General features: G+C 38.2%; 1 long non-coding RNA gene across 1 annotated transcript; it reads left to right on the forward strand.

Moving 5' to 3' along the window:
* Positions 1-20,372: 20,372 nt before the first annotated feature.
* LOC143888423 (uncharacterized) lies at positions 20,373-24,990 on the forward strand. The gene is made up of 2 exons (XR_013254590.1): positions 20,373-20,815; positions 23,817-24,990. It is a non-coding gene; the product is annotated as an uncharacterized LOC143888423 (long non-coding RNA).
* Positions 24,991-61,994: the final 37,004 nt, after the last annotated feature.

The raw sequence follows: 61,994 nt of genomic DNA on the forward strand, positions 1-61,994 counted from the left end.
AAAAAAATCTCAAGGGAAGGTGTGTTTTTATTTAGAACATCTACATCATTTTTTCAATTCCAAACGTCTTTTTCATTAAAAATAACGTCAAGACTTATAATCATTTTTTTGGTAATAAGATCATAAAGCATGTACCCTTTTGTGTCCACAGTATAGCCTTTACACTTTCTACTTTTATCATTTGACTTTTGTCTTTTTTCATATGGAACAAAAGCATAGGCTATAGAACCAAAATTTTTAAAGTGACTCACATTCGGTTTTCTTCCACTCCAAGCCTCAGATGGAGTTTTTCCTTGAAATGCTTTTATAGGAGCTCGATTACATAGGTATACCACAGTGGCTACTGCTTCGGCCCAATAATCATTAGGCAACCCCTTGTCTTTTAACATGCTCCGTGCCGCCTCAAAAGTTCTATTTTTTCGCTCTGCGGCTCCATTATGCTGTGGGGTATAGATCGCTGTCAAATGTCTTTTGATTCCACTTTCTTTGTAGAAATCTTGAAATTCTTTGAAAATAAATTCACCACCATGGTCAGTACGAAAAGTAATACTTAAATGACCACTTTGGTTTTCAACAAGTGCCTTGAACTGTTTGAAGATAGAGAAAGCCTCATCTTTTTGTTCTAGAAAATAAACCCATGTCATTCTTGTGTAATCATCAACAAATAAGATGAAATACTTATTACCACTTAAGGATAAAGTTTGCATAGGGCCACAAATATTGGCATGTACAAGCATCAAAGGCTTATATGCCCTCCATGATTTACCACTTGAAAATTGCTCACGGTGATGTTTTCCCAAAATACAAGCTTCACACACTTTTCCATCATAAGAAGGAAAACCAACGGTCATATTCAAGTTTTGCAATAAAGACAATCCCCCAAAATTCAAATGTCCATATCTTCTATACCACAACATAGAGTCATCATCACATGCACTAAAAGCATTAAATACTAGTTTTGATAACATTAGTGGAAACATCTTATTTCCTGTATGTTAATAGAAAACACTAGTTCCATACTTTTTCTTACCATAAAATTTACATTCTCCTTCATCAAAGATAGCACGGTACCCTTTTTTTTTATCAATTGACCCAAACTTAGCAAGTTTTGGCCCAACATAGGAACATACATAACATCTTGAATTTGTTTCTTGCCAACCATTGTAGAAACTACGATAGGACCAATTCCATGGGCTTTAACTTGATTGTCATCACCCATCCACACTTGTGGTTTTACCGTTTCATCAATTTCCAAAAAATAATCCTTGTTCCCGGTCATGTGGTTACTTCAACCACTATCTAAATACCATGTTATCTTCTTTCTCACTTTTTCTTCATAATAATTTGCTTGTTCCCTAGCCTTTTAATGATAATTTTTTTCAATGTGACCATACTTTTTGCAATAAAAACATTGTGGTAGATTTCTATTTTTATTTTCAGTATCCTTGTACCAACAATCCTTATTAGTATGATTTGATCTTTTGCAAAAAGAACATGATAAAGAAGTAGAATCATGGTTACCTTCACTTTGAATTCTTTGATAACCACTCTATGCCTGGGTCCATTTCAGCACAATTTTGGGCCTTAGGATATGGATATTAATAGGATCCAAGGGATCCATCAGACCGTAAACAGTCTACTGACACCCTTACTTGGGACTATTTTAGACTGCAATCAATTGCATCCATGTATCTTCCTAAAGAATTTAATGCTAAGAGAGGGGGAAAGCCTAAAAGTTATTTCTAATAAAGACAAAGAAAAATTATGGAAATTTGTCATAGGACTGAAATATTGCCCATCCCAAAAGTGTTAGATCTCTTTCCTTTTTCATAACAACCCATCCATCAAAATAAAGAAAATGTAATTAGATAATGCCAACAATTTTGACACCAAAATTCAAGCAGAGCTAAGCCAACTTCTGCAAAAAGAGGGTACATGAATAAAAGTCTCATTCAAAATGCCAAAAAGTATCATACAATGTCTTGGATTATTAATTATGTGATACACTGTACGGGCCATGTATTTTACAAACCCTCGTACCATGCTCAGTCAATCAGTTTCATCTGAGAAAAAATGCATCTTAAAAACTTGAACAAGAATATATGCTATGATATGCCACATGCACTTGACAATCGATGGCTTTGGAGTTTCTCTATGACCGTTTTTATCCCATTCTACTGGCATTTCAAAGCTAAGGAACACCAATTACGTTATTTTTTACAATTTCTGTTTCAAAATCTGACAAAAAGCTTCATTTGATCCCTCAGATTACGAATCAAAGTAGCGAAGTCTTGGATTTAGCCAATTATTTATCCAAGTTCCTAAGTTTTCATTTTTCTTCCAGTTTATTTGTTTTTCTTTCTCTCTTTTTTTTTGAAAGGTGATGCAAACCTAGGGTTCACATATTTTTTCTATGAAATTTAGAGCTTAGAAAAGGTTTCTAATTCAGTTTAATAGCAACATACATTCCCAAATAAAAATAATCAGCACATAATTATAAAAAAAAAAATCTAGAATTTACATGAAGATCCAAAGCTTTTAAAATAACTCATCCAAGTAAAGCTCCAATATTAGTATCTAATCAAAGGGAAATCAAATACTAATAAAAGAAATCAGATATGTAAATCAGTATATTAAAACAATTAGATCTACTAACTAATGTCAAACTATAGCCCAAAAGGTGTCTAACTGGGTATAAGACTAATGGGCGTGGGTAGGTCCAGGATATGATGCAGGGGGTAATAATAGGGTATGAAACAGAGGTGATACTACAACATTAAGGCCCTATTCATTTGAGATTATGACAACCGATTGTGAGCCCCAAACCTATGATTGGGCTCAAATTTACATTTGATTTGAGTCCAATAATAGGTTTAGGGCTGACAATCAGTTGTCATAATCTGAAACAAACAGGGCCTAAGGAGGAGAAAATCAAAATCTCCAATCCTTCCAATGCATATTCCCAATCTAGCCAACCAAGTATGCCTCTCAGCTTGCAAAACTCCATGTGTGTTGGAAGATTACAGAATAGCCTCCCTCTAAGTGGTCAAGAATCACCGCAATCTCATTGGCAAGCCGCTGCTTCTCATAATCACTTAGATTGATACCCATCAGGTAGATTTGCTAAAGTTCAATCTCTATCCCATCATCTTAATGAAGAGGTTTACATTCCTTAATATATTTTCCTTTTTCATGGTTTTTGAATTACTTTTTAGTGATTCGGAAGTGGCTGAAATATTATCGAATTTTGGGGTGCCTGAGACAACTCCCATTGTCAAAATGGTGAACAATATCAGTGGAGAATATTCTAGTCGAATACAAAACCCCAATAATGATACTTTTGCTTCATAATGACCATTGTGGTCACATTAAGACCTCTTTGATCTGTTTTCTTGTGTTCTTAAATGATGTTTAAGTGAGATGGTTTTTCTGTAAAAACATAATCAATCTTAGAATTGGCAAAAGACTTGCTATAAATGATATGCAAAAAGCAAGCAACAATTCAGACCATTTACTGCAACAATAGAACAAAGCTAGAACTAGAAACTTGACTATGTATGCTTATTTGGATATTTTCCCCTCTAGAGCCCACACGACGGCAATAAAAATTGTTCTGCCAAAGAACATCCAGAAAAGATAGACAATGTTATGCACAAAGAGTCCACCAAATGTCCAGTCAAAAAGAAAAAAAAAAAAAAAAAACCGACTCCCACAATTATGTATTAAAATTTCACCCTATTTCTACCTAAGTTAAGGCTACAAGAATATTTGATGAGTCCCTTCCAACACAAGGGGGCCACACCCCGTTTTGACGTACCATCTCAGCCCCCAAAATAATGCTCTAGCTTCTACCTCATTAACGTAGCAAATTCAAGCAGGACCCTAAAAGACCTAAGTCGCGAATAATACTCCCAATACATTCTCGTCTTGGGTTACCTTGAAATTGAATTTCAACTAACCAATTGGAGGCGGAGGACATTATGGAGCAATGATGAGCTTCATTTTCTCCTATTGCTTGCCACTTTCTAAGAACCTTTCCGATATTATAACTGAGCATTTATTTATCATTTCTGCCTCATAAGAGATGGTCTATTTTTATATATGAGAGGATTCTCTCCCAACTACTTGTTTTTTCTTTAAGGGATTTGGTAGTGTCCATCTTAGAAGGCATTTCGCGGATGGCCTGTTGCATGTGAGAGTAGCCACCTCGTGAATGAAGACAAAATCTTTTGAAAAGTGAGCCTGTGTGGCTGCTCTCACAATCAACAGGCCATCCGCAAAATGCCTTTTGTGATGGATGCTAACAAATCATTTTCTTTTAAATACTCAGTTGTCTCTCTTTCCAAATGTGTTGTCCCATGCATGTAAGTCAACAGCCTTTGACACATGTTGTTACGATCCGGGTTAAGAACCCGATCCGGATTGTAACATTGGGAGCCAATTTTTTCCCGTGTTTGCGTAGGACGACAAGGGATCACCACATTCGGGTTTTCCAGGGGTGTTAATTGATCTGCGTATCTTACGAACTCGGGAGCAAGGTCCTAACTTCGTGAAATAGAGAGAATTCAGAGTCGCCACCTAGGTTAGGGCCTAGGACCCATGTCTGTTCTTCTAAGGGAATGAGCAACAAGGCTCGAATTCCATTAGAAGAACAGTAACCAAAGGTTCTTTTGCTATGGGCCTGTGAACCTTATATATTGCTCTGTTTTTTAGGCGTGATCCTTATAGATATCTGGGTAAGGATTGTGGTTACAATTGGGGAAGGTGTTAGGCACCCCTCTTGCCCGGATTAATCTGGTCTCTTAACTTAGATTGGCATTTTGGAAGGATTTGAAACGAAATAATTTTATTTTATTTCTCTTGTTTGGTTATGCTTAATTCCAAATGTAAATGAAGTGAATTTACAAAAGAAATAACGAAAAAGAAGCGCGATTCAGTTCGATCCTGTTTGAGACCATATGTCACAGACTCAATGCTGCAACTGATCCCAAGTAGGCCCCCTCTCCTTAAATCAAACGGAAAATGACAGTACAGAAAGTAAAACAAAAGAAAGATAGCAGGGTTTATATAAGTTCGAAGTGGGCCGGAGAACTTATTCACCACCACATACCTTACTTTTGTAAAGCAGTAAAGTGCAGAAAGTAAAAAGCAAGTCGGAGGAATTTTTGTCTCGAGCGCTCGGCTGTAGCGGAACAAGTCTCTTTGACATCTCAACCTCGTACCTTAATTGTGCAGAAAGCTGTAAATTGCAGAAAGTGAAAGTAAGTAGGAGGGATTTTTGTCTCGAGTGGTCGGCCGTAGTGAAATAAGTCTCTTTGACATCTCAACCTCGTACCTTACTGTGCAGAAAGCTGTAAATCGCAGAAAGTAGTAAAGTGGCAGGTAGAGGGGCTTGACATCAAGGAATATGATGAAACCCACCCATACCCATTTTGTAAATACACAATTGGGAAAGTAAAGGAATTACATCTTTCTTGTTTTTATTAAAAAAATTTTTTTTAGGGTTTTATCTTACCACTGGAGAGTTGGGCAGCATGACTGCGCTTGGAGGGAGAAGGGGCTTCAAGTATTGCAGAAATTTTGGCAGAACGACGACGCTATATTGAAAATTGGGCGTTGGGTTCTTCGAAATTCGGCAGCGCTACCGCACTGTGTTGAAAGGGAGCCTCCAAGGCTGTGGATAAATTGGCAATGTAACGGCACTGTATAGCCGAAAAAGCCTTCGAGTTTATCGAGATTTCGACAGAAAAACGACGCACCTATGAAAAAAGTAGCTCGGAGTTCTACGAAATTTGGCAGAACAACGACGCAAAAAAAGAAAAGACGCTCTGAACCTTCAGAAATTCAGCAGAGTGCCGACGTCTGAAAAGAACTACCTAGTGTTTCACTACTTTCTCTCTTCTAAAGCAAGCTAACTAGGGTTTCTTTCTGATTTTCTGCAGGGGTTCGGGGTTTGAATTTCACCAAAAAAGGGGAAGAAATACACCGAAAGAAGGTGTGTGTACTAAGGGAGAGAGAGAGGGAGAGAAGTGGTGTAAAAAACTTTACCCTCTCCCCTATTTATAGGGGAGGGGGTAAAAAATATCTAATTTCAATTCTGGGATGAAATCATCCCCATAAAGGTGGATGATGTCATCCCCGGTTCTCGCGATAGGTCGTCTCTTATCCGTTTTGTTTTGTAGTGTTTTCGTCTCTTATTGATAACTTCGATCGTCCATATCTCTTCCGATTGGACTCCGATTCGCACGCGGTCAGGCCCATTGGATTCCTTGTGTCTAAGGCTTTCCAATGAACTAGATTTCAGGTGCTTTCGGGAGACAGGGTGTCTTTTGGGTGCCAAAAGAGAGTTTCAGACCCAAGTTAACCTACCGATTGGGAATGCCGTGTGCAGACGGATTTAACGGTTTATGCCGTAAAGGCGGGTACTGTGTAGACAGGCTTTTGGTTCGCCAAAAAAGGCGTTTGTTGTGCGAAAATAGGCTTTTTGGTGGTTTATAATGACTTTCGGAAATTGTTTGGTACCCTAAAGAGAGACCGAGAGAAACACAATTGGTGCTCTGGAACTCGTCATAAGGCTCTTCCTCGCGACACCTATCATTAATACTGCCTTGACAAAATTGGGTGTCTATAGTAACGTGATTGATCAAGAGGATTGATCCTCTTGATCCACTTCAAGGGAATGATCAATCCTCCTTTGTGCACAAGACACGTTTAGAAACAATTTTCTTCATTTATTCCCTTTCAATGCCTTCTACAAGATTTAAATGATATTGTTTACAATTGTGACATTCCCATGAAACTAGGCGCAATCCCCCCAAAATAAGCAAATCATCTATTAAATAGGTAATTCCCTTATCAAATTCCTATTAAATAGCGATTACTCCTATCAACTATCTTAACTTCTAATTAATATCCTAGTATAATAAGAAAAGATACATTAAACACAAGGCGATCCACGCACACCCAGCCTTTCCTAATTATTAATGATGATGTGGCCATATATGTGGGGCCCATATTCAAGCACGTAACACGTGTTTGAGGACCTGGAATGAAAACAGGCTCTCAGTTTAGTTGTGGCTTTGGACTTATGAAGGCTGCTAAATTGGAATTAGGCTGTGGTCTGCCCATGCACCAACAGTTTCCATCCTCCTGCGATCTTACATGGTGTTTTGTCCTTGTTTCTTGTATTGCTTTGAAGTTTGATCATCTCGATCGGCGGGGGTTCCCTTGTTCTTTTGATTTCATTAATATAATTCTTTTTTTATGGGTAAGCTGGGGTTAGGCAGGGACCCCTACCGGATTATTTGATATATAGAAAGATGATACAATAAAAGGCACAAAACAATCCATGACTTGGAACATGTGAGAGATGGAAAACAAAGGCTTAGCGCATATGGGCGACAATCGCTAGGTATAAGAGACCTAAAGCTCAACCCTTGTGAATTACATATTCAGCTAATTTGCCCTTGTGAATTAATATAATTCTTTGCCATTCATTAATATAATTCTCCTTGAATTTCAAACATCGATACATACTCAAATTAAGCTGAGCTTTGACTAAATTATAACTAGTGCTGGTATAATTGTCTCACCTATACAAATGTGATACATACTGAATTGTTAACAGGTCACATCACAAGTCCCCCTCACAGGTTTCTCTACCCCTCTTCAGATAGGGATCTTAGTTGAAATAGCTACCGGTTGTGTCAATCCGCCTTGGATTTAATCCAGACTGTTCTTTGTAGGCCATAAGCTGGCAATCCAATGGCCAGTTCAGATACGAGTTTACATGTTATATTGGGAGGACAATTATTGCCTTTATATGATGTTTAGTGGTTCATTAGTTTGACTAAGGAGGTTTTTTTTCGGAATGTTAGTATACCGAGCGAGTTGTGAGAGAGTGGTAGGAAGGGTGGGAGAGGGAGAGGCTCGCGGAGAGGTTTGAGAGGGAGTGAGGAGGTTTGAGAGGGAGTGAGGGAAGAGAGGGTAAGAAGTGGCTGAGAACAAGGCTTAAAAAAAAAATCTGCCACCCAAACAAGTTTTTTTCCCCTTGTTTTTCACCCACTAATCACCCTCTCCTTAGGCTCTCTCAAGCCTCCACTTGATGTATTCATGAAAAACATTTTTTTTTCGCATGACAGAATTTTTTTACCAAGCCTCCCGCTAAATTGAAACATATGTCGCATCTATCAAGCCTCAAATTAACAATGGTAGTGCCCATGGTTTGAAATTTTGACCGAAATCCGAAATTAATTTCAGATTTCGGCCAACACCGACACCGAAATGACCGAAATCCGAAATGTACAAATTTTGTCCTAAATTTTGGAAATTTCGGTAAAATTTTGGAGAAAATATTAATTTTTAATTCCTTTACAAAATTTCGGCAAGATTTCGGCCCAGAAAAAGACATTTCGAGGGTCTGTACCGAATTTCGACCTAAATTTCGGGATTTCGGCTGGGTCCGAAATTTATGCCGAAACAGTCGTTACTCTATTTTGCATTCCATCTCTTCTTTCATGCACCTTCTTCATTCACTAGAATCAACCATCAACCTAGAATTTGGCTCAGACACTTCTAATAGGCACTTCTAATGAGCAATTTTGAGCAAAAATGGAATGCAAAACAGAGTAACGACTAATTTGATAATCAGATCTCCAGTACTTGGGTGAAAATATCTCTTGAAATCTTTCTTGTTACTTAAATAAGAAAGCAATAACTGACAAGAGAAGATTTACATGAGAGGATTTCTCCTCAGACAAGCAACAAACTCAACAAAGGATAAGAACTTCCAAATAAACTAGTATCATCTAGGAGGTGAAATTGGGAGAGAATAAAGGAAACTGCAACTGCTTACTGACTAAGTCTTCAATACTAATCGTGGAGAGTGAGAATCGTGTGGGCACAAGTAGATCTAGCACATATCATTTTTTTTTCCTTCGAAAATATAATCATAATTCATATAATTTTTCCACTACTTGTGTTAGGTACATTTTATTCCTCCTCCTTCATTTGAGACTCCGTTTTAAATTTACTTCCCAAGTTCCCAACATACGTATTGTACAAGGAAAAAAACATCTCTACCCTTCTACACCGATTAGAAATGACACTTACTATCTATGCAAACTATAATTTATAATATTAGTTTCTCCCTTTTATGCAGGCACCGGCTGATGCAATTAATTTTTTAAAACTCAATGATGGATTGAGAAACTCAACAACACATTGAAAAATTAACTTATAAATTTATATTCTTGCCATATTCACTTGAGGGTCTCGAGATTGCAGTTGACACAAAGTGGAAGTCCCTCCTAATCGAGTATTCATAGCCATTTGATCAGTCAGCTCAAATGTTAACCCTTTATTTGCAATCCATTGATTTGATAGTTCTGATCTTCAATAAAGATGAGTATTTTTTATTTTCGTATCCATGATAGTGAAGAATTTTGGAGATTTTCACTAATCTTGGATGTAATTACAAGAGAATCAAGTAGTGCTTATATTGAGCACTTAGATGATAAACATAGAAAGAAGATCATGGTAAACATGGAAAGAGATATTGGAAGAATATTCTAATCTAACCTAATTACTAATTTAATCTAGTTTCCTAATCTAGCAAGATTACCCCTTTAACCAACTTGCCTAATCTACCACCGTGATGATCCAACGGTAGTATTTCAACCCAATCTCATTGTGAGATCTCACATATTCTAACAGATAGGGTCTACCATCTAAATGGCTTGGATGCACTGATGCCATATGGGTGGGCCTTGATAGGGCTTTTTATTTTAAAGCCTCCTACTATCATTCCTCCCAGTGGTTTTCATGAATGGAAAATATACCAAGATGGAATTTTAAATTTATATGTCACACAGTTTATCTAATTTGATTTGATATAGAATTGTCTTTTGATTCATATTTTTAAAATTTTCATTAGTTTGATGATCCTAACAAGGGCGAAACTTTTTTTTCTACTTGGATTCCAAGAAAAACATAGGAATTTTTTTATTTCCTAGTTTTAGAGGGAAATGATACGATTATGGTTAATTTTTTTATTGGAAATTTAAGTTATTAACATAAATTCGAAGGTCTCAACAGGTAAAAAGAAGAGGAATAGTTATCTTTTTCTTTCTTGGTGTAAAAAAAGTTGAGAACTTTAAGAAATATTTTCCTTACCAAAGATTTCCAAAAAGAAATCCCGACAATCCAAAGAGGGCCAAAGTTTCAAACAATGTAACAACTAACAACAAATTAGGGCCTGTTTGGCGCCCTTTAGAGTGGAAATCCTAACCCTAATCTCCAAATGCAGGGATTAGGATGAACTGTGTAACTAATTAGGATCATCTAACTAATTTGACAAGGGATTTGCTAGCGGAAAATGCATTTCGTTGATGGCCTATTGCATGTGAGAGCTGCCACTCAGGCTCACTTTTCAGCAGATTTTGTCTTCATTCCCAAGGTGGCTGCTCTCTCATGCAAAAGCCCATCCGCGAAATGCCTTCTGCCAAGGACGGAGATAGAGATAAGGATAAATATTTATAACCCGTAGTAGTTACCAAGGTTTTAAATTTCGACCGAAATCGGCCGACATCGAAATCAATCAAAACCGAAACGGTCATTTATTTCGGCCGAAATTTCAGAATTTCGGTTGAAATTTTGGTTTTTCCGAAATTTGACCCAAAAAAATCTGTTTTTTTAATATTAATTTAATATTTCACCGAAATTTCGACTGAAATTTAATATTGAATAAGATATTGTTTTCAGGTTTTGTACCAGATTTCGACCGAAATTTTGAAAATTCAGGGTCTGAAACCGGTACCGAAACCGAAATTTTAAACCTGTAGGATGAAATGTGTAACTAATGAGGAGCGCAAAATGCCTTTCTAATAAGCGCGAAGAAGAAATTCCTACAATCGTGATTAGTGAAGTATAAGTTAGCAAGCCATTCCACTTTTAGAGCGGAAACCCTAACTCTAACCCTGAGAAAAACCAAATCCCCAATTCGGAAGAAACATGGAGATGGAGAAGAAATCAAGACGAGAATTCCCCCCTGAAGACATAATCGACATTCAAATCCTTCCTCGCCTCCCTTTGAAATCTCTATTGAGATTCAAATCCTTATGCAAAAGGTGAAAATTACGAATCTCTCATAACTTGCCAACACCCCTAAACCTCATCTTTTGCGACTATAAAAATTGGTCATTCCTCCATGCTAATGCAAATCCTATCAACAAACCTGACTATATGGGATTCTGTTATGATATCATTGCATCATGCAATGTATTGCTCGTCTTTTGTCATGCAATAAGTAGGAAATATCTGCATTTATAACCCTCAAACTAGAGAAATGGATTTCATCCCTGACCTTCCTTCTGAGGGCAAAGCATTAATCTATGCTGCAGGATTGGCTTTCGACCCGTCAAAACCCTCTCCTTGTTATAAACTAGTTTTCCCTCTTGTTAAAGAGTATAGAGGCAAACCTGAAATGCACTTCCAAGTATTCTCTTCAGAGATGGGTAATTGGGAGGTATCTAGAGCAAAGATCATTGGCTCATTTTATCTTCCATTTAGATCATTTCCCATAGGCGGCCTTTTGTATAGGAAAACTTAGCGTTCCTATCAAATTATGGAGTTTGACCTGGATGGAAATCGTGCAAGTCTCATCCCATTTATGTATTGTGGATTTTCCCATTCTAATGAGTTTGACCCATATGGAAATCGTCCGAGACTCATCTCATTTGAAGATGGTGTTGGGACAGAAGATAGAATTGCAATCGGAGAATGGGAAGGTAGGCTTGCTTTCACTATAATCAGAGACATGGAGATAGAGATATGGATCATGAATGAACATCGACAATTTTCGAAGAGATATTCGATTGGATTGGATACAATACTCGGGGAGAGGGGTGTATATATTCGGAATCCATGGCCATTGCCCTGCGAGAGTGGAAATGTAGTGTTGTTTTGGATGAAAAGGACAGTCTTCTCTTATGATCCAGAGATAGGTGAGTTGAGAGAGTTCAAAATGCATGATATGATTAAGCATTGTTTTACACCTTATAAAAATGTCTCGTATGAAGATCGCTGCCCTGACTTCATAGTATGCAAGAAAAGTCAAGTTCCAATACCCAAGAAGGATAAGCCTAACAGCCACAGTTAGTTTTCTCTCTTTCTTTAATCTTCTTGTTCTTCATCTTTGTATTGTGACCATTCAAAACATATTTCCTTGTCTAACATCAATGATATATGCGTTTCTATTTATATAATTATTTTGTTGCAATTTCAATTTTGTTAGCGTATGAATAATTGTTTCAGAATTTTTCTATCCAAGTTGTTTTTAAGAATCTTGTATTTCCTCAAACTACATGACAACCCAACTAGACATAGAAGATTTCTTCAAACTGCATGCATAGACACCACCCAGATCTATAGCCTCAATCTAGGAAGCACGGGTAGTCTCCCGGGGCTCCTGTAAAGTAAATGTCTTTACTATTTTACTGTCCATTTACTTAAGATTTACATGTAAATAACGGAATACCCCCCATTTGGATTTATTGAAAATAGTTTCAAGACCCAAATCTGAAAGGAAAAAAAGTCAACTCTCCTGTTCTAATACAAAATCCGAAGAAAAAGGGTGGGGTCAAAATTGTAACTTTCTTAACTTCCAAACGGTGGGGTATTTTTCAAATTTTAAAAATTCATAAAATCTATCATATCCAAATATTATTAAATCCCAAAAGTCCGGTATAAAAAATCTCCTAATTTAGTCTCTAAAAATTATTCATCTTGTCAGGCACTGGTCAACACACTGGCGACAAACTTTTTTTCTATTGAATGATGTATTAATGCCTCATGTTATGGAACTTAATCACTTATGAAATGAAGAGTAATATTAGAATTTTCTATTTTGGTGATGTTATTGTTATTTGATTGCTCTCCAATTATTTTTAAAATTTTTTTTATAAATATATAATAAAAGGATGCAGAGGATACCATAGGGCAGCAAGTTCACTTGAAGCCAAATGATGAGGATGATGTCCATGTTACTTCCATGGTCGACAATGATGATGGGCATACCACTCTTGAAGAGTTTGATGGTGGGATTCATGTTGAAACAGACGCATACATTTTTTAATATGAATATGAGGATGAGGATGCCAAGATCGACAAGGAAATGTTTCTCTTTTATAGTGATAATGGGGTTGCATTTGAAGGTTCTTATGAACAAGAGAACAAGGGGAAAGAAATCAGCCAAGACACTTTTGTCAAAGAGCATATTTTCAGCCAAGACTTGAATGCAATGGGTAATGAAGACCTTATGGTACTTCGCAAAGAAGGTCATACACCACTTGATGAATTCTACGAAGTTTATCCATTGGCAACTTCATTGGGGCTGTTACATGTTCATTTTCTTCATCGGCGAGCTACCAACCACCACCATGGTGGCATGAGAAGTTCGATATTACATGGAGACTTAAAGATGGGCAATTTCTATGGAGTCACAATACTTAATCGAGCACGGATCATATATATTTTTGATCCGGGTGGAGTTCGACGATGACGCGGCCGATGGGGAACTCGAGGACGAGTTCTTTCAAGAAGGGGAGTTTGATGTGGGAGCATCCCCTTAAGGTAATTCTACATCGGCTTATCAGCTCATTAGTTTAGGGATTTTTTTTTCATTGCATTAAGCCATGTGAGGGGATAGTTTAGACAATTATTATTTTTCATAGGCTTAATTGTCATTTTCATTAAACTAGGGTAATTAGGACATTTTTCCTTCTAATGGGCTACTTTATAAAGCCCTGCATTTTCTCTTTAGGCTCTGTTTGGTTGCATCTAAATGGGGAATGGGAATGGGATTTCAGTAGAATATCAAGTTCCACACACTATTTGGATGAGATTTTTGGGCTAAAATTCCCTTTGACCACTGGGGTTGTCGGGTCTCTGTCGGCCCACGTGGCTGTCTCTTTAGCACCGAATGGCAAACCCAGAAAACGGTGTTTTTTATGTGGAATGGAATGGGAGTGAGCTTTTGAAACGACCCAAATATTCCCAAATCTGCCCGAGGCATTTTGAGAAGACGTATGAGGGCAGAAAAACAGTGTAAATGTGAAAAAAAAAAATACATGGCCACAACCACCATCTCTTCCTCAAGCTCATCCTCCTTCCCCTCACCGGCGAAGCTACGCAGCAGAAAGAGGAAGGCGACCCCGGTAAGTTTGTATTTTGGGTTTTTTTTTCCTTCTTTTTGAATCAAATCTTTCTACTATTGGGTTTCCAGATTTATAGTGTTGGGTTTTTTTTCCTTCCTTTTTGAATCGAATAGTGTTTGGGGTTTCCATAACCACCATCTCTTCCTCAAGCTCAACACTCTATTGCATGCCTTATTTTCTTGGTTTTAATCATGTATTGTGAAGTGATTGCATCTCTTTTTTGGGGGTTTTCTTAGGTAAGGTAAACAAACTAAGAAACCCTTGAACTCAGTTTGTTGGGTTTCTCGCCATGTAGATTTCGAGCAGGTTTTTTTGGGGTTTCAGTCTTCTTTGATTTTTTTGAAACCCAAATGACGACATCAGTTGGTTTGGTGGGTTTTTTCCTCCTAAATGTCGAACTACTGATGAAATGGAGATTTTGATTTGGGCGTTACTGGTATTTTTTACTAAATTTTTTTTCGCATTTCAGTTTGCTTTGTGGTTATAGGGTTGGTTTCTCGGATTTTTTCCGCTTATTAAACCTAATGATGAAATGCAATTTGTTGATTTGGGCTTTACTGGTATTTTTAGTACATTTTGTTGCATTTGTTGAACCCTAATAACCAAATCAGTTTGCTTTGTGGTTTTCTGATTATTGCAACTAATTTTGACGGAATTATTTGGACTCATGAAAAAGGGTTACTGACACGGTTATGTTGGGTTCGAATTTGGACTCAATGAAAGGGTTACTGACACGAAACTAATTTTGACGGAATTATTTATGTTAGACTTGATCCAACTGTTATCGGGATGGAGGACCATGACTGGGAAATAGTTAGTGATGACTACGTCGAGGGAAGTGGAGACAGTGATGATGAAGATGATTTGGTTGACGAAGTAGCCTCAGTTGTTTGTGTCGGTGCGTGTTTATTTCTAATGACGCTAATGGACGAAGAAGGCCTTTTCATAGAAAGGGGTCCTTACCAGAACCACTATCTCACTTATCACAGTTTCGTGAAATATGTAGTAGAGAGCAATGAGCACTGTCATAATCTCCTTAGGATGAACGTTGAATGCTTTAGACGATTCGTGAATATTTTTAAGGAGAGCGACACCCTAAAGGACACTGTCCACTACAGTGTCGACAAACAGGTTGCGATTTTCCTACACATAGTTGCACACAACCTGAGGAACCGTTGCGTGAAAGTGTATTGTCGAAGGTCTGGAGAAACCATAAGTCGTTACTTCAATAAGGTTCTCCGTGCCATTCTGTCTATGGTGGACCAATTTATAATTCCACCTTCTTCGGAAACACCTAGGCAGATTGCTGAAAATCCACGATGGTACCCTTATTTTAAGGTAACCTCATTTCGTTAAAATTTTCTGTCATTTTTAGTGTAACACATAATACTAACACCGTTAGTTGTAATTATTTAGGACTGCATCGGCGCGATAGATGGGACACACATCCCTGCAAAAGTACCGGCCGAAATGAAGAAGCGATATATTCGTCGTAAGGGCCACCCAACGCAGAATGTACTCGCCGCTTGCGAATTTGACATGAAATTCACATTTGTTGTCGCGGGATGAGAATGGTCTGCATCGGACTCTAGGATATTAGGGGACGCCATCGCTGACGATTTCGGAATTACCCGTCACCCTGGGAAGTTTTACCTTGCAGACGCAGGCTTTCCGTTACTAAGCAATTTTATCACTCTTTACCGCGTTACAAGGTACCATCTTAGTGAACAGAGAGGTCGCGCACCCCGGACAAAGAAAGAGCTTTTCAATTACAGGCATTCCTCAGCCGAAATGTTATTGAGCGTACTTTTGGTGTTTTGAAGAAGCGTTTCCCCATCCTAACATGCGAACAAATGTACGCCTATGAAAGGCAAGTTGACATTGTTATGGCATGTTGTGCTGTGCACAACTTCCTACGAGGCGTGATGCCGAATGATGCGTATATTGCTGAGGTTGATAGGGAACTAGCTGAAGTAGAAGCTAGATGTGCCCGTCGCCGCCACCGAGAAGCTCCCGATGAAGATGATTCAGAGGCAGAAGAAAGTGAAAGTGCACCACGATTGGGCCGAACAGCCGATGCCAGGGAAGGAAATCGGATTCGGGAGCAGATCTGTAGTGACATGTGGAATGATTACCGCGCAGCCCACTGATGTCGAACTGTTTCTCTTGTTTTGAAATCTGGATTGTGTAGTTAATTTGATACTCTTAAGTGAAGTACTGTTATGATCCTGTAAACTATAAACTGTTGTAGTTGTCTAAGTTTTATCTTATTACTTATAGTACTGTAATGGGATTTCATGCATGTTTGTTTTTATTGTTTCAGTGCAAGGTTTTATGTGTTTCTTTTAAGTAATATGAATGTTGTTATGGATTATGATATGTTATTGTTACATGAGGCAGGGAATGGAAACATCGGCTGATGATGGGAAGGAAAAATATGTGGCTGATGAAGGGAAGGGAAAAAATGCGTCTTGGACATCTGAGATGGACTTGGTGTTATTACAAGCCCTGAGGCATGAGGCCATAGAGGGGGGCAAAATTCCCAACGGCTTCAAGAAGAGCACGTATAAGTATGCACTACTTCAAATTAATTAGGCATGCGGTACCGATTTGACATTTGAGCAAGTGAAAAACCATGTTAAGACAATGAAAGGCAACTACAGAATTGTGGCTGAAATTGTGGCTGAGATGCTTGCCACAAGTTGGATGGGATGAAGAGAAAAAGAAAATCATAGTTACAAGGGACGTTGCCATGGAGTACTTGAAGGTATTAATTAGAAGCATATTCATGGTTTTCTAAGTTATATAATGTAAACAACAAACAGTCAGCAAACAGTCAGCAAACAGTCAACTGATCTTCTTATGTTTTGTTCATAGTCTTACCCTAACAGGAAGAGGTATTTCACTCAACGTCATGAATTTTTTGAGGAGATGGCTGAAGTATTTGGAGATGAATATGCACATGGAACCTACAAAAAAACCAACAAGAATGTTACGCGGCCTTGTGAGGAGGAGGCCTACGTCGTCAACGTGGGCAATGACGAGAATGAATACACTCAACACACATCGTCTCAATATGATTTTATGGGTACTGGGTCTCAGTACGACTACATGCTGAGTGATTTTCCAACCCAAGAAATGCCTCAGGTGCCTTCCCCTCGTACGACTTCGCCACCCGAGGTCGGTGAGCGGTCGCAGCGCACTCCGACACCTACTCCAATGGAAACAAGTGCTGATGTAGGTGGAAGTCGATCTGTTGCTTCTTCTAAGAGGAAGAAGAGAGGTGTGTCTGACATGAAGGAGTGTGTACTGGATTTCACTCAAAGCGTTAAGGACATGGCTTCCGCCCTTCATGCTAGGAATGAGAGGGGTGATATCCAATGCCAGAAGCTGATAGAAGCATTACAAGAGATAGAGGGCCTTCTCCGTGGTGACATGTGTGACATTTATGACTACTTGGTTGTAAACAGGAAAGAGGGTCGTGGGTTTCTGAACCCCTCGAAGGACATGCATGTGTTGTTTGTCAATAAGTTCCTTCATCGTTGCTCTACTACCCGCCATTCCTCCGATTATGGCCTCTGATGCTGCTATTATCACTAGTTGTTGTTTATCATTCTTTGTTTGTTTGGATATATTGTGTTCCTCGCAGTCGTTGGTACTATGCCATCGAACTTGTTTCTGCATTATGTGGATTTTCTTTTAATTTGCTGTACGCCCATAACTTCCTTCGTGCTTGGAGCTCGTAGGTACTATGCCATGGAACTTGTTTATGTATTACATGGATTTGCTTCGTATTTGCTGTACGCCCCATTTCATGTTGTGTTTGGGGCTCCTTTTATTTGTTCTGTAGCATTGAACTCGTAGGTACTATGCCATGGAACTTGTTTATATATTATGTCGATTAGCTTATATTTCTTACGCAGTATTTCTTAGTATCTGCTCTAAGGCCAATTTTATGACGTGGATTTGCTTGTCTTTATTCAAACGATCATTGAATCTATTAGACTTTTTAATACCTTATTTTCTATATTGTTGTAGTATTCGAACAACATGTGGAATTTAGATATGGACAGGACTTTGTTAGCCGGCATGATTAATCAGGTTACAGAAGGAAATCGAGGGATGGACGGATTCAACGACGTGACATTTTTCAATGCCGTGGTCCATCTCAACAATGCCTATAATTTGCACCTTACAATATCCCAAATCAAGAAGCGGTTTAGAACCTTGAAGAAAAACTACAAACAAGTGAAAACATTACTGGAACAAGGAGGGTTTTATTGGGATTCAACGGCTAAGATGATTTCTATCTCCAATGAACTGGGCACAACACATGTTAGGGTACATATGTTAATGTATTATCTTTATCTTTTGGTCTCCTATGAAATCACAATTCTTACATCTCTTAATCTATTTTTCCCATGTAGTATAATCCTGCAGATTTGACCCTGTTGGGACGACGACATGACTTATTTGAGGAATCCTGTGTAGTCTTTGGGGATGATTACGCGACTGGACAGTGGGCCCGTTTAGTAGGATCGAGTAGCAGACGTAATGGTGTCAATAACTAGGTTACAGCGCCCCCATCTCGACGCAGAACAGAGCGTATGGGGTGTCTTCGACGATAGCATGTGTAATCTAGTACTGTTTGGTTTGACATGGGTTATTTGTAGTAAAGACTTCTTTTTCGAACTACTACATTATTATGTAACTGTGCAATGACATCTGTAGTGCGTTATTTAGACTTTATCTATCCAGTGTTGCCTTCCGTACTAGTTCTTCTGGCTCTTATCCTATTATGGCTCTTATTTTGTTTATGGGTCTTACCCAAGTAAACGTAATGGTTGTTATTATGTTAATGTGGACTTTATGGATGCAGTGTTGTTGCTTTCTTCTAGTTGTTGTTCGTCCTTTCTCAATTATTTAGTTACTTTTATTTGTATTACTGCAGGTTAATGGCGAAAAACAAGTTCTATGTGGTTTTTAAGGGAAGGTAGGTAGGCGTTTATGACAGTTGACAACACTGTCATGTTCAAGTTAATGGGTTTAGTGGAGCGTGCTTTCGTTCCTATAGGAGTAGGGAGGAGGCAAAAGCTGACCTTAATGCGTTTTTCCATGGCATTAGTGGCCCTCCGAAAGATATAAAAGAAGACACGGACATTCCTGCGGATTCCCAAGCCTCGACAAGTTCTGCTGTGACCAGTTCCTCTTCCACTTAGGTGTAACCGTGTTGTTTGTTACAGAATGATCGTTTTTCCTTTGCAGTTGAATTTCTGTGCTTTTCTTCGTTCCATTTATTACTATATAATGTATGTGTAGATGGTGTTATGGTATGTCAGTGGCTAAAATGTGTTGCATGTAATTTGAAGCACATATGGCATTCAACTATATCAGGCACAGTGGTTCTCGAAAGTTGGAGATATGGGGTATAGGTTCACATCTATTGAAGGAGGCCAAATGCGGTCCGAAGGAATATAACATGCATTCCATGCCGTGTAGGCTTTATTTCATAGCATGATCCAAACAGCCCCGGCCATAGCATGATCCAAACACCCTGATGGGCCACAAAGTAGATAGCTTGCGCCGTAAAAAATTCTATGCGATGATCCTTCCTGTCCGATCTATAGGATGTTTTTCTTTATGATGTTTTCTCTATAGATCTAATGCCTACAATCAAGCCATTTAGGCCCAAATTTGTTGCAGCACAAGCTATCTACATTGTGGCCAACCAACGGATGGTTTGGATAATACCATTGTGTACCCTGTACAGTCCATTCTAAAAAATAGGAGGTGAATATTATAGTGGGTGGTCATGAACTTATTCAAATTTACAGACCATTTAAAATAAAATGAACTTATTCAAATTTACAGGGATTAATCCAACCGTTCACAGTGGGCCTGCCATAATTTGATAATGGCTTCCCATCGTATGGCCATCGTCGAATATTAACACAGTAATTATCCAATTTGATTTCGCATCGTGCATTTACAACCGACCATTTTTACAAGCTAATGGGTAAGTGGTTTGTAGTGTGTTTACAACTGTCCATTTTTTTATTTTACATCCGTCCATTTTTTTTAATTTGTAGGGCGGCAATTGTGACAAATTCTCCTGCAACTTTTCCAACAACCAAATGGCTATTTTCAACTTTCCGCAAAAGTCAGCATATTCCTGCAGCCAAATGACAAAAAGATGTCATTTCTCCCCAAGCTCCCAGGCATTGACTGGACAACCAAACAACACAGTTAATAATGCAACGTTTCTTCTCTTTGACTCCCATTCCAGCTAAAGCCTCCTTGACTTCTTACCTTCCCCTTCGCGCCCCAACGTAAGTCCCACATCCAAACAGGGGAACTTTTGGGATAACTTTCGTTGAAGATTTAGGGTTTCATTACCTTGTTATTGAATTTGGATGAGCAAGGAAGTTAACCAAGCTTGTGATTCAAGCTTTTTTTCCTAGTTCCTTATTTTAACCTTGTAGCTTGCAAGGGTTTTCATCATTTGCTGCGTAGAGCTTGGCGTCCCTTCGCCCAGCTCAACTTTGGATCAAGGAAGAAGCTCGAATGCCATATCTGATCGAGATTGCATTATTTTCTAGAAGGTAGAAAATCAAGAATGTCCTCCTGAATTTTTTTCTTTGGATTATTCTCTCTGTAAGTTCCCTAATCTTCCCCTGCTGTTACGTATTTCATTTGGCTTAGAATGGAGAAATTTCCGTACAACGGAGACCTATTGACAGAGGCTAACTTACTGTAATGTGAATCACACAAATCGGCAAGTAATGGTGAAACATTATTGAGGCTGTAATTGGACTCTTATAGGAGAGTTATTGGAAGGTATTATTTTTGCTAAGCTTCTGGGTGTCTCTGGTCAACACAACAACTAAGGTTGGGTTATTCCTAAACCAGCTAAGATTAGCACCTCTTAATGCTATCAATCCCACCCTCTTGTAGAATTGTTTTGCCTTGTATCCAACGGATGTGCCTTCCTCAATTTCTCATGGGTGCCTTTCTCAATTTCGCATGCAAAGGTTGAAGATAGAAATGAATATTATCTTGACTAAAAAAATTTGAAGAGTTAATGGGTAGATGGGGATGACCGACCAACTATTTGTTCATTTGTCCCAATGAAGACACATTTGTTCAAATCTCGGTGTTGCCTGTGAATGTTGGCCAAATTCTAAGTTGGATATGCATTGGGGGCTGCATGTTAATTTCAGTCAGCTGATGACTTTGGCAGCCTTTACATTCTATGCTCCTACAGACTTAACCTACTTCATTAAATGATATCTTGAAACCGAACATTATCTACGAGCAACATACTTCTGCCGACTTGCCCTGCGTCAAATGTAGATTGGGTCAAGCCTTGATGTCTCGTGATCGTTTATCAAGGGCCAGGAGTTGGCTAGCATGGTTTAGAGATGAAGAACCTATAATTTGGCTTGGACATGTAAGTTGTGATGTGGTTTGGTGATGACGGATGTGTTTAATTATGTATTTACATGTGAAAATGTGTGAGCGAGGCATATGTATAAGTGTGTGGATCACTAATGTGTGGGCCACTTAAAGGGGCTGAAATGTCTATAAATAGGGGGCTTGGGTAGAGTTTTAGATAATTTTTGAAAATGTAATTTTTGGAGAGTTCGGAGCTTGTAGGGGGCTTGGAGGTGTTCCAAGAGAAGAGCTAGAGGTTTCATGCGTTAGAGATTTGCACTATCATGGAGTGAGTGATGTGCATTTTCTCTTCGGATCGTAGGTTCATCTTTTTGAGTGCAAGATCCGGCACCTTCACGTGGGAAAATCTTGTCGAGTGCAAGATCACATGAAGTATGTAATATCTTTTTCCTATCTTGGGAATTCTATCCAATTTTCTCTCCATGATCCTTCTTTATAGTTCTTAGATCATATGAATTTCTCTTTGAGAGAATAAATTTCCCAATCCGTATTTTAGACATTCCAATCCCTAAATTTCTTGCAAATCAGCCCACTTTCATGAAAATTTCCACACATTTGCATTAGAATTTGGATCTAGATAGGATCTGAAATTTCTTCGTCGTTTTCGCCGCTTGCCCTGCTTCAAAATGGTATCAAAGCCAATTTTGCAAGAGATTCTGATCTTCTTGCCGGTCCTGCATTTCCAGCAACATGTTGTTTTTCTTTGTTTTTGCTTGCAGCAGGTTCTCACAATAGCAAATTCACTGTTTTAAAAGTTCTGGTTACAGAACATCCAGTTTCTGTTTTGGGAACGCATATCTAGTTTCATTCAACCAATCGGAAAGCAAATTACAAGATATATACCGATCTACACTTGCCAGACCGATATAGATTGGAAGCAAAATTCGAGTCAAAATTTGAGCCTTCTCACCCACGAGTAATTGGAGCAGTTGCGACTTCGAATTCATGTCCTCGTGACAATTCCGCAGCCATGAGAATGATAGTGGGTCAAGCCATCTGTTCTATCACAGAAATACTATATGCAGCTTGATATTGTCTCGATTAGGACTTCATTAAAGTTGCTGGAGCTTGTCTTATTTGCATGAGGTGTTGATTTCCAAATTGCTTTGCCTCTAATTTGCATGGGTCAAATTATGTGTTATTTGGATTTATGGACTTAAAGTTTGAAAGCTGCCTACCAAGTGCTTGTTAAAAGTCTTGTGAAAGCTATTTGGAGTTTTGCATGGTTTGGATGAAGCATAAGAAGAGCCATATCAAGACATCCTATCTGCTTGGGTGAAGGACAGCAACCTATCTGCTTCATATTCCAGCTAATTCTCGGCTTTGAGTTTCTCCTATAAGAAGAGCCATATCAAGACATTTACAATTGAAGTCTGTTTCAATTCCAGAGACTCAAAATTCATTGATGATGCGGTTTTAAGTTGATTTAAAGAAAAGACTTTTGGTGATGTTGTTTAGACCAGAAAGATCAGAAACGTCATGTGCAAGAGGTTGTTTGAGCTACCAATGTATAGAGGTACTTGAAAGGAGCTTAGTGGTGTGTGGAAGTGTGGTTGTTCGGCTCTAAAACTAGCTGTCCAGAGGTTAATTCCATCATTCGTTGGTCTGCTTGTCAGTTGAAAATTCCATTCGGGCTCTTATAATTGATGGTCATTGGCTGATGTATGCTACTTCATTGGTTGACAGAATCTCAGTTGTAGGAAACTCTGTCATATAGTTTCTCTTGTCCACCCAACCATTGAGTCCTTGCAAAGTGACCAAGAACTTCCATTGGTTTGCTCAGACTTGCCACAATTATCATGCTCAAATCAGTTTCAAGCAATAGTTGCACTCCATTACATCTTATTGTTTCAAAGGTCTGCTTAAAAGATCACCACATTGCTGCCATCTGCATACCATTTAGCTTATTGAATTTGCAGGGGCTATCATTGAATGAACCGACCAGCACTCCAACGCATCCTCTGTAGTAAAAAGGAACCCCGAGCACTCTTATAGGGACAACCAAGATCTGTTCCAATTCCTGTCATTAAATGTTCTCCTTGCTTGCCAAGCCCTGCCACTTTGCCCTAATGAATAAAACCACTTATGGAATAATAGCTTGTTGTAGTCTCTGCTCTCTTTTTGAAACAAGTGCTCTGCTTGTTGCAGATAATACTTTGTCCCAACCATATGTTGACAACGGTCTTAAGATGAAGAGGCAGAGAAATCCATGTTCTGCAGCAAATGTTGGGCAACAGGGTGACTTCAGTGAGTTCACCTGACATACCTCCTTCCACAAATTCTTGGAAGTGCTAGAGATTTTTACTGAGACTTCAATATTTGAGGAGTCTGATGTAAGACCAAGTACAGGTGCTGAATTTTGGGGCATCAATCAGTGGTTATGGAGACAGAATGTTATGCTCAGTTCTCATGATATTGGTTCAAAAGGTGTGATCAAAATGCTGCCACTCCAATATAAAAAATGAGAGTATGAGAAAATCATATGGCTGCAAACTGCTGGGCTCTGTCAAGTGTGTGTGATTTAATGTGGCATTTGGAGAGCCGTGTGATGGGTGACTATCCAGCATGGTTCGGAGAGCACTTGTAGTCTGCGCTGGTGAATGGAAGCCATCTCTATCAAGCAAGAAAGAAGTGGCTCTTCCCAGCTCCCTTGCTCCCTTATGTTAAGGAAGTTCCGAGCTTGAGGGCAAGCTCTTTTTAAGAGGGGGAGTATGATGTAGATTGGGTCAAGCCTTGATGTCTCGTGATCGTTGATCAAGGGCCAGGATTTGGCTAGCATGGTTTAGACTTTAGAGATGAAGAACCTATAATTTGGCTTGGACATGTAAGTTGTGATGTGGTTTGGTGATGGCAGATGTGTTTAATTTTGTATTTACAAGTGAAAATGTGTGAGCGAGGCATATGTATAAGTGTGTGGATCACTAATGTGTGGGTCACTTAAAGGGGCTGAAATGTTTATAAATAGGGGGCTTGGGTAGAGTTTTAGATAGTTTTTGAAAATGTAATTTTTGGAGAGTTTGGAGCTTGTAGGGGGCTTGGAGGTGTTCCAAGAGAAGAGATGGAGGTTTCATCCATTAGAGATTTGCACCATCATGGAGTGATGTGCATTTTCTCTTCAGATCGTCGGTTCATCTTTTTGAGTGCAAGATCCGGCACCTTCACGTGGGAAAATCTTGTCGAGTGCAAGATCACATAAAGTATGTAATTTCGTTTTCCTATCTTGGGAATTCTATTTAATTTTCTCTGCATTATCCTTCTTTACAGTTCTTAGATCATATGAATTTCTGGTTGAGAGAATAAATTTCCCGATTCGTATTTTAGACATTCCAATCCCTAAATTTCTTGCAAATCAGTCATCTTTTCATGAAAATTTCCACACATTTGCATTAGAATTTGGATCTAGATAGGGTCTGAAATTTCTTCGTCGTTTTCGCCGCTTGCCCTGCGTCAAAATTAGGAGCTGGCTTGTAGAAGTTTCTTAATTTTTGAAATCCTTGGGCAAAATTGACAGATCCATAGTCGAAAACTTGCAGATCTGCAAGAACCGTGAGTTTTTCTCATCGAATCTCAACCTCCATATAGTCTGTAAGTGAAACCCTTATCATTTCTGTTCCCTTGCTAAATTTAGAAGGAATGGGTGGAAAAATACTCAGATTAAGCCAAAGGATATTAGATGTATATATGTCCGGTTTTGATCTGGAACAATTGAACTAAATCCATCTGATTTAGCATGCAATTCGTTTAGACTCGTCACATTCTAGCATTTTCTTTAAAACTACAGTGTTTGAAAGCAGATCTGCAGAGTGTCTAAAGAAAATGTTGATCAAAATGAAGTCGTTTTTTTTTGTTGAATTCAAAGCCGTCATTGTGCTTGTATGCTTCTGGAATGATCTTCACGGCTTGGTGATTTTAGCTAAATCGGTTATGCTAGTGGATGTTGTCATATTCGAAGGATTCTTGTTTGTGCACATTCCTGAATTTAAAACGGTGATTTTGGTGTGGAATTTTCTCATTAAGCTATAGAATCTACACGAATTTTGCAAGTTGATGCTGCTCTCGGTTTTGGAGAATTACTTGTGATGCTAATGAGATGAAGTTTATCTCAGATTTGGAACTCTTCTGAGTTTTTGAAGGAATTGCAATTAATTTTAGCAGCTATTGTTCATGCCTGTTATAATATTGCCATTGCATGTTTGACTTGAGATTTCTGCCTAGGAATTCTATTGCTGGTTCCAATTTAGAATCGACCGCAAGGATTAGCAAGTGGATCCTTATCACCGCTAGTAGAAAGGTGCCTACCAAGTGCTTCTTAAAAGTCTTGTGAAGGTTATTTGGAATTTTGCATGGTTGGGATGAGCATAAACTGAATGGGAGTTGAGACTTCATTTACATTCTTTTGGAATATGCTATTGACCATGGTTACTAGACTTAAATTCAAAAGAGAAGGGAGCAGATGTGTGTCACGGTTCTATTCCTTGAAGCTATTGTGAACGCATATATATATATATATATATATCTTCGGAAGGTCTTTGCAAGTTTGAACACAATTGTTCAGGAACTTCAAGAAATATCAAAAGGAGCAGAAATTTTCTGGATAAGAATTTTCATGGTCTGTATTAAATCGGAAGGCACACATCATTTCAGTTCAGATTCACTCCTCCTAATTCTCTATTTGTTTACTTCCAATAAGCTTCTTTGCCAAAGGAGAGAACTGGATTAGAAGGAAATACATTCTTAGCATGACATGATTGCATTGTCTAGATGGCATGCTTACAATGTCTAATTATTTGCACATCTTCTGTTTGTTAGTTGGTTCCAAAGAGGAGGCTTACATGTGGCTGCTTTTCGTTTTAGAAGGTTAGTGTGAAGGAAATAAATTTGGGGCTTGAGCAAAATTCTGCTTCTATAACCGAGCTCTTGGTTGGCCCATGGTTACTGACCTTTGTATGTGAGCTGCTTTGGAATTTTGTGGAAGTGCCTTCTATACAATTGAAAAGAACCCTAGTGAGTTAAGAGTTGGAAATAGCTGTCCTTTGAAGTTTAATTGGAATTCGAATATGCCTGTTAAACTTTGATTTTCTTCAAAAGAAATCAGAAGCCTCTGCACAGTGAAACAAAATATTGGCTGAATGCTTGTTGGTTCCTATTGCTGCCCGTGACAACGTCTATTTCGGAATATAAAAGGACTGTTTGTGCCATTATTCATGGAATATAACAGGACTATTTGAGCCAGGGACTGATTAGTTGGGTCTCCATCAGTGAATTGAGCACTCATTCTATCAGTTTTAAACATAGTACCTCCAAGCAATTGTTGTATTCAATTGTTATTTGGAGACAATGGAATAGACCACCCGATTACAGTAATGTTTGAGTCCAAGAAAGGCTGTCCCTCTTGACTCTCTTCCCTCTGCTAATTGTATCAAATATAATGCCTGCATAGTACAGAGTCAGCATTCAGATGCAAAGTTATTTTCAGCACCCTAATGACCAATTATCTGATTTGAAGCCATATGGTATAGCAACAAGCAGTTTTGGACACATATAATTGGACATTCTGACTACTGAAGAACCAGAACTCTAGCATCCACAATAAGTCATTGTGGTTCCTGATTTACTGATAGCTATCGATGAATGTTCAATTCTCTGGTTTAGTGACTTTCAGATGAGTTCTACCTTAGCAATAGTTCAGAGTTATCTGAATTTCTTCTGCTAATTGGAGTTACAACTGAACTACAACAAACTGGATCTTCCATTAGCCTTCAGCCTCTTCATTTTGATTAAGACCTTGATTGGTTAGTGTTAACAGTGTTGTGCCTGAACATTACAGCATTGATAATCATTCTAAGTGGTTACCGAACCAGTCTGTTAACTCAAACATCACAAGCTTGTATTCCATTGCCTTGAACAAAGCTCGCTGAACTCCGAGAAGATTGATACGTGGGTTGTCATTGACAAACTAAGCTTTTCAGGACAAGAAGGTCTGGATGAACCTTGTGAATTTTGAACTTCCGCACCAAGAAGGCAGTCTGCCAATTGAAATTTCAGCAACTCCAATTCCAGACAAGACTCCAATTCCAGTCAGTATTGGTGTGGTTTTGAGTTGAGTTGGTTTCGCTTATGTAGAGTTATTCCATGCAGCCACTATTGAGACATTGAGAGAAACCTTGTCGTCGTTTACATCTATGGCACCACCATTTGTTCCTCACATCTATGGCTATGGTGGTGTTTAGACCAAGTGCATGATTTGGACTGATGCACTTGATGCGTATCACGGATACTATGACTTCAACCATCATGAGACATTACGATGTGCCAGAGAGACTGTCAAACTAAGTGCAAAGTCTATGGGGGTGCTCATAGAAAGAGAGCGTCGTGACTTGGGAAAACCTCCATTTGACCGATGGGAGCATGTCTGTGATTGCTTGTTGAGGATTTATGCTCCGACAAACTATGATTTGTGGACACGGGTGTCGCGTGTCGACACGGACACGGACACGGAGTGTCGGACACGGCAACCCTTTAAAATGTAGAAACGGGGACACGGCTACATACACATATTAAAAATCATTGCCAACACTAAAATTATGAATTTAAGAGGAAGGATACTAAAAGAGGGTTTTCCTTCTAAGAAAACAAACCATAGAAAAGGGTTTTTTGCACTCATATTCCACTATTTTAAATCTAGGGAAATGGTTTCAGCACACCCATATTTTGATATTTCCACAAACCCAGCTGTCTCTTTTTCTTTAATTGTCTTGTGAGAGCTTTTGGGAAATGTAAATAACCTTTTCACAACTCTTTAAATACTAAAAGACAAGATGGTCTATGAAAATATCAAAATATGATTGTGCTGTATGATTTCACTAGTCTTTAAATACTAGAAGACAAGATAGTCTGTGCAAATATCAAAATATGGTTGTGCTGATATCATTGAACATAGTGTCCAATTGAATCTAATGACGGTAATCCCTCCACGAAAGTGTAAATACCTCTGTGGTGGCTGTCTGTCTCATGTCTCAGTAACCTGTCACCTCATATGTCACCTCATAAGTCTACATTTAACAAAAATAAAATAGAAAAAGAAAAAAGAAACCCTCTTATCTGTATTTCACAGTAAATAAAATTTAAAAAGTTATAATGCTTTTCACAGTAAATAAATAAAGTAGCATTCACAGTAAATAAATAAATTGTATTGACAGCTGGTCTCATCACATCATATCTCTGCTATTCACAGTAAAAAGATAAAAAGAATTTTACAGTGAATAAAATGTACAATGACACAGACAAGCCTTGCACACAGTATATTAAAAAGTTAAAAGACAGTGTAAATTAAAAAGTTGCAGAGAAAAGCCTCGGAAAATTCAGTGGACGTGTCTGAATGCGTGTCAATACGTGTCCACAGCTGCGTCAGTGTCGACACGGGTCTAGACTAAAAAACCGACGTGTCCACGAATCATAGCGACAAAGTATAAAGACGACGTGATGAGGAGAGAGCCCAAAAGGACAGATGGGAAAATTTCTTGGCGCAACATCGCTGAGAACAGGAAGCTCGCCATAAAGGAAAAGATGTTCTTGATTCCCTCACCATGCAGTTGCAGAGACTCGAGTGACATGTACATACAACTCCTCCGCCCATAGAGGCCGATGATGAGGCTAGCGAACAAGAAGGGGAGGGAGAGGTTATGACGGATACCGAGAATTTACATGATCAGTCGAGAGAGGTTGTTGGAACCATCATTTTAGAGACAGAGAGTGATGGTGGCGAGCTTGACACTAGTGTTGTTGTTGATACTAGTGGTGAGCTTATTGTCCATGATAGTGAGGTCGGCAATGATGATGATATTGAGGTTACGAGACAGCATGTTGAGATAGAATCCATTGCAACATTAGTGAGCATAGTTTCAAATGAGGAGTAGACACTTGCAGATGTCACACGTGGTATTATCACTACCCCAGTTGCAGAGGAAGTCTTGGCAGATGTTGTTCACATTGAGATGGTGTTGCCTATAGCTGATACACCCGACATAGATGTGATATTGGGTGAGATCACAGCTGGTTGGCATGGTAGACCTCTACACCACTCCCACTTTCAGCATATGCTTATTTTGATATGGACTACTACCTCTCCATGCCGCCACATTTGCAGGGCTAACCCATTTTTGACGAGACGCATGGGACATGCTGACTTCTATGGATTACTACCCTCTTTGAGAGAGTGGGTCATCTACATTTTTTACGCCGACGGAGTCCGTCCACTACGAGGCTGATGGGAACTCGAGGACGAGTTCTTTCAAGAAGGGGGGTTTGATGCAAGAGCATCCCCTGGCATTTTACGTCATCCTCTATGTCTGGTTTTATTTTGATTTCGCTAGTATTAGTCATGTGTTGTCATGGTTGTCTTTTCTTATTTTCACGTGTCTTTAGTGGTCATTTACTTACTAGGGGTAGTTAAGTCATTTCACATTGTAATGGGCTAGTATATAAAGCCCATGATCTCTCATTTTAGGAACCCTTGATGATTTGAAAATTGTATAGAAATTTTCTCTTTACTTGCTTTCTTGAGAAATGGGAATTGAAAACTATTGATTGTAGTTTCTTTTCAATTTCTCCTATCTTTTCATCCCTTGTTGCATGCAAGGTTCTTTGCCAACGATTCCGTGCATGATTCGATCTCGAGTGTCCCTACGTCCGAAGTACGATCAAGACCCCTATCTTCTCCAATTTTTTTTTTTTAAATTATTACGATCGCTTCCGCCGATCACGCTCTGTGTCACTTGGGATGGATCATATATATTTCTTCATTATGTGCACCATTTAGGAATGCCGTTTTAACATCCATTTTGTAAAGTTCCAAATCAAGATATGCCACTAAAGGTATAATTATGTGTGCGGAATCGATTATTGGAGAGTGTCTTTTCATAGTCAATTCCTTCTTTTGGTGTAAACCCTTTAGCTAGTAATCTAGCTTTGTATTTATCTATTGAACCATCTGGTTTGAGTTTTCATTTAAATGCCTACACACATCTCATAGCCTTTCCATCTTTAGGTTTGTCTACTAACTCCCAAACTTGATTTTTCTCAATTGAATTTAGCTTTTTGTCGATAGCTTATTTGCATTTAACTGAATCTGATGATTCTAAAGCCTCTCTATAAGATGAAGGCTCATCACTTTTACTTTTATTTAAGACAGTACAAAGTCTCTTAACATTGACGAGGGTTTTCTAATTCTTTCTGGTTTAAGTATTTCATGTTGACGCACACTTAAGGAAGTTTTGGTTTCTTTAGTAACTGAATCCTTTTCTTTGGTAGCCTATAAAGATTGTTGAGAAAGTTGCCTTATTTTCCCCCACCGCTAGGTTTGCTTGGGTGGGAGGCAAGAAGGCAAAATGGGAAAGTATCTTATTTCCCTTGTTTTATTACTTTTTGGTTGATATGCCAAAGTAGCAAGTGTTGCTTTTAGGTTTCTTAGAAAACCTAAGCATAAAAGTGAAGACGTGAGTGTCTCTTGGGTGGCTAGAGAAAGAGAGAGAAAAGAGAGGAGAGAGAAAAGAGAGAGAAAGAGAGAAAGAAGAGAAAGTGAGCTCTTCTTCTTGGGTTCCTCTTTTGGGTTTTCTTCTTGTGGTTGTTTCTTCGGGTTTTCTTCTGGGTTACTCTCTTGTACGGTCTTGGATTGAGGAGCAACGAAAGGGTTGTGAGCTTGTGGGTTTGTGATTAATCCATTGTAATCCTTGTATTTTATTTTTCTCATAGTGGAAGATCGTGTTTCTTGCCCGTGGCTGTAGGCTTGGCCAAACCACGTAAAATCTTGGTGTTCATCTTGTGGCTTGATTTATCACTTTTAGTTTTCCGTTTAATTTGTTCACGATCGGATTGTTTTGCCCGACGGATTTTCTCAAGTGGTATCAGAGCTGTGGTTGGAGCGATCATCGAGGCCGGGCGAAGTGATTGCGGGTGTTGTGGTTGGATAGTCGCTAGAGCGACCTTTGAGGGTAGAAAGATTGTCTAAGAAATTCTAGTTCAAGGTGAAGCACTACATTGAGAAGTTCAGACGAATTTAAGATGGTGGTTAATTCAAGTTCTACCCAGTTCAACATCAACAGCTTTAACTGAAAGGACAGTTTCACCCTATGGCAGATGATGGCGAAGGACATCCTAGTTCTACAGGGATTGGCTAAGGCGATGAACGGTAAGGATCGGAAGCCAGAGAAGATGACGGATGCCGAGTGGGAAGACATTGAGTCGAAGGCAGTCAGCACAATTCGACTATGTTTGGCAGATAGCGTTATGTTTAACGTTATGGAAGAAGATGCGCTAAAATTATGGGAGTAGTTGGAAAAGCTTTATATGTCAAAAAGCTTGGCTAACCGGTTGTATCTGAAGTGGCAATTGTACGGATTGAAGATGCAGGAAGGCGGGGATCTTCTGGAACACATTACAGTGTTGAACGAGCTTGTGGATCAACTCCACAAGGTTGATGAAAATTTGAAGGAAGAAGACAGGGCCCTTTTGCTTCTTACTTCACTTCTTGATTCGTATGACAACTTGGTGACGACTTTATTATGTGGTAATGATACGATAAAGTTGGAGAAAATCACAGCGTCACTCTTATCGAATGAGATGCTGAAGAAACCTGTTCTTGGTGGAAGTGAAGAGCATGGGTTGGTTGTTCATGGTGGGAATCAAAGAGGAAGGTCATCTGACAAGGAATTTGGAAAAGACAGGTCAAGATCTAGGGTCGGCGGAAAGGGCGTGCAATGTTACCGTTGCAAGGAATATGGCATCAAGCGGCATTGTTCAAAGCGAGCTAATCAGGTGGACAATGGTGCTACTGATACGGTGGCGGTGGTAACAGATGAGTAGGGTGAAGAGTTTGGAGACATTCTCACAGTCTATACAGGTAATCACACTTCTCATCATGATGAGTGGATTTAGATTCAGGGTGCTTGTGGAGCCTCACCTGGAATCTGGCGTGCACCCACGAGTGTGCTGTTTGTTGTAGGTATTTTCCTAAACACTTTAGTTTCCCAAAGGATTAGAATTTCTAAGGTTGGAATTGGTCTTATGAGTTTCTAACTCAGATGGACTTTGGGGGGACTCTGGTTGTGAAACTGGGTCACTATTGGAGCACTTTGGTGTCTTTTCATTCACTCCAGGAGACTGTTTATTGTATTTCAGAAGCTTTCTAGGGTACTCTGTGTCATTCCAGAGGAACTCTGCGTTGACACTGTGAACTTAGGGGGACTTTGGATGATCCTAGCTTTTAGAACATGTCTTTAGGGTAACCATTGGAATGCAAGACCAAGTGGGCACTTGGGTTTTGGGAAAATGATTAGCCCAAGTGGGTTGTGGGGTTTAGAGTAAGGTTGTTTTTATGGTTTAGACCGAAGGGGTCCTTACATGATTATGGATGAGGTTAGGCCAAGTAGGCCTTTAGGTTTGGAGTAGGGGTACCACTTGGGTTGAGTTTTGGAACTCGAGTTGGAATGAGGGTACAACTTAGGTTAGTTGAGAGTAGATTGAATTGCAATCTTGGGTTTGGCTTAGAAGTAGGGGTGCAAGTTGCGGGTACAACTTGGGTTGGGTTTGGGTTGAGGGTTAGGGTGTAACTAGAATTGTGTTTGGGTTGAGGGTTGGTGTGCAACTAGAGGTAGGTTAGGGGTTGAGGGTTGGGGTGCAACTAGGGCTGGGTTAGGGTGCAACCGGGGTGGTTCGGGTAGGATGTTGGGTTAGGGTAAGGGGAGGGGGTTGGGTAGGGGGTGCATGGGGGTCGGGTAGGAGCGGGGGGGGGGGGGGGGGGGGGGGGGGGGGTGGGGGGTGGGGGGTGGGGGGGTGTTACGGGCTAGGGGCTAGGGTGGTTCGAGTAGCGAGTGGGTTATGTTAACCTTGGGCCATGAGGGCCCTTGGATCGGCTTCGCTTGCCTTAGGCCAAATAGGTCTGAGGATCTGAGAAATGAGTTTGGATTGCTAAGGCGTAGGGTTCCTTGGAAAGGATCTTCTGAGAATGGGTCTCTAAGGAATGGGTTTTCCAAGAAGTGGAATTCCTAGAACAGGATTTAAGGGGAGTGGAGGTGCTTTTGGAATATGGGAAAAGGGGTATAAGATAGTTGGATGTGGATTATATAGGTATTGATGGTGCACAAGAGAGAAGGGGTCTGATGGTTAGATGGCATGGGGGGGCTGATAGGCATGTATTAGATGGCATGGGGGGGCTGATGGGCATGTAGTGGACAGGGCTGATGGGCATGCATTAGATGGCATAGGGGCTAATGGCTATGGAATGACATGTAGTTTGAATGTTGGACTCAGTTTTATGAAATTCGAATCGTTCGATTTGAATTGAATCGTATACATCATGATTTAAATCGCAATACTGAATCGTTTTTAGAATAAATCGTACGAATCATGCTTGAATCGTCCGATTCGATTTTGAATCGTATGATTCAGTTTAAACCCATTATTTTAACAGCAGTGGGCCCCGCAACTTTGGCATTAGTTTAAACTCTTTGCCGTAGAGTTTGGGCTTGCCGTGGACTCCTCCGTTTGGCCCTCCTCCATTCGATCCAAGGTGAGGAGAAGAGAAGAGAAGAAAGAAAACCAAATAAGTTATTTTTTTTATTTTTTTTGTATTTTCGATTATTCTTTTCCTCATCCCTGTTTGTTTTGGATTTTGTGAACCGATTGGGCTCCGATCAGTTCTTAAAATCCAAAAGAAACAGGGCTGAGGAATAAGGTTATGTATGTTTGAGATTTTGAGAACTAATTTCTTAAATCCATTTGGATTTTAAGAACTGATTTTTATTTAGTTGTTAGGGCATGTTTGTTTTAGAATTTGAGAACCGATTGCAAGTCCAAAACAGATTATTTGACGCAAATTATGTTTAGGGCCTGTTTGTTTAAGAATATGAACCGATTGTGAAACTAGGCCTTAATTTGGAGTCCAATAATTGGTTTGGACCCAAAATAGGTTGCAACTTGCAACAACCCCAAACGAGTAGAGCCTTAACATTGGGTCCCATGTTTGTTTTGGATTGTGAGTACTGATTTCGAGTCCAAAACTGATTATTAGACCCAAATTTACATTTAATTTTAGGTCAAATAATCTTTTATGGACTCACAATCTGATGTCAAAATCCAAAATAAACAGAGCCTTAATTTTGAGTTCAAAATCTTCATTTTGTAACTCAATTTTGAGCCTCTGTTTATTTTGGATTTTGAGAATTGATTTCGAGTCCAAAACTGATTATTAGACCTAAATTTATGTTTAATTTTGGGTCAAATAATTTGTTATGGACTCACAATCTGATCTCAAAATCCAAAATAACAGAGCCTTAATTTTGAGTTCAAAATCTTCATTATTGGATTGCCTTAATGTGGGGCTATCGGATTGCTTTAATATGGGGTTATTTTTGCTTTAAGGATGAGTTCAAAATCTTTGGTATTGGATTTTGCTTTAATGTGGGGCTATTTGATTGCTTTAATGCGGGGCTATTTTTCCTTTAACTTTAATGTTTGATCTGTCATATATCATCATTCCTTTTGTAATCCGATTTTCATTTCAGCATTGAATTTACAAGTTTCTATTGCTTTGAGAATTTTGAAGCTTTGTGAGGTTTGAAGTGTATTGGTTTGATAAGTTAGAAGTGTAGTGTAAAGATGGTTAAAGTTAGAGAAGTGGATGTAACATGGGAGCATTGTACGACGGTCGTTCCCAATAACAAGACAAGATTATGATGTAATTACTGTAGGAAAGAGTATTCTAGAGGTGTTTTTAGAATAAAACATCATTTTGGGACGTACAAAACAGAACGTAGCTGCTTGTACACAAAATTCAGATGACGTTGCAGATAAATTTAAGCTACTATTGAGGGAAAATGAAGAGAAGAAGAAAAAAGATGATGCAAAGTATGATGTGGGGCGGCCAGATTTCTATTATCAAGGTAGGAAGAAATAAATGATACATATGTTGCTCGAGGGAAGAGAAAAATGAATGATTTTGTGGTGATGGGGGATAAAAAAACTGGCAAAGCACGCAACTATCAATCAAGTTTGGGAAAAGGGGGATAGGGATAAAGTTTGCCAAAACATGGCAAGGTTCTTTTACTCGATGCATCGTCATTCAACCTTGTTAAATGCTCATTTTTTGACGCCATGGTTGAATCCATAAGCCATTTGGGGCATTGATTAAAAGTCCCAAGTTACAATGAGATGAAGAATACATTCCTCAAAAGAGAAGTGGACAACATAGAGTCTATGATGGAAGAATATAAGGAGTGGAAGAAGGCGGGTTGCACGCTTATGTCAGATGGTTGGACGGATGTGGTGAATAGATCCATTACTAATTTCATGGTGAATAGTCCAAAGGGGACAATTAGATAACTTGTTTGCTCTACTTGACTCGGTTGTGGAAGAAGTGGGAGAGAAAAACGTAATGCGAGTTATCACGGAGAGTGTGGTTGCATATGTGAAAGCAGGGCAGTTGTTGATGGAGAAGAGAAAAAAATTATTTTGGTCTCCTTGTGCCGCTCATTGCATGGATTTGATGCTTGAAGACATTGGAAAATTACCAACCCATGCTGAGACCATTGCAAAGACCAGGATGATCATAGTGTACATTTACAATCATAGTTGGGTTTTGCATCTTATGCAAAAGCATACGAAAGAGGAATTGACAAGGCCAGCTATGGCACGTTTTGCAACGTGCTTCCTGACATTGAAGAGTCTAAGAGAGAGAGAAAGGCGGGCTTGATGCAGATGTTTGCCTCGGATGATTGACAAAAACCCCATATTCCAAAAAAGGCGATGGGATCAAGATACTCGAAATTGTGTTGGGTGATTCCACATTTTGGCCTAGTGTGTATTATTGTTTGAAATGCACATCCTCTTTGGTGAAAGTCCTATGCTTAGTGGATTCAGATGAGAGGCTTGCCATGTGGTACATTTATAAGGCTATGGACTGAGCCAAAAAGGCCATTGCAAAGAATTTGGGCCACATAAAGTAGAAATATGAGCAAATTTGGCATATCATTGATGAACGTTGGGACAGACAACTTCATAGGCCCTTGCACGCAGCAAGTTACTTTTTAAATCCGTGGTTTCAGTATGCGGAATCAAATGACGTGGACATTGAAATTAAGGTGGGACTATTGGATTGCTTAGAAAGAATGATTCCAATTCAAAAGAGAGGGTGTTAATTAGTAACCAACTTGATATGTACAAGAAAGCAGAGGGTCTCTTTGGACGGCAAATGGCAAAGTTAATGTGGAAAGAAAAGCTACCAGATAAATTCTTTAAGTAAAAATTTTAATTGAATTTTTATGTTATGTATTTAGAAATTATCATAATTATTTTTTGGAAAAATAGGTTTATGGTGGGACACCTTTGGAGATGAATGTCCCGAGTTGCAAAAATTTGCAATTCGAATTGAAAGCCTGACGTGTGGTGCTAGCGGTTGCGAGCGCAACTGGAGCACATTTGAGTAGGTTAATGTTACTAAGTCTAATTTTTTTTATTTGTATCCCTTTAATTTTTATTTTTAACTTTTTTATTTTAGATACATTAAAAAAGAAGAAACCGACTCGAACAAAAGAGGTTGAATGCACTTGTATTTGTAAAATACAATCTTCAATTTCGAGTTCGCAATTCAAATAGGAGGGACAAAAAATGATTTGATCATATTTCGTTATCTGACATGGACTCGAACGATGAGTGGATAACGGAAAGAGATGACCTGTGCTTCCCGAAGACACGACTTGGCTGGATATGGGTGAATGTTTTGTAGAGGATGTTGCAGGGGTTGAGACGGGAGCTGGCTCCAGTCATGCGCCTCAACAAAAGAGAAGATGTAAGCTATTTGTAATTTCTTTTCTTAGTAGTGAAGACATGATTTATTGATATTCATTCATGTAAATGTAACAGGCGTTAGAAACCTAAACAAAATGAAGGACAAGCACCAATTACAAGATAAAGAAGAAGAATTTGGCTCTGCTCCCAACACAGATGATGGAGATGAAGGTGTTAATGTTGAGGGAGGAACTACGGATGGCGATGGCGAAGTTGATGATGAGGACTTTAAAGTTGTGAGACTTTAAAGTTGTGGTTCATGTGTGAGACTTTAAAGTTGTTTTTGTCTTTTTGAGATCATTATAGAGAGAATGGATGGATTTTGCCATTTTGGTAATGAATGGTTGATTAATTTTAATTATGACAATCGGTTAAGTGGTTATCAAGCATTTCATGTTATTTATTTTAATTTTGAATGGAAAATTGATAATTACTCCTTTTATTCTTATTTTTAATTTTGCCTATTTTTTTCTGATTTATATATATATATATATATATATATATATATATATGTGTGTGTGTGTGTGTGTGTGAGAAAACGGTTCCTACACATATGTGTAAAGAGTTCTCTACACACTAGCTTAAAATACAGTGGGGGCCCACATTGTTTGGGTGATCCAAGCCATCCATTTTAAAGGCCCTCACATAGATAGGGTGTCTACAAAAAATCAGATCCATAGGATCATCCCAACTCTACAATTTGTGGAGGTAAAATGGATGTCTTTAAACCTTCACAAATTAGTCCATTTTTTGCCTCCACAATTCGAATGGTTAGGATGATCCTATGGATCTGATTTTTTGTGGACACCCTATCTATGTAAGGGCCTTAAAAATGAATGGTTTGGATCACCCAAATAACGTGGCCCCCACTGTATTTTAAGCTAGTCTGTAGATAACTTATCTACACATATGTGTAGGAACCGTTCTCTCTCTCTCTCTCTCTCTCTCTCTCTCTCTATATATATATATATATATATATATGAGAAAACGGTCCCTACACATGTGTAGAGAGTTCTCTACACACTAGCTTAAAATAGAGTGGGGGCCCACATTGTTTGGGTGATCCAAGCCATCCATTTTAAAGGCCCTCACATAGATAGGGTGTCTACAAAAAATCAGATCCATAGGATCATCCCAACCCTACGATTTGTGGAGGTAAAATGGATGTCTTTAAACCTTCACAAATTAGTCCATTTTTTGCCTCCACAGTTTGAATGGTTAGGATGATCCTATGGATCTGATTTTTTGTGGACACCCTATCTATGTGAGAGCCTTAAAAATGAATGGTTTGGATCACCCAAATAATGTGGCCCCACTGTATTTTAAGCTAGTGTGTAGATAACTTATCTACACATATGTGTAGGAACCGTTCTCTCTCTCTCTCTCTCTCTCTCTCTCTCTCTCTCTCTCTCTCTCTCTCTCTTTATATATATATATATATATATATATATATATATATATATATATATATATATCTGAAAAAATCTTACGATTTACTATTCGACCCCCTTATGATTTACTATACGATTCCTATTTTCAGAACATTGGTTTGACTCACAACCATCGTCCATGGGGTCTAGGCAAAGGTTCAATTGGGATCAAGCTCGGACAGATGGGCATGGTACGAGGGATGACTTGGGTCACTTGAAAAAGGTTTGGGTTCTGCTCGTGCACAACACACATGTGGGGTTTGGGTTTGGGGTATAGAGGGATGAGTTCAAAATCGGTTTTGGGTTGCGGGTCGTGGGTCGACTAGGCTGAGTGAGCCCTCGGATTGGATTTGGGAAGGGGGTGAGTCCACTAGGACAAGTGGGTCCTCGGATTGACTTGGGGTTGGGGGTGCGGCTTAGGTCGGGGTGCATCTTGAGTTGCAACTTGGGTTGGGTTGGGTTTGGGTAGGGTGAGTTTGGGTAGGGTGAGTTGGGGGTGCAAGTTGGGGGTCATCTAGGGAGTAAAATGAATGGAGAAACCAGATGATTTCGCCGAATTGGCCCTTGTGTATTTGGGAGTTTGGTTGGGCTTACTGACCTTTATGCCTATTGAAAATCAATCTCTAAACCCATAGTTCTATGTTGTTTTTTTATGAAGCCATCGATTATTCCATCCTAGACTACTGTTACGAATGAGTATTTCCTTGCAAAGCAACCAATTGGCTATCATTATTCTCACTACTGTTACGAATGAGGCCAATTGTCCATTTATTTTATCCTAGACCTATTGTTATGAATGAGGCCGTGCTATCCAAAGTTAATGGTACTTGGATCACCTTTAAATGGAATAGAGATACTCACTTTTTCTAAAAACCAAGTATGTGTGTTATTTTTTTATTTGATTTCTTTTGTATTTGGGTATGGACTTATTCACAAAACCCTTGACCTATACGCTTATTCATTTGTGCCCAACCAAAGGCTTCTGGGTTGTCATTTATTTGAGTTAAACAAAAACAGATGAATTAATAACATGTTTTTGAGCTGCAGAAAAAATGATGGAAATAAAGGTAAGCTTCGTTCATGCAAATGCTACTTTCTTGCCAAAACTGAAACTAGTGACTAAACAAGATATGAAAGGGAAAAAAAATTATAAATATGAAACTGATGCTGGAGCATCTAACTGAAGGGCATTTCAGGTATTTGAATTTCTATTAATTCTCTCTTGTATGGCTTACGTATAAAAGCCAAGGGCTATCTTTCATTTTTCATGCATTTCACACCTCCATGCTTCAGCTAGTTGAAAATTGATGCTAGTTATGTTGATATGGTTGTTCATTTTGGAACTGATAGGGACTTCTAGTTGTTTAAGCTGAACTTGAAAATTATGTCTACATAAGACTATGCCGGGAGTCAATATTGGACTGCTTTGAAATTGAAATTCATTCTTCCAGTAATGATTTGTTTCAGAACAAAAGAGTAAACTCAGATTTCTCTTGTACTATTAACTATTGTTGGAGTGTTAATAAAGAGGTACACAAGATTCAGCTACAAGGAAATCATTGTCTTTAGTGTTGCAAACAGATTTATTGTCAGAGGACTCGATTATTTTCTCTCTGGACTATCTTGTTGGAGAAAGAACTGAACTATATTGTTCATGCTGCCTAATCTTTTTTTCATAACTTGAAATTGTGAAGATCTCTGCATATTTTTATTGCATTTTGGTCCACCATCTTTGCTCATTACTTCCTACGGGGCTGTCTCCATCGATCCCCATGGCCCACGCTTCCGGTATTACATCAGAAACATACCTTTTTTTTTCTTTTGAGTTGAAGAGAAACCGAAGATGGCTAGATGATGCGAGGCTCGACCAAAGATGGGAGGAGATGATAATATGATTCGGCTAGGGGTGTAGCTTTTGTGGGTACAAAGAACTATGGGCTATAATCTAGAGAGCTAGTGGTGAGGTCTATAGGTTTCGGTTAAGACGGATTTCCTCAACAAAGGTATATTTTATAGTTTTATTACTTAAGTTTGTCTCTATTGTGACTCAATACCCACACATGGGCAGCTGAGCCCCAAACTTTTAGGTTACTTATGTTTGGCTTGTTCAAAGTTCATAAAGTGTTGATTGAATTGACTTAGGAGGGACTCTATTCTACATATACATTGCAGTGGAGTGGACATAGCTTTAACCCAAAATTGGGTACTAACGTTCGAATGAGTTCGAATGAGTGAGCATTGACCTAACCATATCCATTAAAGTTCTATTTTGCCTTTCTGCAACACCATTTGCTTTGGTGTATTAGGCATTGACATGTACCTTCAGGCTCATGTAAAATTTGTTTTATGCCCATAATCTCCGACCCACTGTAGAATTTGTTTGACGCCCATAAATAATCCCATGACATTATCCAGTGAGTGATGCATTGCTTGAAATGAATTCATAAATGTTGTGGGTCTTTATTTGCAGATAAGCGTCTCTGACACATTCCGGTGATCCGCGATAAGGAGATGATTGCTATGGTTTCTATTGGCGATGTTTAGGCAGTGGTGAGTGAGCACCAGGGTGGGTACTAGTTGCCGATGACGATGAAAAGCTGAATGGGTTTTAAATGTGATGTGTGGACCATGAACTCTGTGTATTTATGTGTGCTGTGCTTGTTATGGTACCTTTTTTCTCATATCAGATCTATCTACCTAATGGACTGTTTTGACTGTGGTGAATAAGATGTAAGTTAAGGACTAATTCATACATATTAGGATTACTTATTAGCTTGGGCAGTCATACTTGTGTGTGTTCATGCAAAATGAAAATTCTCATGTTTGTGCGATAAGCAGGACCTATCAAATTGGTGATTTGATAGGTTCCATTATATGCCCAAACTAGTGGAATTACCCTAGTGATGCAAGGGTTAGAATTTATTTTAGATCCAAAGGACGTGTGAAAATTAAAAGTTGACTAATTTTTCTTATATGCAATTACTACGATGTATGTAGAATCATTTTATAAACTATCATTAAAACATCATAATTTTTATCTTTTGAAAAGTTAAAATGATTAAAAAATAGATTCCTTCCATCTCCTTCTATGTTTGACACAAATTTCTCACAGTTGGGCTAATCAAAAGGTCTCTACATCCGGATGTGAACCAAATTGGTTTGAGAACAATACGAAAGAAAACTAAAAAAAATAAGAGAAGCCCTTTTTGGTAATTCAGGGTATGCCCTGAATTGTCTATACAGATGGTATGTGATGTTACTAGGGATTCCTTGTCCCCATTGTACTTTTCATGGTATCAATAAATATATGTCACTTTTCAAAAATAAAATAAAATAAGAGAAGCCAAGATTAATTGACATAATTATTATCAGCTTATGAGAAGGAAATACATCATAAAAAGCAAAAATAAAAAAGAGAGGTACGTAAACTAAAATACAGACATGAATATGTAACCTAAGGTGTATAATTTGACAGAAATTGGGCTACATTTCCTTAGTATCCAGTTTCTTCTTTATTTTATTTCTTCACTTCATTCTTGAGGGTCTATGATTTGGCCCGTTAACAAAGGTAAATCATTTGTAAGAGGAAGTGTTCCTCGCAAGGCTTCGTTGAGAAAGGGTTAGTGCCCTTTGGAGTTTGAAGGGGAAGTTGTATGTACGGCTTGGTGATTCGCCATTGAAGAATCCCAATCTTAGTCGAGCATCCAAGGAGGAATACTTGGAAGAGTGGAGTAAGTCTTGTGATAGACCGAACTACTATAAAAATTGTGTGTTCCTTGTGATTGCTTTCTCATTCTCTTTGCACTTGGTGATTGGTAATCTCTAACCCTATTTGTGTTTATGTTTTAACTTAACAAGGGTTAGTGAATGTATGTTAAAGTAAGATCTAAACCCTAGCTTTCATCATCATGATTATTTGAACAAGGGTTAGACCATATTTGCTTAATTAGTAAATTAATTTTATTAATCCACCTAATTAAGCCAAGAATTTTTAAATAGCCAATTCACTCCCCCTCTTGGGTTGTCACACCTGTATTTCACTTGGTATCAGAGCTGTGGCTCTTAAAGTGATTTTTAAATTCAAAATCTACAAGAGATGAAGATCCGTGACAATCTAAATGGATTTTGAGTTAGGATAATCCTCTATAATTCCTCCATTCTTTGATAGAACAAATTATAGAGCTTGGAAGGTAAAAATGTTTGCCTATCTCAAATCCATAGATTTTTGACATCTTAGATGTCATTGAAAAGGGATTTTCTATTCCAAGGAAATGCACTAAAAATGATGGAAAATTATTTTTGTTAAATTCAAAAGCTATTATTATAATATGTTGTGGACTATGTCCCAATGCTTTTGATAAAATTTCATCATGTACAAATGCAATAGATATTTGGACTAATCTTGAAAATTTTTATGAGAAAAATAGCAGTCTCTCTTCAATTGATAAAAATATTATTTTTGAATAAAAAGAGACTCTACATTCAATTTCCGATTTGGAAAAATAAATTGAAATTTTGAAATCGGAGGTTAATGAAAGTTTAGAAAAAAATAAAAAATTAAGTCATTTGAGCAAAATCTTGATAAAAAAAATGATGACTTAATTAAACAGTGCAATATCCTTGGAAAAGAAAAAGAAAGCTTTGCAAATACAAACAATGATTTAAATGAGAAATTCAAACTTGTTTGTAAAAATAAAGAAAAATTAAAAGCTAATTTATCTCAACAAACAAATTGCTTTGAAAGTCAATTAAATGAGATTAAACTAGTTAATGAAGAACTCTCTATGAAGAACCAAAGAATACAAGAAGAAAGGGACAAACATGTTTGTCATCATGTGTATTCTTGTGGTTCTAGTTACTCCTCATCTACTCATATTTATTCATGTTCATATTGTGGTAGATTGAGACATCACAAATCTAGGTGTAAGATTAGATTTGTGAAATCAAACAAGTTTGTTTGGGTAAGAAAAGACACACTCCCACAAACAACTTGGTAAGAAACAAAGTGACTTGGGTTCCAAAATTCCCCACTCAATTCATTGTTTGAAATTAGTGATATATGGGGTTGTGCTTTAATTGTTATATCATAGGAATCTTCTCTTTAGATACTATGGTTCAAATGTTAAACTTCTTGTATCTAGACCATCTGTGCTTAAATGATATATCATTTCAATTCATGAACTTGGATACATATACTTAGGGCTGCAACAGGGTCGGGTTTTTCAAAACCCTTGCCCAACCCTGGATCCTATTATCTCGGCCCTGACCCGCCCTGACCCTGAGTCAGGGCTGAAAAACGTCAACCCATTGTCCGCCCTTTAGGGTTTAGTGTGGCTCTGGCCTGCCCTGATTGGGCAGGGCCGGGCTGGGCTGGCCCTGATTGACCCGAGTGAAAATACTTGTTAAGAGTGCCAAAAATAAAGCGACCACATATCATATAGAACAAAATGATCAATAAACAGAGAAGGGGAACAAAATAAGACAACATGAATTCAACAACATGACGGCCAGCAGAGACAAATTAACAATAATAATCTAAAGAAACATCAATCCAAGATAATAGAAAACATTAGCAAAAGAAACATGCACAGATGGTTCAATTCTATAATAGAAAACTTAGGGTCGGGCCGGGTCAGGGTGATCAGAGGCATAAACCCAGAACCCGACCCAACCCTGAGTCAGGGCCTAAAAAATGAACCTTGACCCTCCCTCAGGGTTGTAAAATCCAGCCCAGACCCTGTTCGGGCTCAGGGCGGGTCAGGGCTGACAGGGCCAAACTTGCACCCCTACATATACTTGTATTTGTTCACTAAAGGTTGTATCCATGCTCTTATGTACTTAATGATAACATCATATTCATGCTATAGTCTAAAAGTAAATCACTTTTGTATTCACATTAGACTATATTTTGTGCTATATTGAAAATCTTTTTAAAAAATCCATCTAAGTGCATGAACACACATATATGCACTTAGCATCCACAAATGGAGAGCTTATCCTGACAATAATTTGCTAGACATATAGTAAACACATGTAATCATCCATATCTAGCAAAATCCATTTAGAACATCCACTTTGAGCTTCACTGAAAATATAGGTCCATTTATTCCATTTGAGCTTAAATATTGAAAAACAGAAATAAATTTTTAAATGTCCTCACATAGCCTAGGGATCAAGTTTACACGTCCATTATAATTCCATAAATGCATGAAAAATAGGAGAAAATGAGTTAGAGCGTAAAATCCCTTAAAAATATTGAAAAATCCAAAACAGGGGTGTGGCGGTCGACCAACCCTCGACGGGCGACCGCGATAGGAAAAAAGAGAAAAATAAATCGAAACAGAGGCAACTGTGTGAACCCGGTCGACCGCTGGTAGTCAAGATGGAAAAAAAAAGAGTCAGGCGGGTCGCGGTGGGCGACCGCGATAGCCCAGTTGACCGCGATGGTCGAAAACTGCGTTTTAAATGGCGACCGCGAGTCATTTCTAACTTCCGCCGCTTATCTCTTCTCCTAGGTTTTTTTCTTCCCTCTTTGCTCCCAAGCCATTTCCGGTGGAAGATCATCAAGATTAACACATTCAAGTGAGTTTTGATCCGTTCCTTTTTCTCTATTTCTCATTTTCTCATCTTTTTCTTTGTTTCACCCATTAAATCACCCCATCGCTCATTCTCTCCTCATTTCTCCCACAAATCTTTCATTTTCTACTTGTTCCCATCCTTTTCATCCATTCTTATCATCTTTCTCAAAACCCCCTTGATTCTCACCTTGATTCTACACTTTTCCTTACAATCCTAGTTCTAAAATGTCAACTTCAAGGAAAACCATTGCTCAAAAAGGAAAGCGAGCAAGAAACGAGCTGGAAGAGGAGGTGTTCCCCACCGAACACTTCTTTAATAAGCAAGCCAATGATCGTTATAAGGTATTCGTGAATCGAAAATTGTCATCTCTGGAAGAAAAGTCATCTTTCAAGATTTTGATAGATTCAATCTCCTACCACTTTTTAGTTTTCAAGGTTGGTTCTTCTTTCTCATTTATAGCGCCGTGGCTTATCCTGACCTAGTTAGGTGTTTTTATGCTAGTTTGGATATGTCTCATGGAGGAGTAATTATGAACACCCATCTTCAAGGAGACAAATTTGGGTTAAATTTGAAGGATTTCTATGCTTGGCTTGATGTACCGAATGAAGGGTTAAGGATTTTCTTTTGGAAAAAGGATGAGATAGAAAAACACTTTTTCAAGGATGGATGTTTATAAAACCTTAAGAACTGTCCTTCCTCCTCAAGACAAAATTAACATCAGTGCAGGTATAATGAATCATGCAGCCCGAATCATTCACTAAATTGTAGCCTACAACATCACTCCTAGGGCAGGAAATTTTGATGTAGTTAAACCCTCTGAAGCCCTCATAATCCATTGCATTATGAAAAAGATCAAGCTAAACCTAGGGTTCATTATGATGGGTTATATGGATGAGGCGGTCAAGAGAGGACAAGGCGGTCTTCCTTGTGGGATCCAAATTACTAAGCTCCTGAGACGTAATAAGATGAACCTGACAAATGCATTATCTGAAAACCCTGATCCTATAATCAACCACTCCACCCTTACTCTTATGAGAATCCCAATACCTGGTGGAGGTGGTTCTAGTGGGGTTACACCAGATGAGATTGTTGAGGCCATGACAGAAGTTGAAGAAGTGGCCAAGATACAGGAGCAGACTCGATCACAGGCTCAGCAGCATCAGGCTCCTGCCGCTGGCTCATATGAGGATTTTGCTAAAGATATCACATCCTTGAGGACTGGCTTACATACCGTCACGACTAGACTGGAGACCCTCATAACTAACTTAGACACTCTTTCCACCAGCTTTGTGACTGCTGAGAGCCAGAGAGCCTCTGATCATGAGAGACTTATGGAGCTTATGGCGAGGCAGCATAGGGAGATGATGCAAACTTATCAGAGGAGTCAGGTCACTAGATACTACACCTCCAAGACTCCACCTCGTGATGAGCATCAGCCTCCACCTCAGGACTGATCGATGACCAGCACCTTCTTTGCAGTAGATGCACTCGAGTTTGCCTTATCATGATTGCTGCTTGATCATCATCTTTTGTTCAGTTTTCTCTTGCCCAATATGGGCTTTTGGACTATGCTTATATTTTTTTTTCTTTAGTGGATGGTTATGCCCGATGTGGGTTTTTATTTTGGTCTGTACATGCCCAGTATGGGCTTTTATGACTGTTGTGGATGTTGCCCTAGATGGGCTTATGGGTATTGTGGTTATACGCCCAGTCTGGGCTTGATATTTTGTTTATGGATGTATGGATGGTGCCCATAGAGGCTTTAAGCTTTATGATTTATTTTGGTTCATATCTCAGAGTGTATGCTTGTATCTATTGTGGTGATGATGAGTTCTTGTTCCTCACATCCATTTATACATCTCTGATGATATTGTGACAGGATGTGAAGAGAGTGTGTCTCTCCCATCGTTTGATCATGTATATGGAGCTTTATCCTGCTTTATATATATATATATATATATATATATATATATATATATATATTTATTTATTTATTTATTTATGTACATGATCTGTTGGTTGCCATGGATGTGCTCTCCTTTGCTGTTCATTCTCTTGTATCCTTGTGCTTATTGAACTGTACTCTACTCTTTATCGTGTCTTGTCTAATAATCATCCATTCACATTCAAATTGTGATTATCAAATTGTAAATGGAGCAACTATTGAGTGGTTTAAAAGTGATTACGTTCAAATCATGGGGCCTATGTGCTTGGATTCTTTATGTTTAGATTAGATGCACATAGTCAGGGGGAGCTTTCACTTTCATATGTACAAACTTTTAAATGGCAAGCAACTTAAACTCAAAAGTTATTTTATAGATCTGAGTATATCCTTGCTCAGGTAGATACTTATCTGCTTCAAAAGTTGCAAATGAATCCCAAGTATTCAAATCTCTCACCTGTTTAACCATTTTCTCTGTCATACCCTACAACATAGGTTTCACCTAAGGCCAATGACAAATAAATAGGGGGAGAACTTAATGGTATCATATTCACTTGCTTTATAAAAAAAATTGTCAATGAAGCCCAAGTGTTTAAATAATTTACCTTTTTTCAATCATTTTGCCTTGTCATGCTCTATTACATAGGCTTCACCTAGAGCCTCTGGCAAATTCATAGGGAGAGAGCCAAATAGTTATATATTCATACTTATATGGATCTTTGTGATATGCTCACAAAGTCTATTGCCCCCATAGTTGCACTTTCACTTGTCGATCCCTACCTTTTTGTTGTTGCCAAAAGGGGGAGAGTTTCTGAGAATTGATTAGGTAGTCCATGATTATATGCTCCACATGCTTTACTTTATCATATTATACATGTGCATATAGTGAGGGGGAGCCATGCTCTATTATTTATATCATATCAATGCTTATTCATCTATTGTTTGATATCACCTTCTTCCCTAATCAATTTGTTTGCCATCATAAAAAATGGGGAGAATGTAAGCCCAATGGTTCCCATGGGTTAATCATTCACCTTACCTTCTTGTTTTGATGCTAGCAAACCAAATTGATTATCATTTATGGACTAATGTGTTGCCTTGAGATGTTGTGTTGTATACATGATTCTCATGTCATAATCGCCATTACACAACTCCTCTCAACACATGTCTTATGGATCAAGGATCAAAGGAACCAAGAGCTTGCACCTACATTGGAGACATCATCATTTGAAGATGTTCAAGTCAAGAAGCTCAACATGAAGATTCCACAAGTTCCTAGCAAGTGTCAAGAAGGAGCTTGGAGTTCAACATGCCATGGTGACACCTCATGCACCTTTCAACATGCATTGAAGATTAGAGGACAAGTCACAAGAGCCAAGACAAGGTCAAGATGTTCACCCAAACAGAAGAAGTCCAAGGAAGTGCAAATAAGCCTATACCTTCCAAGAAGACTCAAGGTTTACATCTTTTAGATTGTAATTTGAGTCCTCTTAATTTTATGTTTAAATGCACTTTCAAAAGGTTTTCAAATGGTTTTCATACTTAACTTTTTACATATTTGAAAATCATACACACCCAAAAATGTGTTTTGAAAACCTATGACTTAAGCCCAAAGACCAAAGCCCAAAGCTCCTGGATTTTAAAATTAAAAATGAAATTTTACTCAGGGCCGGTCGACCGGGCTATGCCGGGCGACCGCGAGATGCAACCTGGAATTCCAGGACATCTCGAATTTTATTGGGCCGGTCGACTGGGGTGAACCGGGCGACCGCGACAATGGTTTTGTCGAAATAGAACCATTCCAGGTTGGTCTTGGCGGGCGACCATAATGGGGCCGGTCGACCGCGATAGTGTTTGTGAGCCGAATTATTATTCAAACAAATTGTCCTCGCCGGGCGACCACCCTAGGGTCGGTTGACCGCGCCGGTATGAAATTTGAAATTCAAATAGAGAGCCCGATAAGGGCAGGCGACCGCTGTGCTTCGGTCAACCGCCACGGCTTGGAAAACTAGCTGTTGGAGCTTGCGCAGGTTGACTTTTTCAACCTTGTATTTTACAGTTTTACCCCCAAACGGTCATATTTCCTTGTGGGCTATATATACACTATCTAAACCTTTCTAAACAACCTTTTGCAAGATCAAATCCTATCTTCTTGAACCTAAACTTTTATATGAATGGTTAAAACCTCTTTGAACTTATCTTTTTACATTCTTTCAAGACGATCTCCATAGGCTTTACATTTGTATCTATTCATTGGATAGATTGTGAGCTATACAAAGTTTGTAATTCGCTTATTAAGAGGCAAAGAGAGTTCTTCATTTTATTTCTTAACTTTATTCTTGAGGGTCTCCGATTTGGCCCGTTAACAAAGGTAAATCATTTGTAAGAGGAAGTGTTCCTCGCAAGGCATCGTGCAGAAAGGGTTGGTGCCCTTTGAAGCTTGAAGGGGAAGTTGTATGTACGGCTTGGTGATTCGCCATTGAAGAATCCCAATCTTAGTCGAGCATCCAAGGAGGAATACTTGGAAGAGTGGAGTAGGTCTTGTGATAGACCGAACCACTATAAAAATCGTGTGTTCCTTGTGATTGCTTTCTCCTTCTCTTTGCTCTTGGTGATTGGTAATCTCTAACCCTATTTGTGTTTATATTTTAACTTAACAAGGGTTAGTGAATGTATGCTAAAGTAAGATCTAAACCCTAGCTTTCATCATCCTAATTATTTGAACATGGGTTAGACCATATTTGCTTAAATTAATTTTATTAGTCCACCTAATTAAGCCAAGAATTTTTAATTAGCCAATTCACCCCCCTCTTGGGTTGTCACACCTGTATTTCACAAAGATAAAAAGAACATAACAAACATGCCTTTCCAAGAGAATTTGTCCCCGGGTAAATTCGACTCCAAGTTTTTTGCTCCACAAGGAACCTTGATAATCGAGAAACTGCTATCTGCGTACTCAAAAGTTGGATGAACAAGGGTGCTCGACCTTAGATAGGAAAAGGGAGTGATGCTCTAAAGGCAACCAAATGAGGGAAAGGGACAGGGAGAGAGTGGGCTGTCAGTGAAGGTGATTTGATTGGCACTAAGGGAAGGACTAAGATGGGGCTCGGCTTGCACTAAAAAGGGAGTCTTCTAGTACTAGAGGCTAGGGCTAGTGGCTGAGGAGAGGGGAGAGGGTGACAAACTTTTGGAGAGAAGAAGGCTAAGAACTTTGTTTTGGTTGTGGGCTCTCTTGGAGTCTTGGATTGTGCAGAGCAAAGAAGAGAGCATGGGTATTTGTAGGTTTTGAGAGCCCAAAGTTGTTTAAAATAAAGAGAGACATGTGTATGGCTGAGTTCATTTTTTTTTATATTTGGAAATGCTTGTGAAGGTTAGATGGTTGACATATATCCAAAAGATCTCTTGATATCTCAATGTTGCCATAGAATTTGTTTTCTTGGAAAATAACAATTCTTAAAGATATAATGAGATCTCTGTTTCTTACAAATAATATTTTTCCAGCCATTTCCTTCCTAAAAAACTTTATTTGCTAGTCCTTAAATGACTTTATTTTATTTTAGAAAGATTAGGAAAAGGCACCACGCATCTCTCTCATATTAAGCAATTTCGGAAATAAGAAAAGAAAATTTAAGTCCAATACTCATCCATGGCAAATAAGGATCATGTATATATATGATAGAACAAGATGGAGCTCTATATACATGAACCAATGATGGAAGATTGATACCACATTTTAATTAATATCTCTTGAAATGATAAAAGTGGTATTTGGAAATCTCTCGAAAGAAGTAAAATTGAACTTCACATTCTTCTATCCGGAACTCTTCCACTGATGAATGTTTAGAAGAGCATAGATCAATGCTTGATCCTTTCTTCCATGTAAGGGTAGCATCTTTACAAATCTTCCCGGATTGAGAGATTGGGTATTGTCATGCCTTACATTACAGGCTTTACCAAAGGTGAGGACAATACAGAGTGGGTATAGATATGAATGTTAGTGTATAGCCACAAGATCTTATATTGATGAAAGATTTTCTTATCTTTAAAAGCACATGAAAAGAGACTACTTCATAGGCAATGAGATGATCATCTCAAACACTGCCCTATGAAGGAGAGTTCTAGAGATTTTTCAAACTCTAGAACAAGAAACTTATCATTGGAAATGATGATATCATATGAGTCCATCCAAGATAAGTATAAAGCCTAAGATGATATGTCAATAAGGCACATGCTAAGGGATTTATCATAACTGAGAGATGATCTCAAAATCTAAGCATTGGACAAAATCCCAAACACCACATATGGAGCAATGGAGCTCCACATGAGTGCACTTATCATATGTAATGTAGTATACATGACAAACAACATATGATAAGATAGAAAATGATAGATATTGCATGTATAGCTCCCCCTTTATTAAAGACTCATACAAGATATGAATCCAAAGGGCTGTCCTTTACAAAAGCACCAAGGGATTTTGAGGTGAATGATTGACAAACCACACTTGGGCTTAATGCATGATTGCTAGGGGTAATCAAGTGATATCAAATAAAATATCAGCCTAGCAGATCATGCTCCCCTAATTATGTGTGTGTGTATATATATATGAGGAATATGATTGTGAGCTTGAAGCTCATATAGCTTATATGAGCTTGAGGGCCCAAACACATGGGTCCCACATTTTTGTGGTGATCCAAACCATTCATTTGCAAGGCCCCATCATAGATAGGGTGTGTACCAAAAATCAGCTCCATTGGATCATCCTAACCCCTACAAAAGCGGAGGGCAAAAATGGGCAGATTTGTGGCAAACAGTGTCTGTCCATTTTGCCCTCCACTTTTGGATGGGTTAGAATGATCCTATGGAGCTGATTTTTTGTACACACCTTATCTATGTAAGGGCCTTTCAAATGAATGCTTTGGATCATCCTAACAGTGTGGGCCCACATGTGTTTGGGCCCTCAAGCTCATATAAGCTATATGAGCTTCAAGCTCACAATCATTTTCCTCTATATATATATATATATATATATATATATATATATATATATATATATATATATATATAAGTGACACTTCAATGCACATATGGCTTGTCATGGTGAAGATGTTGGCTAGAAGCCAAAGCGATTAGATGTTTTAATTAAAGTGAGTCTACACTCTCTATCTTACTGGTAAGAGGGTTAAGAGTACCAATCGAGTGGCTTTTAACTTTAGAGTTTGACATCTTTACCATGATGCTATACAAGGGGAATAACTATAGAGTATTTATATATTATCAATTAAGCATAATTCTATAGAACTTAGACATAATGAGATGAATCAATTGAATCCCATGTCTAAGAGAGACATCCATGGCTCTTGCAAAAAAAAAGGGCATTCATGGATAGTCTACCATTTTTGGGCACAAGGATCATGACATGTAAGTTTCACGGTCCAAACATCTATGCTTATATCCACAAACCACCATATAAAAGTAGGGCATTTAAGCACAAAGTGCAAAAGCCCATGGAAAACCAAAAATGTGTGGGATACAAGTGTTCCCATCACAATGTGTTGCGTGATAACCACTACATCGAGTAACTGCCCAACAATGATACTAGATTCCTATGACATTTTGAATTTTATTCAACTGAATTTCATATATTGAATCTAGACTCATTTTCAATTCTTTACAAAATATATTCATGTAGGACCGTAGAGAATAATCCAAGGAATCTTAGGTATATGAAGTGATAAACACCTTGGACACATGCATTCCAAAATGAATTACCATGACTAGATAGCTTAATCTTAGTCAAGAGAGAATATTCATTTTAGGCTTTTTGGAACATCTACTTTAACCCATCAAGATTTCTCATGTATTTAATGATAATCATTAAACATACAAGAATGGGTTTGAAGGACAACTTGGTGCATAGTAATAAACATACTTACTCACTTAGGGCATAAAAGATATCTAAGAAAGAATTTGAGTGGATTTTCTTATACATAGCTTTTAACATCTTAATCTTACTAGAGATGATATTCAAACCAAGTTGAATATTCTAAGATCTAGCAAATGCCAAATTTGTCCTAAATAGAGTTCAAATATGGAAGAAATGAACATGATAGATCAAATTGAACTCAAGGATAATAGGGTGTGGTTGATTTTTATGAAGGCACACATATGGTTTTCACATTTAATTTTCTATTGTGGATTTTCCTTTGTGGATGAGTACTAAGTGCAAGAAGATAGTGTGTACACATTTAATTTTCTATTGTGAATTTTCCTTCTAGAATGATATTCAATGAAGCATAAAATATAGTCTAAGATAAATATATTATTGATTTACTTTTAGACTATAGAAAGAAAAAGATGTGATCATTAAGCTCTTATGAATATAGATACATTCAAGTTAAAAACATCACACATATGAGTATCTATATTCATGGATAATAAGATATGTCCTCATGTAATCTAGATACAAAGAATAAATCAGTGAATTGATGTATGTAGAATGAATGTGAATGATATGACAATTTAGCATAGCCCCTAAACTAACTCAATCACAAATCAATTTAGATGGGATTCTTTGGAACCTAAATTCCTTTGGTTCCATCCAAGTTTGTTTGTGAGAGTGTATCTTTTCAAATCCAAACAAACTTATTAGATTTCACAAATCTAAGCTTACACCTAGATTTGTGATGTCCAAATCTACCACAATAAGTACATAGGTAATGATTGGTAGATGAGGTACAAATAGAATCACAAGACTTTGAAATTGTGCAAATATGCTTATCTTTTTCTTCTTGTAGTCTTTGATTCTTAATAGAGAGTTCTTCATTTATTTGTTCTTCATTTTCATAAACATGTTTATATTTTTCAACAAATTCAATGTTTGTGTTTTTCAAGGCTTTTAATTTCTTTCTCAAAGGCATTGCATATTTGAAATAAGTCAACATTTTTATTTATAAAAAATATGCTCAATTGACTTAATTTTTTATTTTTTTTCAAACTTTTATATATTTCCAATTTTAAATTTTCAATTTGAATTTCAAGATTGGAAATTGAATGTTTGAAAGAACTTTCTTTTGCAAAAGATTTTGAGAAATCTCTTTTTGTCTAATAGTTTTATCATTTGAAAAGAGACAACAATTTTTCTCAAAAGTGTTTTCTAATGTAGTCCAAATATCTTTTGCATTGATGCAATTTGAAATTGTAAAAAATATTTGGAGTTAAACCACAATACAATAAAATCATTGGCTTTGAGTTCAAGAAAAATAATTTTAAATCACCTTCAGTACTTTTTTTTGAAAAAGAAATTCCCTCTTCAATGACATCTAAAATGTCATGATCGATGGTTTTGAGATAGGCTTGCATTTGTGCTTTCCAAGCTCCATAATTCGTTCCATCAAAGAATGGAGGAATTAAGATGGATCGGCCTTTCTCAAAATCCATTTGGATTGTCACAGATCTTTTCTCTTGTAGATTTTTAAAGTTAAAAATCTCTTTAAGAGCCTAAGCTCTGATACCAAATGAAATGCAAGAGTGACAACCAAAGAGGGGGGTGAATTAGCTAATTAAAATTTTTAGGCTTAATTAGGTGGAAGATTAAAAGTTAATCCATTAATTAAGTAGTAATTAGTCTAACCCTTGTTCAAATAGGCATGTTAATGAAAGCTAGGGTTTAGACATCTAATCAAGCACATTTACTAACCCTTGTTCAATCAAATGCATAACCACAAGTTAGGGTTAGAGTTTACCAATCACCATATGTGCAAAGGAAGAAGGAGAAGAAGAGTCATCCACAAAATACATGAGATTTTTATAGTGGTTCGGTCTATCACAAGACCTGCTCCACTCTTCCAAGTTTTCCTCCTTGGATGCTCCACAAAAGTTGGGATTCTTCAATGGCGAATCACCAAGTCGTACACCACAGCTCCTCCAACTCCAAAGGGCACACACACTTTCTGCACGAAGCCTTGCAAGGGACACTCCCTCTTACATGATTCACCTTTGTTAACGGGCCGAATCGGAGACCCTCACAATGTCTTCACTTTTCTTAACGGGGCCGAAGAGGAGACTCTCACCATGTTTTCACAATTCTTAACGGGCCGAAGAGAAGACCCTCAATGAAGAACAAAGAAAAATAAAAAACTCTCAATGTCTCTTAATAGGCGGATTACAACATTGTAAAGCTCATAATCACTCAAAAGAAATAAGCAAATAAAAGCCCTATGGAGTGCCTCTTGATAGAATGTGGAAATACAAGCTTAGAGAGGTTTTGCTTTTGATTTGAAAAGTTGAAGCTAAAAAAGATGGGATTTGATCTTTCAAAAATGTTCAAAAGCTTGGTTAGAAAGGTTTCGATAGTGTTTATATAGCCCTTGAAGATATATGATTGTTTGGGGGTAAAACCGTAAAAAACAGGGTTGAAAAAGTCAACCTGCGCAAGCCCCAACGGCTCTTTTTCTAGGCCGCGGCGGTCACCCGCCCTTATCGGGCTCTCTTTTATAAATTCAAATTTCAAACCAGCGCGGTCAACCGACCCCATGGAGGTCGTCCGGCGAGGGCTACCTGTTTGAATTAAAATTTAAGCTCAAAACACTATCCTGGTCGACCGACCCATGGCGGTCGCCCGCCCAAACCATGACGGAATGGTTCTGTTTCAACAGAACCATTTATGCGATCGCCCGGCTAACCCCTGTTCGACTGGCCTGCTTTTGTTCGAAGAATGCTGGAATTCCAGCAATCCTTCTGCGGTCACCCGGTACACCCCGGTCGACCAGCCCTGTATAAAATCTCATTTTAACTTTAAAAATTAAGGGCTTTGGGCCATGGTCTTTGGGCTTAAGTCATAGGTTTTCAAACACATTTTTGGGTGTGTGTATGGTTTTCAAATATGTTAAAACTTAAGTATGAAAACCATTTGAAAACCTATTGAAAGTGCATTTAAATATAAAATCAAGAGGACTCCAAATACATTCTAAAAGTGTATACCATGGAGTCTCCTTGGAATGTCTTTGCTCCTTTGCACTTTCTTGGACTTCTTTAGGTTGTGAGTGAACTTCTTGACCTTGATTCGGCTCTTGTGACTTCTCCTCCAATCTTCAATACATGTTGAAAGGTGCATGAGGTGTCACCATGGCATGTTCAACTCCAAGCTTCTTACTTGACACTTGCTAGGCAACTTGTGGGATCTTCATCTTGAGCTCCTTGACTTAAACATCTTCAAATGAGGATGTCTTCACTGTAAGTGCAAGCTCTTGATCATTATGTGTGCGGATCCACAAGCCATGTGTTGAGATGAATTGTGTAATGGCGATTATGACATGAAATTCCTGTATACAACACAACACCTCAAAACAACACATCAATCCATAAATGCTAATAAATTTAGTTTGCTAGCATCAAAACAAGAAGGTAAGGTGAATGATTAAACCCATGGGAACCCTTGGGCTTACAGATTCTCATATGTGTGATGTTTTTAACTTGAATACATCTATATTCATTAGAGCTTAATGATCACATTTTTTTTTGCTATAGTCTAAAAGTAATTCAATGATATATTTGTTTTAGACTATATTCTGTACTTTATTGAATAACTTTTTAAAAAATCCATCTGAGTGCAAAATTACATCACATATGCACTTAGCATCCACAATTAGAAAGCCTTGCTTGTCAACTTTGCTAGACATAGAAAGGAATCTAGCATCATTGTTGGGTATCTACTTATATGATAGTTGACATGCAATACATTGTAATGGGAACACTTATCTCCCTCACATTTTGGCTTTCTATAGATTCATTCACCTTGTGCTTATTGCCTTATCATTTTATAAGTGATTTGTGGATGAAAACATAGTTGTTTGGACTATGAACCTTATAAGTCATGTCATTTTGGTCCAAACTTTGTAGATTATCCATAAATGCTTAAAATATCATATCTTACTCATGATTACCCATAAGTGATACACTATCACTTGCATGAGCCATGAATGTCTCTCTCAGACATAATTCTTCATAGTCTATTTTTCTCTTGTCTGAGTTCTGTAGATTTGAGCTAAATTAGCATATCTATATAATTTATAGTTTTATCCCCTTTGTAAGGTATTAGCTACATGGTAAAGATGGTAAACATAAAGTTAAAAGCTACTCAATTTGTACTCTTAGTCCTCATACTTAGTAAGATGGAGAGTGTACACTTACCTTTTAATTAAAACATCTAATCTCTTTGGCCTCTAGCCAACATCTTAACCATGGTTAGCCATATGTGCTTAGTTAGGAAAGCATGGTATGCTAGGTTGTCATTTAATTTTATTTGGTATCATCTCTTTTGGTATCACTTGACTACGCCTAGCAATCATGCATTAGTAGCCCAGGGTTGTTTGTAAAGCATTCATATCTAAATCCCTTGGTGCTTGTGGTTTGGACAGCCCTTTAGATCATACTGTATATGAGTCTCTAACAAAGGGGGAGCAATATATGTAAATATCTGTCATTCCCTATCTTATCGTATGTATTTGATATGGGTATTACATTACATATGATAAGTATACTCATTTGGAGCCTCATTGCTCCATTTGTAGTGTAGTTGGATCTTGTCCTATACTTTAATTTTGAGACTATTTCTCATTGATGACAAGTTCCCTTAGCCTGATTCTTAGTGTCACACTCTTTCATGCTTTAGACTTATCTTGGACGAACTCATATGGTTTCATCATTTCCAATGATAAGTATCTTGTTCTAGAGTCTCAAAAATCTCTAGAACTCTCCTTCATAGGATAGTGTTTGAGTTAATCATCTCATTGCCTATGGAGTAGTCTATTACCATGTGTTCTTGAAGGTAAACATATCATTTATCATGATAAGATCCAATGGCTATACTTTTACAGTTATATCTATAGCCATTATGTATTGTCATGCCTTACCTTTTAGGTTATATCAAAGGCCAATGACAATTTTTTTGGAGAGAATCTATTCTTTGAGCTGATAAAGTATTAAAAATATTTTTGAGCTTATTATGTCCCATCATCTCTTCTAAGATTTTAGCTTTGAAGGACTCAAGTTGATTGATTTCAGATAATCAGTCCTTCATAGCTTGTCTAAAGTACTTATCTCCTTCTATCATACCAGATGTAATAAGATAGTAGATGTACACAATTTTCCTCTGTCCAATCCTATATCTATAGTGAAGAATGAATAAAGACTAAAAAAATTAAAGATTCATAGCTGGCATGTGCATTTACTGAATCCTACCAAGGATGATCTTTTGATGACGGAAAAGATTTAAGACAAGTACTTAATCCCTCAATCCGGAAAGAAAGAACTTGCATGAGAATCTCTAATCTATCTATATGTAGAGTATTGTAGAGCTACTCTAAATTATTTTGAAAAAGAGTTCCGGACAGGATAATGCACAATTCAGTTTTATTTCTTTTGATAGATTTCCAAATACCACTTTTATCATTTCGAGGGATGTGGTATAAAATGAGTATCAACCTTCCTTATTTTTAAACTCATTCTCTCAAGTAAGGAACTGCTTATTATGCATTATGCCTGATTTACAAGAGCTTAAAGGTCATATCCTTATTAGCTTTATGGGTCATAGGAGTGTTTTACAGTATCTTGACATTCCTTTCATCTATGCCCATCCTCAGATATAGAAGGGTCTTTCACTGTCCTTCCATGCGTCTATGTTTGATTGTGCTTATCATGTGTGCTTCACTTTGGACATCTCATACTCATGATAAGTAGATTATGAGAGAAATTATGGTATTATACTTTGAGCCTTATCTGTTAAGTCTCTTTCATTTTTTGTTCATGTATATAGCACTTTATTTTTGTCTTATCTATATATATATACATGTCCCATTATTTGCCATGGATATACCATTTACTTTTCTATTCTTGTATCCATGAGCATTTATGTATCAGACTATATTCATTACATTTGATATATCTTTTGTCTGATACTCCATTCCCATTCTCAAAATGTAAAACTCTTTTGAATGGATCTACTATGAATGGTTAAAGGTGTAAAAACTCAAATCATTTGTCATATGTGCTTCGAACTATTACATTTAGATTAGGCAGACCATAATTTGTATGCACCATATGCTTTACATTCATTTATTATACTTGTCAATATAGTGAGGGGGAGCATGGCTTCATTATTTATAATATTTAACGCTTATTCATCTATTTGTTTAATATCTCCTACCTCCCTAATCAATTTCTTTGTCATCATAAAAAAGGGGGAGAATGTAAGCCCAAGGGTTTCCATGAGTTCAAACATTCACCTTACCTTATTGTTTTGATGTTAGCAAACTAAATTAATTAGCATTTATGGACTGATGTGTTGCTTTGAGGTGTTGTGTTATATACAGGAATTTCATGTCATAATCGTCATTACACAACTCATAGCTTGTGGATCCGCACACATGATGATTAAGAGCTTGCACTCACAGTGAAGACATCACCATTTGGAGGATGTTCAAAGTTAATAAGCTCAAGTTCAAGATCCCACAAGTTCCCTATCAAGTGTCAAGAAGAGCTTGGAGTTGAACATTTCATGGTGACACCTCACGTACCTTTTAACTTGCATTGAAGCTTGGAGGAGAAGTCACAAGAGCCAAATCAGTTGAAGAAGTGCAAAGGAGCTGATACATTCCATGAAGACTCAATGGTATTCATTTTTAGAATGTATTTAGAGTCCTCTTGATTTTATGTGGAATGCACTTTCAATAGGTTTTCAAATGGTTTTCGTACTTAACTTTTTATGTCTTTGAAAACCATACACACACCTAAAAATGTGTTTGAAAACCTAGGACTTAAGCCTAAAGACCAGGGCCCAAAAGTCCCTGAACTTTTAAAGTAAAAATGGAATTTTATACAGGGTCGGTCAACCGGGGTGTCCCGGGCGACCGCGGCAAGGTAGCTGGAAATCCAGCACTTGCCAGATATTGGCAGGCCGGTCGACCGGGGTGATCTGGGCAACCACGGAGGTGTTCCTGGAATGCCAGGAACAATCCGTCATGGGTTTGGGCGGGCGGGCGGCCGCGATAGGTTTTTTAGCCAAATTTTTGAGCGAACAGGTAGCCCTATCCGGACGACCGCCATGGGCCGGTCGACCGCGACGGTAAGAAATTTGAAAATAAAAAAGGGCGCCTGATAGGGGTGGGCGACCGCTTTGTCCTAGTCGACCGGGATGGTCGGGCAAACTAGTCGTTGGGGCTTGCGCAGGTTGACTTTTTCAAGCCAGTTTTTTTTTAATTTTATCCCCAAACGGTCATATTTTTAAATACACTATATATACACGATCCAAACCTATCTAAATAAGCTTTTGAACATGTTGAAAAGATCAAATCCCATCTTTCTGAGCTTTAACCTTCAAATGAAAAGCTAAAACCTCTTTGAGCTTGTATTTCCACATTCTATCAAAAGCCACTTCATAGGGCTTTCATTTGCTTATTTTCTTGGAGTGATTGTGAGCTTACAAGTTTATAATCCGCCTATCAAGAGGCATTGAGTGTTTTTCATTTTTATTTGTTCTTCATTGAGGGTCAACTCTTCGGCCCGTTAAGAATTGAGAAAACATTGTGAGGGTCTCCTATTCGGCCCGTTAACAAAGGTGAATCATGTAAGAGGGTGTGTCCCCTCGCAAGGCTTCGTGCAGAAAGGGTTTGTCCCCTTTGGAGAAGGAGAAGATGGTTGTAAAGCTTCGAGATTAGGCTTGAAATCTTGCATCTCACATGCACACACGTCCTATTTAGGAACCCAAGTGTTATCTAGCATGGTTGATTGGAATTTCATCACCTGGTGCCTCTGTGCTAAAGAAGCATTACACTCTTAGCCTAGTACCTTTATGATGCGTAAACGGATTTGTTGGTTCACTTACTGATAGCCCGGACACTGGTACAGTATATCGAAAACGGATTCACGCTAAGGGAACCCTTGGCCTTACCCCTAGATTACCCCACACATGCACATAGTACGAAGATGCGTGCATCACGTGTGTGAGCCTAGATTAGGATATCCTATCCATTTGTGTCTAGATTAGGCCGTAGTCCATTTTCCAATGGCTACGATCGGTTCTTAGGTACACAAACAATGTCATGAGTCGAGATCCTCTCTCCACTCCGCTAGATTAGAATTAGGATTGATGCCTTCAGGTAACACCAATAAGATGTAATAAGATTAAATCCTATTTTTCCTTTGGGATTAGGATATAAATCCCATTTTTTCTAAGATCTCATAGGATTAGTCTATTCTTGATCTACCCTTCAAAGCAATCTTGTGCGATCTCATCTAATCCTTTGATCATGTGTCGATTGTCTTTCTCTTATGTGATTTAATCATGTCTTCATTCCTTCTCTTAATTGACAAGGACAAAGTCTCAATCCTTTGATTATGCAATCCTGATGATCTAATCATACTTGTATCTTTGATCTCTTCTTACTCTAGGGGTAACCTTTTTCAAGATTACTTAACTAAACTCCTCAGAGTTTATTCTCATGATCCTTAAACTAGGGGCATTCCCCTGCGAGCTTG

This window comes from Tasmannia lanceolata, unplaced genomic scaffold (assembly GCF_043159265.1).
Source record: "Tasmannia lanceolata isolate RefF3 unplaced genomic scaffold, GAP_Taslan_0.1 ptg000012l, whole genome shotgun sequence".
NCBI lineage: Eukaryota > Viridiplantae > Streptophyta > Magnoliopsida > Canellales > Winteraceae > Tasmannia > Tasmannia lanceolata.